This window comes from Seriola aureovittata, chromosome 18, assembly GCF_021018895.1.
Source record: "Seriola aureovittata isolate HTS-2021-v1 ecotype China chromosome 18, ASM2101889v1, whole genome shotgun sequence".
NCBI classification, from domain to species: Eukaryota; Metazoa; Chordata; class Actinopteri; order Carangiformes; family Carangidae; genus Seriola; species Seriola aureovittata.
Window position 1 is genome coordinate 12,335,759 of NC_079381.1, and position 64,539 is coordinate 12,400,297.

Genomic DNA, 64,539 nt, shown 5'->3' on the forward strand with positions numbered 1-64,539 from the left:
GGTTTGTTGCAGAGGTGATTCACTGCCATCCAGTGGACAACAGATGTAGTACCAAAGGAAAGGAAAGGGAACAGGAAAGGGACCGAAACCACCATCAACAAGAATAAATCAATTAAAGGGACGGTTCACGCAAATGAGACTAACTTAACTTGCTTCTATTAATTTCTACTTGTAGCTCTGGCTTTATTAACCCGGATTAAACAGCTATGGGTTTTTGTTTGTGGCACTCAGAGCAAACAGTGTCCTGGTTACTCAAGGTAATCCACAAAACACAGTATCGTTTCCACTGGAGCTACTTTCAACAAAACAAATAGCCCCAGTGAAAACTGTCTGCATGTGTCTCAAAAGCCACTAACACAATATAAAATGACTATGTGAGCACGTCTTTCAATATTAGCCAAGATCCTCTTGTACCATATACACCTACATGCTTAGTTGTTGTACTTCAGTGAAGACAATGAAAACATAATATGAACAATTTATTGAGATAATTCACTAGAAGTTGCTCAAACAACAAATAAATAAAGTTAAAAACCATTACACAAACCTCAGATCAAAAGTGCACATGCAACACATGTAAATATAAAACAAATTAAGACAAATTTGCACTCGTATATACAGTAACCCTGAGTCTGTTCCTGCCCCGAATTCTAAAATCTCAACATGCTTTAAAGGTTTATCTGGTAAACGTTACGGCAATGCAATTCATATGCAGCAGGTGGAGCAAGAGATTGGGGTTTTTTTGTTTGTTTTTTTCTGTTTTTTTTTTGTTTTTTTTTAAAGGTGGCACGTCATGGCTGCTACAAACCCTTCCTACATGCTCAGGTGCAAACTGTCACCTTCATCAGTGAGAACTGTCTGTTTTCTGCAGCGGTTTCACATGTTCTTCTTCTGTCTCATCTCGGGCACCTGTCTTCAGCACTGCAAGAGAAAAATGTGAACAACTGAATCTTTAACTATATCTATAACAATAAACAGAATTTAAGAGGATATAAAATGCTAGTAGTGCATCATAATGGTAATGACCTTAGTTTCTGACAGTATGGTTGGTGACAGTAGTGAGCTCTGATGAATCAAAGTCAGTGGAGTGTTGAGATGCCGCCTCGTGGGGCATCTGGAACAGTATGAGTGAGAGATGAAGAACGACCACCATGATAAACTACAAAACAACGTAACTACAAGTTATTTTCTGTGCAGGTGTTTGAGCGACTGACCAGAACTGGAGGAGCCATGAAGAGGTAATTGAAGGGGTAGTGCAGCAGGTTGATGCAGGTGGAGGAGTAAAGATCTGCATAACGCATCAGCTGGCTGGCAAACAGCGTCTGTCTGGAGCCGCTGCGCAGGAGGCTGCCCATCTGGCCGTAGGACATGTCCAGTCTGTAGTTCAGCACCTGCAAGCACAAACAAATAGCCACATCAGAAACAAAGCCTGGACAGAGTGTAAGAGGACAAGAAACACCACTGCTCAGCTTAATGACAGACATCCTGTTTTTTGTTTCTGCTGCAATCACGCATTCTGAAATTATTACCATCGTATCGTCATACCAAATGTTTGGTAACATCTTGATGTGTTTACAGTGAAGCTTTTTTTGGGGCAGTTTAGTTGTCCCCAGCAATAAGAGAAAAACAGGACAACCTATTAAAAATGATTAAGTTAAAATAACATTGCTGTAGCACCTCCTCTGGCCCTCTAAGTTTGTCTATTTACTGAATATCTGCCTCGTATGTGACTACCTTCATTCGGGTGTGAATGCCGCTGATGTCGGGACACTCTCGACTGTCGCTGTCCAGGTGCCTTCAAACCACAAACACAGAGGACAGTTAACAGCTGCTGCGTCACATCAAGTAACAGCGTTGTACTTCATGTAGAAAGTTAACAAGAAAATGCTAAAATCATGGCAGCAATTGTTACTAGACTTTTTTTGCAGTTTAAATCAGACACTGCAAAATAAAAGATTTGTTCGTTTCCGACATATTTTGGAAGAAAAAGTGATTGATTTCTTTATCATTTAGGTATCGAGTGCTGATGATGAATGACTTATTTGTTGTTTGTGAATCATTCATACATGATCCACAACAATCCTTAACAGGTTGCATTTTTCATGCCCTGCATTAGATACATTTACAAATTATGAATCACTAAAAGTTTTCTTGACTATGAAATAATGTTAATTATTTGACACTTAGCTCCTAGAGTATTAACAATAAATCATAGATTATAATGTATTCATTAATTCCACATAAACTCATTATTTATTCATGAACCATCTGTTTACAAAGGGCTTATAAACAAGTGTTAATTATGTCAGAATAAAGTCCAGATGGAAATAAACTCACTTGTAAAGTTCAGCTAAGAAGGCATCGAGACGTTTCAGCTCCTCAAATAGATCTGAAAAACAAGAAAGCCATCACGACTTTGAATCCAACCAAAACCATCACGATAGCACAACGGCATGATGTTGTCGACTCATTCTTACTTTTCTTCTCCTCCCACACGTGCAGCTCCTTGGTGAGCTCCGGTACGACCAGAAAAGTCTTCCAGCCCTGACGTTTCTTAGATTTGAGGATGTCGCCAAAGATGTGGTCTCCAACGTAGAGAATGTTCTTACCTTTGACATCCAGCAGATCACAGACGATGTCAGAGGATCCTGCAACCAGGAAATACAAAATGAAACAACATGGATGAGGAATTAAATTGTAAGAATGTACAAATAGACCCACATCACATGTACACATAAAAACACGCATGCATACAGAGACTAAAAAAGGTCATAATAATTTTACTTTATAAACAACTGAATACCTAGTTGTGAAAATGAGCCACTACAAAATATTTAATGTTGAAATTTGAGTAACAATTAATTCATAGCATTGAAATAATGTTGCTCAAATTCTTTTGGTCATTTTTGAATTGGAAAATTCTAGTCCCAGCATAAAAAAATCTCATTAAATTTTACTGGTTAAATTAAGACACCAAAATTCAAGATGTAAAATTTAAACTTGAACATCTAGCTGCAGGATGTCCACAGACCTTTGTCCTATCAGGTGACGTTCTATCAGTCACATGATCCAAGAAAAAGGGAGTGGAAACCCCAGACATTTTGCATCTTTTTTTTTTCACCACTTGAAGACCTTCTGGAGAGAATGGACTTCGAGCCAAAGAAATGAAGCTGGTTTTTAAATAAAATATTTCAGTGCTATCAATTCCGTTGTATTTAAATTTCAACACTAGGTATTTATTAGTGACTTTACATTTTAGTTACTTATAAAAATGTAAATCTTGAAGGCCTTTCTTTACTTCCTTACAATACACAATTATTTTCTAGGTGCGTGTGAAGAGTGAGAATGCACTTTGGAGTCTAATTATATTTCCTTATGCGTGATCTTAATTTCCAAACCCAAAACTTTAATCAAATTACAGTCACACCCTAATAATAAACATGTGGGAGTCAAGACCCACGTGCTGCACTATTTTCTTAAAACCTCATTGACCTTCTGCCTGGTAAACTACATATCTAATAGGGCAAAACTGGACATATGAATAATCACCTAGTGTGTTAAAAACTGTACTGGGGTAAGTATTCTCCTTTACCACTCAGTGTTGAATTTACCCGTCTATCTCAGCTCTCAGTTCTAAGGCTTAAATACTCAAAACTGTTCAGAGCAACTAAAGAACAAAGAAGCGTTCTTTCACTTCGCTTCATCACAGTAAAAGTAATGAACTGCTTCTACAACTCATACTAAGTACTAAGTACACTGAGTCTCACCTCCAGAGTACACAGTTCCATGTTGGAAGTCGCCTGTGTAAGTCCCAATCCGAAGCTTTCCCGTGTCCTGTGTCCGAAATACAACGTATTATTTGAAAGTTTCTGTTGGTCAACATTAATATGTAAATCTGCAGTACGACAGACTCTTTCATACCGTGTCCACTTGTCTCAGCACAGTCCCTTCTGCAAAGAACAGCGGCTTTTTGGTGTCCACAACGACGAGGTCGAAGAAGGAACGCCAGGACTTTTTCGGACTTCCAGACTGGATTGAAGAATAAATTAAATTCACATGAGTCGTGATATTTACCAAAAAGTCAAATCAAAAAGAAAACGGACTTACCTTAGCATTACTTTCAAGCAGATATTTCATGATGGCCTTGATGGAGAAGGCAAAAAAAAACATGTTGTTAGAATAATTTTGAACAACTCTACTTTATTTTCCTATAACTTGTGTGTTTAGTGACGGTACAAGACACTTTTATATGCTCACCTCAGTGTAGTTGTAGTCACTGTTGGTGGCAAGAAAGACCTTGGCCACCTCTTTAATCCGAGTCAAGAGCACAGGAAGATTTGCCTGGAATGAAAACATTTGTCCATTCAAGATTTCAACCATTTTTTGTCAAAAATAAAATAGAATTGGTGCTTCATTATGGAAGTTAACTCACATCTTGGATAATGTATTTCTCCAAATTCTTGATAGTTCGTTCTTTCAGGATTCCCTACACAGCACACAGATATCACATTTAATATACAGACAAAGTATGATTACAAGTAGACACGTTCATCCGTAGTATTTCCTATAAAAACGTCTCTATATAAGTCTCAATATAAATTTTGTTCATTAACCGTATCGTGAATGAAGTCCATCGCATCTCGGACATTCTGAAACATGCTTCTGTAGGACATAAACAAGTCGCCGTGCTGGTAACCTTTCAGGAGGCTGGAAGACATTTAACAGCAGAGGAAGACAGTTGGAAGTTTGTGGGAACAGGAAGGAACAGAAGGAACCTGGAACAACGAACAGACAAACCCATGGAGGTAATAAAACTCACTTTGTGTATCTGGTGCATCTGGTGAAGAAGTCCACAAGGCAGGCGTAGAGATAAGTCTCTGCAGGGTCCATGGAAACACAGGGCGGTCGGTTAACATTTTCATTTGCTTATATCATAAATAAGATTACTTTTTTTTTTTATTTGTTTTAAAATGCTGACAAATAAAGTATTAATTTATTAATGGAAATACACAGGAAAGTATAACTGAAATTTATGATGACTGTAATTTTCCACCTGACAGATTGAAGAGTGTGTTCAGAATATAAAAGCGGTCGGTGTCATCTCTTTGAATGAATTTGTTGGGGTAGTAGTTGTGAATGTCTTCTCTGTTGAACACAAACATAATAAAAGTCAGTATACAAAAGCACACACATAAGTGATGAATAAATTTAAATCTCAGGGCCATAAAAACAAGTCTTCATGAGGTCTTGTGATTAAAAGCATCAAGATTTAGATTTAGATTCAGATTAAGATTCAGAATACTTTATTAATCCCTGAGGGGAATAATTACACCGGCCTGAGGGCATAACTGAAAATTCTTTGGAAAGCACGATCATACACAAGTATTTAACAATTTCCTCAAAATTCTACTTAAATAGAGAACTTCAGTAAATGTACTTATAGTCACACTTACATGCTATTTGAAAAAATTAGAGTCCTCAGTTTGCCCATTCTGCAATGTCTCTAGAGCAAATATCTCAACATAACTTCTGTTTATTTTTATTCCTTTTTATGATGGGTTTTGCCTGTGAAACATGTTTTATTTTTTTTATATTCGTCTTCATCGTTTCTCTCTGTCTTCCTCCCTGTTTTTGTCTGCCCTTACCTGAGCTCCAAAGTTCACAGGTAGAGAAGTCCATTACAAAGTAGCAGTACAAGAGAGAGTGTGCCAAAAAAGTTAAAACTTTACCCTTTGAGAAAGTGGAAGCCGTGACTGCAGACTAAAATGTTCCCATTCGAGTCCACCTTCAGGAGGTTCCCGTATGTGGTGTCAATCACTAAACCGCTAAAGGTGGAAAAGAAAAAAGAGGGAAAAGCAAAATGAGAACAAGGTTATCAGGACATGACCTGAGAGTTGTTTTGTGCTTATTTTATACCAACTTCTGGCTTTATGATGTAATTTCAAAATATTTGAAATCTTTTTTTTTTTGTTTGTTTGTTTTTTTTGTTTTAATTATTACTGTTTTTGTGTCTGTGGACCCCAATAGAAAACAAGAGAGTTCATTTCATGGGGGTTATCCTTAAATTTAGAAATAAAATAAATTGCTGTGTGTTGCTGATTAGATCATCTGTACAATATAATGACTTATTCCTGAATCTTCAGTTACAGAGGCAGATTTAAGAACAAACCGCGTGGGGAAGCTGGGGTCGTATGTGTAGCGGAGAAGCTCATGCGGGTATCCAATAGACACTATTCTGTCTCTTATCAGCTCAAAGCCCAGGCTCTCATAGTCAGGAGACTTGTATACTGCAAATAAACACAGAAAAAACATTTGCACAAAGCCAGTAAATCTTGTGCGGCCTGTTCAAGAGAGAATTGTGAATCCAGAATGAAAAATTCAACACAACAGAGTTCAGTCACAGAAAGACCTTAGTCTTTTCTACGCCGTTACGTACCTGCCAGCGTGTAGTCCATGTCAAAGCCATAGCATTTGATGTTCTCCAGCGTCAGACTTCGGTTGACAAACACCCTGTGATCAAGAGCACAACACAAACACAGCTGAAGTCTGCAGACACATGGCCGGGAGAAGATGTTTAGTTTGAGGACAGGACCTCAGACATGTCATGTTTTGGATTCATTGCACAATCCATGTCTGTGGTGGATTTGTCTGAATGAGGTTTCATAAGGTTCACTGTGTTGCAGCAGCACATGCAGAGGTCTTTGCTTATCAGCCTGTTTGCATTAATTCTACCCAGAGGCTGCGCTCATGCAGGGCAAAAGTCATGTAAGGTGAAGGGGCTTTTTTTGTTGTTGTAGATTTGTTGCTTTTCTGTGATATTGATCTGTATCCTCATGGTTGCTTTAATGGCTCTTTTCCATCACTGAAACTTTTTTTTTTTTTTTAATTAAGGAACTCCATCTACAATTCACTTGGAGGAAAGCCCAGTTGGGCTTAGAGAGATCCCCAATAAAAAAAATCAAATCAAATCAAACACTTCGACCTCAGTTACCTTGTTCTGGTTTTGGCTATTTCCTCCCCCACAAATTCCACGCAGCGGGGGTGGAGCTGGGTGGAGCTGAGAGATGTTATCACAGTCCTCAACTATCTCCACCACTGTTTCAAATGACTGCTAATTATCAACAGAGTATCCAATAAAAAAATGTTTTTAAAAAAAAAAAGAGCCATGATGTGTTTGTACAGACTGGTGTAACTGTACGTGGTTTCCTGTATTACCCGTTCCAAGATGCTCCTCTTTATCAGTGACACCCTGACAGAGGCAGAGAGGCCTATCTGCAGCAGATCCAGTCTGGATGGCTCCATCTCAACACTGCCTGACACTTCATACATATAGAATTGCTGTAAATAATTTACCTGCAAGCTCTTGTTTTGTGAGCGTGTTGCTGCAGAGCGTCAAGGTTCTTTCTCCTGAGATCAATCCAGCAAATAAAAGCTGGCGAGGAGCGAGTGAATCTGATGCTGGAGCACTCACAGAGGAGGGGGGCTACTGGTTTCAATATCTACTGGTTAAAATATTTAGTGATAAGGTACAAACCTTCAAGGCACAGAAGCAGGGGAGGAGTGTTAGACAGTAGAGACTGGTGGAGAATAGACCATTATTATTATTGTCTCATTTGTAATTGTTATTAAATATCTGAATACTAATATGTTAAAAATATAGAAAGAAGCATTCGCTGTACCTGGAGTTTACAAAAGATGAACATGAGCAAACTCAACTCAAAACTAACGAATTCTTCACTTCGTGTTGAGCATGTAAAGCTGAGGTGTCTTAAGTTGGTGCTGTTGTTAACTTCTGAGTATATGTGTGATATTACCTTCAAATAAATGAACTCACTTTTGGTCAAAGCCTCTCTTCACCCTGGGCCCATCAGGGGAGCTGCTGGGGGTTGTCTCCATTGGATCCATTGGTATCTGCAAATTGTAAACGAAGCTTTTGTCCTGCTCCCGTGACTTATGTGAACACGCAACTGTTCTGCGGTCAGTCATTGGAGGGGCATTTAAATCACCAAATTTACACACTTGAAGGCGTGGACCTGTGTGTTGTTTTCAGTTTTGCACCGGTGGCTCAAACTCCTCCCTGTGACTTTTCTTTTCTTTTTTTTTTTCTTTTTTTTTTAACTACTTGGTGATGTCAACGGCTGCGGAGGACGCGGTTCCGGCCTCTCGACTTCTGCATTTATCCCAAACTAGTCGTGCATCACGTTTAGCTTTGTACGAGTAGATTGTGTTATCAGAGGCGCACACATGTGTCGCGGCTGCACGCCTGCGTAAGTGGTTGGAGTTTCCTTGTTGACTGTCAGTCCGGCTGCGACATCAAAGCAGAAAAAAAGGTTCCAGATATTTAAATGATTCGTGTGGGTTTTAGTTTCAGCAAAAGCGGAATCATAAACGTGATATCAGCAACATGTGCGTAAAAAGGAGTTAGAGAGCAAACCCGAAACACCAACATGTCTCATTAAAAACCTCTACAGTGTTGTCAAGAGCAGAATGCAACCAAAAGTCAGTGTGATCTCTGTGTACATTAATATTCAGTTACACCAACAAACCTATACACACATGCAGGGTTTACGGTCTCCCTGAAGAGAAATACAGGTGACATAGAGGAAGTCTTTCTTATTGCTCATTACACACTGATTTAAAGGCCTCACTTCCTAGTACCATGAGTTCTTCTTATTAAAGTTTGTGCTGGGACTTTAATGTGCACATTACACCTACACTATACTCACCTATATAGTAGCTATTACACAGGCAGAAACGCTTGTCAGTGTTCAATTGTTAAATATTATAGTAATAGATTTAAATAGTTGCAATGTGTTAGCATCATTTCATTGTTACAGCTGGTCAAGGTAATTTTAACTACTTTACTGTACTGTATATACTTTATTTTTTGTACTTTATAAGATTATTCTATGATTTGTGTATAAAATATTGATTGTAAAGTAACTAGTGGCCTAACTACAGCTGGCAAATAATGTGGTGAAGTAAAGAATACAATATTTGTGTGAGAAATTAATAGAAGTATAAAGTTGCATTAAATTGAAGTATTCACATACAAGTACCTCAAAACTGAGTAAATGTATTTAGTTATATTCCACCACTTTCGAGTAGCAGCTAAACACACATTTCTTGTAGATAAACACACAATGCAAATGTGACCAACACTCACTTTAGGCGATTTGTGCTGCAGGCAGCTTGAAGTTTATGTAACTGGTCAATGGATGTTCAGATGCCTATCTGTATAGCTAGAGGTTAAACACGCACACCCCACTGATAACCTCCAGGGCCAAACCTTGTTTCAAGCTAAAAGGACAAAGATGAACAGACTTGTCTGTCCACTGCCTCTAATAGCCACTTTAAAGTTCAATAATAGGGGATCACCACTAACACAAGAACACAAACACACACTGTGAGGATTTCTAGTGGACAGAAAAACAAGACAAGTCATAAAAGGCAGCAGAGTCACATTTTAATCTCATGGTACAGGACATATGGTCAGTCTGACATGAAGTGACTTCTTCTTCTACATATTTTCCAGCTTATTTGAACATGGTGAATATAATCAGAATTTGGTCTCACATGTTATGGTTTCGCTGAGTTTTGCTGAGTCACTGGATTTATCCTTTGATTCTCCAGATTTGCAGTGCATCCTCTCGAACTCCGCAGCGATCTCCAGGGCTGTGCGATTCTTGGTCTCAGGGACGTTGAACCTCACATACAGCCCACAGGTGGTGCAGAAGATCAGGAAGATGAGAAAGCAGAAGTAATCCAGATAATCCTGGAAAGGAAGGAATTTGAAGACCATGTGTGAGTCAGTGAGAGTGATGCATTTAATCTCAATTCACCTGTCTGATCACTCCTATCCACTGGCCTCTGGTAAAAACATGCAAAACTTTACAGAGAAAACAATGTGCTTACCACTATGATTGGGAAGAGCATTCCCAGCACAAACAGGCCTGTCCAGTTGATAGTGCAAGCGATGGTGTATCCAGCTGATTTAAATGACTGAGTAAAGATTTCTCCTGGAAGAGGAGCTGTAACTCCCGCTGAGGGGCAAGAACATTGGAGGGATTTATACACCTCAGTGTCGATTCAAAAGTGGAAAATGATTAAAATTGAAATCCTTGATAAATAAACTAAGATCTCGAGTAATAAACATACCTGGTCCACTGGAAAAAAAGAATATGAATAAGAAAATAAGAACCATGCTGCAGTACGGCATCCAGGAAACCTGGGTCTGAGGAAAATACAAAGATCTGTTGGATTGCATACATTTATGAGGGATTTCAGTTACGATCAGTCGTCACTTGTCGGGCTTTAATCATCAAAATGTGCTGCGACCAGTGGCTGATGTTGTGGTGACTCACTTGCAGGTACACAGTGATGGTGAGGAGAACCAATGTTGCAGACATTCCCATGTATCCTCTGAACAGCAGGACTTTTTTCCCCATGCTCTCAATAATCATGAACTGCCAACATGAAAACAGTTTCACCAGCAAACCACATGGGGAAGCTCTAACTACACATTAGGACAGGCGTCACAGCAGAAGGAAAGGTTTTTTTTCCCATAACTGTTCTCCTAAATTGCTAAAAGAAATGTAAAAAAAACACATTCATGTCAGGATGTGTAAAGGATATTACACTATAAAATAATTGACACTAATAGAACATAAAGCAGATATAAATCATGATGGGATATCGGTGAAATGACTTACACAAGCGACAGAGGTGGACAACTCACACAGCCCTGTTCCCAAAGCAGTGTAACGTAACTGCTGTTCTTGGATTCCTGCCGCACGAAACACATCAAAAGAATAAAAGTACACCTGGAAAGTAAACCCCAAAATAAAGAGTCTTTTAAAATGTAGACATGTTTACATCTTTTGTTTTGCTTTAGCATGCAGGGCAGGATGAAGTGGAGGGAAGCAGTATTTCACTCGTTTTGTATTTTTGAAAATAAATATTTTCAACTAATATTTAAAAAGCATGATTGATGTGAGAGTTTTTTTTTTGGTTTGTTTGACTAAACATCAAACAAAACTAAACTAAACGTCACTGTTCACAATTCTATACATTATATCCATGTGAAAATGTAAAGAAAAACAAAAAACTTCCACATTCCTCCTGCTGCATGCATGAGTATAAGTTTATTTATGTTTTGCTTGTGTTTTCTGGATTTCAACCCATTCGCCTTCAAGAGCACGAGTGTTTTTTCCTTGAGTGCGTACTGAAACTTTCCCTGAGACCACCCATTGCACCCATCTGTGTGACTTTGATGCTTCCAAATGTAAACACTAAAAGTCAGACAGAATCAATAGTCCTTGTGTTTGGGACATACAGGTCTAAAGCTGATCATTAATTCTGCACACTACATTACCTAAAGATAAAGAGGTGAAATGTCAGTTGATGCAAAGCATGTCCTGTATCTCAATGTACACTTAACAACATCTGCGAAAAAGAGCTTGGAGTGTGTTTCATCTAACTCACAGCATTGATGCCACAGAGCTGCAGTGTGGTGAAGTACACAATGATGGTGAGGAGCTGCCAGCGGACTGTTCGGTTCTGAATCAGCTCCATCACTGAGTGGTTGTGGACGCTCTGCAGGGCAGCTTTCTCCTTCATCATCTCCTCCACCTCCGTGCTGTAGTCCTTGTTGCCCCATAACCTCTTTAAAGCTGAGGGAGCATGACAAAGCAGCAGATTTGGGTGGTGATAACACGGCTGGACATCACAACAGTGTTAAGATCACAAACTTGGAAAAAGGTCTTACTTGTGGAAAAGATCCCACAAAGCTAAAAAAGTGCTTCCTCACACCTTTGTCGCAGGCCAGGCGGTCTCCTCTGTCCAGGAGCAGGAAACGGGGCGACTCTGGCAGGAAGGGGAGGGTGGTGAGCTGAAGAAACGCAGTGAAGCCATTGAAACCAAGCAGCCACGGCCATCTCTGCTCTGTGCCGAGTAACTCACTGCAAGGGCAACATCAGCTTATCATCATTCAATAGTGGAGCTATACCACTGTTATACAATGATATGCATCCAAGCATACTCTGGTAAAGTGTTTTGTCAAGTTTAAAGGGACCCAAGTTGTGAAGTTGTAAGGGTTTATTACAATTTGGGTGTTATTTTTGGAGTTTTGCCATCAATCCTATCAATAATATAGTACTCAGCAGTATACCTGAGTTTTAAATCTCCCGTCTGTGGTGACTGGTCAACAGCAACTAGGAGCACAGTGGAAAAACCTAGGAGTAAAGTTTCTGATGCAAATGTAAAATCTTGGTGACAGACGAAGGATTTCGGTCTAATAAAAGAAAGCGATCGATGGCGAGGACAAACACGGACTGGCGTGGCTTTTTCTTGTTGGACAGTGCTGAACAAAGAGAAGAGACTGAGGACAGACATGGATGTCGCCTTACTGCTCTTAGACAGGTTGGCATCTGTAAAATATTTGGAGTAGGCATATGTAATTATAACACTTACTCTACCTAAATAATGAATTATTATCTTGGAACTGGTGAAGTGTGTTTGTGTAATTACTCTCACTGCCAGAGGGGGGAGACAAAAGTTAACACTACAGGTTCCCAAAAAAAAAAAAAAAACAACACATATGTAAACCTCATGGTGGTGCCAGAGGAAAAGTCAGGTGATCACCACGATCAGCAGGATTCATTGTTGGGGAACATGGATGTCTTTGCAAAATTTGATGGCAATCTATCCAATAGGGGCGGCTGTGGCTCAGGAGGTGGAGCGGGTCGTCCCACTAATTAGAGGGTCGGCTCCTCCAGTCCGCGTGTCGAAGTGTCCTTCGGCAAGATACTGAACCTCACCTTGCCCTTGATGGCTGTTCCATCAGTGTGTGACGGTGATGTATGAATGTGTGGGTGAAGGGGTGAATGTGGCAAGTATTGTAAAGCGCTTTGAGTGGTGAGTAAGACTAGAAAAGTATAAAATAGTCCATTTAAAAAAGTCCATTTACCATTCAATAGTTGTTGAGATTTTTCAATCTAGACCAAAGCGATGTGACTAATCCGACAATGGCTATCCTTTAACCCATCCTTTCATTAGGACCCTAAAGTGTTCAAGAATGTCTGCTGTTATTTTCTCCTTGACATTTTGCAGTGATCATTATATAAACTTAGCTTGTTTCTATAGATATGACCTTTAACATGAAAATGGTTTCAGTGATGATTCGTGTGAATGATTTACAAAACTTATCAACCACCAGATATTTTATCACACTGTTTATTCCAGGAAGACAATGTTGCAAATCAGTGTGCAGCTTTATGGCAATATTGGATTCACAACACTTTTGCATCAATGCACAAGGCATTGATCTTGCGGGTCTTTAATTCAGTAGATTACCCCAAAACAGCCATTGTCTATGTTTAAATTGTTTGCCAATTGAGTTTCAATAAAATGTACAATAATGTATGTATTGTACAGAGAAGACACCATGGTCTGTCCACATGTGAGCTGTCATTTGAGCTGACCACCACCTGACCCTTTGACCCCCCTGACAACAGCATATGTGAGGCTGGACTCCTCACCTGATCCCCAGCAGCTGACCACTGAACTTCCCCAAGGAGATGAAGGTAGCAACAGTCACACCCACCATCCCTCGCAGCCTCTTCGGGGCGCATTCAACGAGGTACACTGTGTGAGCTGAGAGACTGACTCCTAGAGGCGTACACAAGGGAATCATACATTCTCAGTGCAGTCAATAACGATCAATAACTGGGTGAGAAATGACCCAGAGAACTTAGAAATATAATAGTCACAAGTACAAATAGAAATCGATTGTCTGTATGGTTAAATTGGAAGCCAAGAGTGATGGCGAAAAAACAGATTTAATAGCTTCCTAACACAGTAAATTTACCTGAATTGATGCCATAGAGAAATCGTCCCACCATGATCATCTCAAAGGACATGGCTTTCCGACTCAAGAGCATCAACACAGCTCCAAATATAGCCACAAAATTGTTTAACAGAAGGCATTGTTTTCTGTTGGACAGGGAGAAAGAGACTTCAATGTTTGAGCCTGAAGTCATTGTTAAAAAAAAAACCCCAAAGAAACAGGAAACCTGAGCTAAAAAATGAATTTAGTTTGTGTCTTTTCTGTTCATGTACTAACCTGCCATATTTTGAGATCAGTCGACCCGCCACCAGTGACCCCAGTAACCCCCCGATGCAGAAAATGGACACAGTGAAGGACCAGATGAGAGAGACCTGCCACTGCTCCAAGGCGACACTGTATCTCTGCAGGCATGTTCTGTTCACCAACTCCTTTATAAACTGCAAATATCACATGTACCGTTAGTCTCATTTTCATTTCAGTTAAAGCATCATAATTTTTTTTCAGGTGCCATACAGTTGTCTTTATAGCTGATGTGGAAAGTATTAATAGATTTTTACAAAACAAAACTTGTAAATCACAAATGTGTTGACATACTACTATGATTTTTGTAGTAAAGTAGTTCTACTTACATCAGAGGGGGAAGTCATCACAGATATAGAGAATCCATACTGAAACGTCCCTCCAATGCCAGAGACAAAAATGGCAGCGATCACAACGGGGCAATCTAGCTGCAGGAATTAAGCAGGTTTGACAAATCAAAGCACATTTTCATTTAATTTTAAATAACAAATTCTACTTTTCCATTAAAACATTTCCCAAAGCTTACAGTTGTCAGTGTCTCTGTTAAATTATTTATGTTGATTCTGCAAGTTGCAGTTACAGCAAGCACTCAGAGTGTTTAATTAAATGTAGTATCTGGGTTATTTTTTTTTTATTTAATAGAGCTCGCTCCGAACCGTGGCAGTCGCACATGTATCCTAGCAGAACAAATGTGAGGTAGACGCTTAAAATAATTAAAAAATGTACCCACCAGGAGCGTTAAGTGCTGCAACATGACTGGAGTTTGGTCATTGTCATTTCTGGAGTCTTTACAAATCATTCACACTTTAAACTGGTGCTGCAGACATTTAAACTCTGCACTGAAATGATTAACTTTCTATTCAGGCCAAATGTAACGCAGGATGACAAAGCAACCACCATGTTTGGTAAGTGTGTGTGTGTGTGAGTGTGTGTCAGTTATGTTTGTGCAGGTAGATGAGCTGTGTGGATATGGTTTCTGTTTGCTTTAGGATTTTGCCCAACGATGATGAAAGACCTAGGACAGATCATACGAAAGGAGAGTTATTTATTGTCCTGCGTTGTATATAAAGCCTGGGAAACTTGTATTCAACCAGTGAAACAGTGACTTCAACCTCCTGGAAAACTCTGAATCTATAACGATGATCAGATGAACAGTAGCCGTGAACAAAAATATTCAACACAAGTTACTAAGATAACTTTCTCCCTTCTCCCACTCTATTATAATCTAACAGCCTTTCACAGGTTAACTGATCCCTTTAGTTTACAGATTAGAATCAGGGATTACATCACACTAAGAAATTACTGCCATTTAATGGAGAATAAAACAGATATATATTCTCACTTGCTTTCTTCCAGAGAGTTAGATGAAAAGATCAATTCCACTGTCATGTGTGTACAGTGAATTTGAAGCTACTACTAGCAGCTGGTTAGCTTAGCTTAGCATAAAGACTGGAGACACTTTGGTTTTTGTATCTATTAAACAAATGAGGTACCCACATCTTGGTTGGTGAGTTGTTGAGCCGCTTTCATACATCTGGACAGAGTCAGAGCCAGTTGTTTCCCAATTGTTTCCAGTCTGTGTGCCAAGCCAAGATGACCAGCTGCTGGAAGTAGAGTGGTATGGAGCGTCTCATCTAACCTCAGGCAAGAAAGTGAGTATGTTTGTTTCCCAAAATGTTAAACTAGTCCTTCAAAATACATGAAATCCTCTAATAACCCTGCACATGTCATTGTTAGCTGGAAACCTTTAGTGGATTTTGTCCTTGTGCCAAATTGATGCAAACCTGATTCTAATGAGGCCTGCACTGAACTAAAAACAGAAACCTCCTGCGGTATCACTCCGCATCAGGCAGACTAGCCTGCCAGATGTCACACAGCTGACCTCCAGGAAAGAGCTGGTGACGGCTGTCCTGCATCGTCTCCGGGAGGCAGCGGCGGCTTCGAATGACAACACACCCCAGACAGACCACTGAGAGAGAGACTGAAACTTCTAAAAAGCTGTCAGGAGGGCTGTTTCCTGCAGGAGATGAAAGCCTTTGCAGCTGCCAGAGAGGCTTTATTTACAGCTCTACAGAAGCTTCTGCATAAAAAAACAGAAGCATTGTGGGCCATTTTGTACATATCATCCGTATCACTTTATACACAGTAACCCCTACGGAAATAAAATTGGCCAACGCCGCACAACTGCAAGTGCAATCACGAGCGATCACTGATGTATCCACAAAGGTATCATTGTTGACCTCGAGTGACTGGAAATCAAAACATACACAATTATTGATTAGTGACACTCCTGAGTGATTAAGGTCATATCAGGGACTGAGACAGATTTGACAATAATGGATTGATTTTTATAAAGTTAAATGCACCACCACGATCACCCAGTCCTAACATACAACTGAAATTGTTGAGGATAAAACAATGATAAAGTTAAGACCTTATTTCAATAGCTGTCAATTCTATGTCTACAATAAGTTGCAGGCTGTAGAACTGCTCACTTTCATGATTTATGATTTTTCTTAAGCAGTCAACGTTATTGAGAATCAGAAGCAAACCATTTTGTATTGTATTTTATTTTGGAGACCCACACTTAATCAAATGAACCTGACTTGTTTTCACTGTGTTAACTATGTTAAAAGTGCTTGGATGGCTGAATTCCCCAAGGCATCTGACAAAGTACATCCTGGTGAACAAGTTAAAAAGTGTCATCCTGTTTCTTCAGAGCCAAAAACAACAGAGAAGGAAGAGAGTAAATTAGGGCACTGACACAGAGATGCACTTTATTGTGTTTGAGGAGGGAAAAGTGACACTAGATACTGATTATAAATGGGAACTGGTGGATATGTCACACCTGACAAAGGCAGAGGAGAAGGATGACGGGTTTTATAGCCAGTGAGAACATGGAGAGGAAATGAAAAAGCCTGACCATGGATCACAAACAACAACAACAACAACAACATACACAAACCTCTGAAGTTACAATGTCCTATTTTTGAAAAGCAAAACAGTCCCTAGACGAGGTAGAATATGTCTGCTAATGTAGGACAAAACTACACTACTGTTATCAAACTCCCTACACTGCACATTTTACGAGGGTCTGGATCTCGTCAGTAACGACAACATACAGAAAGACCAGCTGTTCAACTGCAAACCAGCTGAACATCGCCTGCTTTATTGTTGGATAGAAGTTATTTTGAGCAGCTGTGAGTCTATTTGTCAGACCGCCCACTGTGAGCAAAACACAGAGATGTGTGTTCGCTTCTCTTTAAAGCTTCCTGTAAAGCAGCGACTGCAGCTCCAGCCACCTGCCCAGCATAACACTCCGATGTGTGGAAGACACCCTGAGAACTGTAAAGATCACTGGCTTTAAAGCAAAACTTCAAACATGACGAAATAACACATCCTTACCCTTCTCATGAAAAGACATGTATCATACATGTCGATTTCTCTGAGAATTACATCTGTAAATATCCATCTGAGATCCAGGCAGTCCAATTCGGTGCATCCCATGCATGGATGGATTGCCACGAAATTTGGTTCAGGGATTCATGTCCCCCTCTGTCATAAACAAGCCATGGTCAGGAGCGCATATTGGTTTATGACCAGAGCCTAAAGACTGTTGCGAGCTGCCCAGCTTAATGGAAGTGCGACATTAATCACTGGAGTATGCCTTTAATGAGGCCAGCTAAACTGTTTCAAAACTTTCTTCCTAGAAACAGAAAAGACAAATACTAAAATGTGACTTCATCATTTTCATGGAAGCTATTATTCATTTCTCCATCACAATTATCACAATGGCATTTACGGCATTTATCCAAGTATTCATAAAGCCTTGACTTATACATAGCGTCATAGCGTTTATCCACAGCAGACTATATTCATATCCAACAGCACCTTGGAAATGTGTCGATAAGGCTATATTTGATATTTCAATATTTAATGAAATTAGTGAAAAGCTTTAGAGTACTTGGTACAGTATGACAAAGTTTTGCTTGAACACCCCCCAAACTTTTAGCTGTGACTTATCTGTGAAGCACATTATAAATCAAGCTTGCCAAAAACATGATCCGTCTGTCACTCTCGGAGTCTCTTGCATTGATGTTAAATCTGCCATGAGGTGGCAGTAGCACAGCTGGTATTCTCAGCACGTGTCTCTGAACAAACGTGTATGTATCTCTCAGTCTGGGCTCTTTGTTTCAGGCCATCAGAGAAACACTTGGCAGCAGAAACAGACACTCAAGGAGTCGTGCCAAACTTGTAAGGTCCTCCCAAGTAGACAGAGAGTCATGGTAACGCTTGATCACGATGAATAATGAATGGCTCACAGGTTCACTTTACAAGGAGCTTTTCAGGTTCAGACACATCCTCACTATATTCTCATTATGTGAGGGTGAGCTGCAGTCTGGGCAGCGTGACTTATACCAACTGATGCATCCGCAACTTCTGACTCTGCTGAATATTTCCAGAAAGTTAATATACTCGGCTCAAGACATTTCAAATGCAGTTGAAGCTAAACTTAAATAAACGTGAACGCAACATATCGCGACTCTCATTGTACTTACAGTATCATAGGCAGGGCACAAAGACTTCAAGCTCCAGAAATGCTCTTAGAGATACATTGAAACTGTATTTTCAACTTTTCAAAAGTAATATGCAATGAAATTATACAACGATAGAGTTATCCATTTACAGGACGGTTCAAATAGCTTCACTGTGTGACACCACTCATTACAAGTTGCCCTGAGCAAACATTTTGGCAAAAATGACAGTGACAGTCTCACTAAGATTCATACTTCCAGACATGTGGCTTTAATGTTCACATCATTATTTAAACATTTTTAGCCATACTAGCGGCATGACACTAGGGATCGCAATGTCGATCAGTTGCTCAGGATTGAAATGATTGAAATTAAATTTTGCATAGATATTTTGTGGTCCCAGAGGATGAATTATAATGATTTTGGTGTTCCCTTGACCTTTCCTCTAGCACCACCCTAAGGTTGACATTGGTGGTTTTTGAAATGTCTCAACATCAATTGGGCGGATTGCCATTAAAATTTGGTTCACACATTTATGTTTCCCTTAAGATGCACTGTATGGTGAACACTCAACTTTTCACTTTGTCCAGCACTTTGGTTTATGACCAAATACTTTCAACTATTGCCTCAGCTCTTTGTGTTTTTGTGCTAATTAGCAAATGTTAGCATTTGCTAACATGCCAAATTATGCTGATTATACCAGCATTTTAACATTGTCTGCCTGAGCATGTTAGCATGTTGACATTAGCATTTGGCCTCACAGATCTGCTAGCATGGCTATAAACTCTTAGCCTTGTTATCTTACTGTAAGGCTCAGAACCTAATGTGGCTACTGTATAAGAGCGACCTGGAAAAGTTTAATTTAACATTATGGGTTTTTATCTGTCTCTTGACAGATGTTAGAGAAATACTCTTCTTATTTCACCAAACCGCATGCAGCTGCAACATGATGTGATGGGCTAATGGGTTACAGACTAGAAGAGATCAAAGAGCCACAGAGGTGAAAGATGCAGCTGGCGTCAAGACTTTGGGATAAACCATCATCAGTGCAGCTCTGCTCAAAGCGGTTAGTAAGTATACAGTGCCTGAGCAATGCTATATTTCTGTGCACATGATTTGTGGTTATCTAAAATGTCAAAGACTCACGCATTCAAGTTCTCTTTGTGAGGCGCACACACAAGTGTACACACAAAATTCAAGGATAAAACATGCAGAGCTTGTCAAAGTTGTCCTCAAAGTGCCAGTCATGAAGGATATGTTTTCTAATCTCCAGTGGCAGGAAGCAGAGTGGTACAGCAGAAGACAAAACAAGTTTAATAAAAGAATTTTGCAAGTATTGATGTTAATAATAATAACGCTGAGAAATGTCAAATGTGCTTTTGTGAAGTAACCAGACGATCTTCTCGTCTCAGCAAAGTGACACCAGTTAGAAAACACACTTCTTACTTTGTGTGATGCATTCATCCTCAGAGTCATCTGGCCATAAAACACACCTGTGTATAAGGTAACAAAACAGACAGACCAATTATGCTGTGAATTCCTGCCCATGCACGCAGGTTTGTTGCCGATGCTCCGTCTTACAAATGACAAATTTACAAACGAACCAGCACGGCGGCAGTATATCACTCTGCTCATGGAAATAAACATGAAACCTGAGAGTCAAAATCCCACATTGTGTATCGTGCCATCATGCCCTTGAGCGTGGCACTTAAACCAGATTGCCAGTAAATCTCCAGCTCAACACAAATGGCTCTTCTGTCAGGTGTGACGCGCCTAAAAGCCCTCTGGATTCAGGTATCAGGGACATTAGAGGAGGAATTGGAGTGAAAACAGGTGCAGGATGCTGCTGGAGGGCAAGTTTCTCACTCAAGTCAGGTATCCACTGTCCATATGACTCACAGCTAAATAAATCATGTTCAATTAATTTCCAGGACAATGGAGACAGGTGACATTGGATTTTTGGTGAAACTTGCAGGAAAGGATAGATCAACTACACCTAATCTTTAGACAGCATTTGGTAATATTGTGCATTTTTTAAATTTATGTAATTATGTTTTTGTAAGTTTACTTTCATTGCTTGTATGTTATTTATTTATTCAATTGTTATCTGGCTGAATTAATTTACCTCAGTGATGTTTCTGTTTTAATCTGTCATTCGTTTGTATTTCTTATCACTTGTGAAGCGGATTGTGGCTTTGCTTTGAAAGCTACTGTATAAAATAAATGACTTCATGTGTTCATGTACACACACATTACCATGGCATAAATGATTATGCATGTTCCACTGGAGTGTGGACACTTTTAGTAAAGACTGCAACACAAAGAGAGAGAAAATGTTCTGCTACTATGGCAAATATTATAAAAGACTTCACTTCTAATTTTAGCATTTGCTGTTTGTATTTGTCCAAAACATACTTCGTAGGCTATATGTCATTTGTAATAATATGTGTGATAATTTATTTAGGGGTTAAGAATACAGAAAGTGTGAAGACTAGATGAAATAAAGCATTCAACCTGAACCCCATTCGTATTAAAAAAAAAGTATGATAACGTTATTGTTCATTTAACGTGTATTTTGTAATTCTAACTGTCTAAAATTATGTATTTATTCTTGTAGCTAAGTCTCTTTTTAATTTTAGAGTTTGATCAAAATGTTATTTCTTCTTAAGTTAAGTGGGCAGTGGTAAACTGGTATTAATTATTCTTATTGGTGTCAACTTAAACTACTGGCTTGTATTGGCTTGCTTATTCTGTAGGTAGGTGTGAAGGGAAAGCTTGCACCAGGACAACAAATTTATGAATAGGCCCATTATCTCCGGAGGTTATGTTTTTACTCGTGTCTGTTTGTTTGCCAGAAAACAAACAATTTGAACCAATTTGCACCAAACTTCTTGGAGGGATGGGGCATGAGCCAGGGTAGAACCCATTCAATTTTGGGGCAGATCCAGATCATTTACTATGAAATTGAATTTTTTTTGTTTTTTTCACACTGGCCTTGCCGGAGGTCTGTGCTCTCTGAGTGCCGTTCTAGTTTTATGTATGATCAAGCAATTGTTACTGATGTGTTGGTGTTTTACATCGCGCTCTACAGTGTTTCCACTGTTCCCAGATTTACATTGTTGTTGTATAATTAGTTATTAAGAGTGAATGCAGTTTGACCATAAGTGATGTTGTATGCATGCCTGGTGAGCTGCTCTCCAGTGTGAGTGCAGAATTTAGTCGTGGCAAGTATCTCCTACTCCTCCTGTTCTCTACAGTCAGAAAACTGAATTCTAAATCACAAGCCAGAACACGCAAAACATTATGCAATGCCGCACTTTTGTGATGATGATCAGAATAAATATACCCTCAGCTAACTTACAGGTCGGACCACATGATATCACGCGAATACCATAAACCCCATAGAAGGCTGAATGCAGAAGCTTTTCCCCAGTGTTTTGACAAAAGTTGCTGTATTTGCATAAATATGGGGGAGGGTAGAGCTGTCAGTTTTAAGAATGTTTTAATTGCTCATCCTGACATTAAGACTGTAATGGCTTATATAATGTAATAAAAGTATACAGATGGATGATTGAATTGTGTGTACAATTTGCTGCAGAACTTCCATCTCATTAAGTCTCATGTTGTTCAAATATTCAAATATATAGTCCTGGTGTTCATTTAAGGGTCTATTGAGCACCTAGCAGCCATAGAGAAAAGGGTTTTGTTTCAAAAGGAGGAGAACAAACTTTTAACAGGATGATTTACCTGCTGCTTTGGAGAATTGTCAAAAGACCAGTGAAAAAATATTGATCTCAATAGATTCACAACTGCATATAGTACAAACTGCTGAAGTATTATGGATAAGATGATGAATAAACCCTTCATTTGCAATCATTCGCAGTCTTGCAAGCACCTAGCACCATTTAGGATCTTGAACTCATTCATTGCTTTGATCATCTCATCAAGAGTCTCAACTGTGCTGTCAGAGTCATCTGAGGCCTTGAAGTTATTAAAAAGAAGCACTGGCACTCAAGCAAAATGAAACCTCTGCTCATAACAATACCATAACAAAAGCAATTTCTCACCTATCATCATAGGAATTCAGAAGCAATCAATGTTCTTCAAAGAACATAAAAGTTTTTTTCTAATAGTAAAATGTACAGGAATTTGTCATGGTGGCATTGGTGCGAAGATATTGATAACTTTCAGAGCTACAGTACAGGAGGGACAGGTGAAAGAGTGCCTAAATATAATTTATGTCTCTGAAGTGAAAAACTGTCCGAAAGGCATCTGTGAAGATTCTCAGTCATCCAGGTCATGGTCATCCAAGAAAAGTTCAATTCAGGGCAACTGGAATTGGTTGAAGATACTTAAAGATGAGATGAGAGATGAAACATCGCCCAGTATCTACAATGCATTTTCAAGTATCCACAACCAAGTCCAGTTGCCCTTGATTCAACTTTTCTTGGATGTCTGAAAGGTGCTTTTTCACATGGGAGACTCACAGTAAGAAGGTTGGTAAAGTACGGCCACAACTCATTGGAAGAACCTTTTGAGGTCAAGAATGTTCATGGTATTCTTTAATGGGCTTGTACCTTCACCCAAGGAAAACTGGGAAATTACAGCTGAGCTTCTAAGTGGATGTTTCTTGCAACCTAAGCAGGCTGCTCACTTTGCGACTTGCCTTAGTCCACATTTTTCTGCCTACTTGTCAGTATGATCAAAACACAGTCCAGTAGGTAAACACATGGCGTTGCGGAGAAAAGTGGTGCTGACTCTGTAATTGTGTGAGGCAACATTATATTTCCCTTTCAAGGTACATCAGAAGAAGAACGGAGAGAGCTGCAAGCTCACAATTCAACTTTTTTATTTAGGAACTGAAAAATCTGCATTTTGGTACACATTGCCTTCTGAAGGATTAAACCCACACTTGATCTGATAGACATTTATAGTCTATACAAACGAATAACAATTCAGGATCAGAACAGGCTGCTCAAATCTATAGCTATATCTAAACTACAGTATTCAATAGGAATCAGTGAACAGCTAACAAAGTAAATAGAATTACTGATTCACGGTTGTATGCCTCTGCAACTAAGAGTAGTTTCAGGTTACATCCTTGTTTATCCAGAATCATATAAAATATTAACCATTTGTATAAAAATGTGTCATAATTGCTGTGTAGAGTCTTAATTTATTGCTAAAAATGTGTTTTGTGAGGTGATCGTGACCTTTGACAACCAAAATCTAATCAGTTCGTCCTTGAGTCCAAGTAAAGATTTGTCCCTTGAGTTTTTCTATTGATAGAAATTTTAATCTCAGTGATCCTCAGTATAATTCTTTTACTGTACATTTCTACATTTATATTTAAATATTCTACTGCATGTGGGGTTTGAGTTTGTAATCTTGATTGGGATGTATCATTGAATTGAAATCCTCTAGACTTTTGTTTTTCTACTTTTCTATGTTTTTCTACTGTTTTTTTGTGATTTTGTATTATTGATTCATTGTTTCTATAGCTATAGATGTATGGATGTTGGAGGCTTCACTTTGACTATGAATAACCTCTCTGTATCTTCTATTTGATTTGAAACACAACTCTCATTCTACACATCCCATCTGAATTAAATGTAGCTTAGTCCTTAAAGGATGCACCAACATATCAGTTTGTAAAATAATGAATTAAAAGTTATCATGTTAGCCTTTGTGAGCCAGCAGCACACTAGAATAGTAGAATTTTTCTTCTCTTTTAAGTGCACTGGCATGTCAGTCTCCACTTTCATTTCCACCACCAGGGGGAGCAATAACCAGCTCCACAATAACACAGACTATAAATGAATAATATGTGTATGACGAATATGAATGCACTTCTTATAATTATCCCCATGACCATAAATCTTAAACTGAAAGAAATTCATGAACACTGTGGTGAGGCTCATCACAGATCTTCCTGATTCAGATCCTCTTTTTTGAAATAATATCATATGTTCTGCTTTTTAATGCACTTTTTATAACTTGCTCCTTTTCCTATTTTCTAATGTATATTAATGCTCTTCAGTAACCTTTATTGTTTTTTTTCTACATGTACACAGGTATCCCTTGTGAATGAAGGGATGAAATGAAGTCTCAATCTCAATAGGACTTATATGAGAAATTTGACATTGAAATGTCATTTTTAAACGCCTATGAGCAGTAGTAATAAGTTACCAAACAGCTTTAATTCAGCTCCAATGAGTTTTAGACTTAATAAACATCAAATGTAGTAATCAGATTTTACACAGTAACACAATTTTGAAATGAGCTCAGCAGAATGAGATATTTTGAAATGAAGTTTTGCAGTACATTGTATGATGATAATGTGAGGAAGGCAAAGGGTATTAAGTGTTTGAAAAAAAAGTCTACTTTGGGTGGACTACGATTTACCAAGATATCTGGAAAATAACTAAATGATTGAGATGCATGCTGCCAGGTAATACCGTCTAGAATGATCATCATTCAGCTTATATGAACGGCTCTCCAGCCGTATTTTGTTTGACTGTGTCCCACAGAGCAACGACACAGCTCAAACATTAACCGGATAGGACGGATACCGTTTGTCCATCCTGTGAGCGATATGTGTGTTGAATTTATAAACCCTGTGTTCATTCACCGGGACTCCACACACACACATAGAAAAGAAGAAGGAGAAGCTTCCGCCTAGAGAAGGTGGGAGGTGTCAGGTGGTATGTGTATCCAGCCAATCAGGAGTAAGTGCGCATTGCGATCCTGTGCAGAAGGATTGTTTTATTAAAGGGTTGGTAGTGATCAATGGGAGAGTGGAGCTGTCCGCGGTGCTGAAAGTTACTTCATGATGGACTGCCCTTCAGCACTATGGACAGCTCCACTTTCATCACTCCCATTCAAAAACAATACACGAGCCTATATTCATCATAAAATATTAAATATATAAATTTTAAATCAGCTTCCAACTTTACAGTTGTTTAGTTTTTCATGGATGATGAGATGAGATATATATAAGAAAACGAGAACTTTACGACTCCAATGCAGCTGTGGCAAAGAAAGCCTTGTGAACGAACTGTGCAGCTCTGACTAAAATCCCACTACAAATACAAAAACATAACTCCAATATAGCCTAACAGCCCTAAGACTAAATTTGTTGCTGCTGCAACGCCGGGACGTGTGGATGATTGGGTTTCAGGCTTTGGTTTATGCCCCCACAGCTGCTCAATCTCGGGCAGTTGGCTGTATTTCCTCAGGGTGATATAACTCTTCTACTCCATTAATAACGCAGCCACCAGCGGTCACATCAATCTGTGGCTGCAGACACAGGCCCCGGTCATTTAAGTGCTACAGGCCTGCACGGTCACATGGTCGACGGCCAATGAGCTGAATGAAATCAGCACCTTGTAAATCAACGGTTGCAGGGTGTTTCCTGTGAAGTCGATAAATGGGAAATCAGTCAGGAATTTATGAATAGATTGATATGCGTTGTTTGCAAAAGCTAAATCACACCTGTGAGAATGGCATATCTTAAAGTGCTGAAATGTATTGGTGAAGTGATATGTAACCACAGTAGGAGAAAATACACCTTCTGTGTGTTTTAATTTATACTTTTAAATGTATTTATTTTTTATTCTGTTTGTGGCTACAGTTTCAGAAAAGAAGTGAAGTAGTTTTTGTCAAAAGCTCGGCTCTGTTTGGTGTAAGGTAGATCTCCAAATTTAAAAAAAAGAAAAGAAAAAAAAAAAGAGAGAGAGGCAATAATTCTGTAGTTTTTGTTGATTCTGATGAAATAAGGCTGGGCTTCACATCCCATGGTTGCAACCTTTTCATGACGTCGAGCCAGTTGTTTTGGTCCCCTCTGCCCAATCGGAGGATCCTCTCACATTCTACCGGAGCCGAAATGGGTCTATTCATGCAGCGGCACTGTCCTCCCGTAAGTACCATAACGCCCTTCGTCGGGTGCTCTGTGGTACCCGACTGCTGCTTTAAACAGCAGCACTGACATGGAAACCCCTTTGCAGCTGCAGAACGATTTCTTTCCAGAGCAGCAGTTCCAGCACTGTAAGTACCAGCACTACTGCGGGCGGGAGGATCGGCTCGTGAAGCAGCACGACCAATGCTGCACCTGCAATAACTGCACCTGCGATGCGAGAAAAAGCCTCGTCTTTCGCGGGACGTCGCCGACCACTGTGGGAACTTTAAGGACACCTTCGGAAACGTCTTCGAGGCAAGGTTGCCAGTACAGCGTCTGCGAGTTCACACCCTCTAGTCATGGTAGTTCATCCAGACATCATCATCCTCACCATCAGCAGCAGCATTGCCGCGATCGGCAGCGGGGCAGCCTGGGCAGCAGCCACAAAGACAGTAACTCCTACAATGAAATAGCCATGAGCAGCTGCAGATACAACGGCGGCGTAATGCGGCCGCTGAGCAACTTGAGCTCGTCCCGCAGAAACATACACGAGTTTGATTCCGAGTCCCAGCCTTTACAGCCCATCTCAGCCGCAGATGCGTCGGACACTCTAGTATCCAAGCCGGAGAATAATTCCACCACCCTGATGCCTTACGCATCGGGAGACGGAGGGGGAGGCTGCAGCCACAGCGGCGGTAAATCGGGTAAAAAGAAGAACCAGAACATTGGGGAAAAGCTCGGCCACAGGAGGGCCTTGTTTGAGAAAAGGAAGCGGCTCAGCGACTATGCTTTAATCTTTGGGATGTTTGGGATCGTTGTTATGGTTATAGAGACTGAACTCTCATGGGGAGCCTATGGAAAGGTGCGTATTTACCCAGAGCCCATGGCGCGCAGTCCCGTCTAGACCTAGAGTTAATTTAGTGGCATGCGACTGAGGGAGCGAGCCGTTTAAATTAAACAACTTCTGTCAAAAGTGTTAAAGAAAAACAGTCACTTTAGCAGCAGAAGTCTGAGCTTATTATAAAGTATACCAGTTAGTCACATTTCCAGTCACATGCAGGCCAGAAGGCCCACTGCTGTCCAACCATGAAGGGGAACCCCATAATACAAGAAGATATCATGTCAGCGTTTGTTGCAGTGCGCCTTACCAAACTGAATTTTTACTTACTTTTATGTGTTTTTTTTGCCCAGATGTTTGTCACAGAAGTAACAGCTGCTTTACCATATAAGAATGTGATTTTATGTCATGATGCTGTGTGTTGTTTGGCTTTAGTGTTGTTGCTCTTTTCCAGGAGTCCCTGTATTCATTAGCTCTAAAATGCCTGATAAGCCTTTCTACAATCATTCTCCTGGGGCTGATTATCATATACCATGCCAGAGAGATACAGGTAATGTTGCAACACTTTCCTTATTCTTTAACTGATGTTAGAGGGTCATCTTACCATATGTCATCACATTTCATAAGTACTAATATTTAGCTATAAAAGTGCACTTTATATGATAACCAATAAGTTTTGCAGATTATTCCTTTAAGTGTTAGAAAAGATGTTTTTTACTGATTATCCATATGCTTGTGTAAGAAAGTGATTTCTCTGCAGCATGGGGCAGTGTAATTATTCACTGAAATTATATTTGCAACATGAACATTTTGGATGGCTTTGACAACTTTATTTATTTTCACTTTTCATCATTCTTAGGATAAAAGCATCTCATGTTTGTTCTATAACTATAGTGTAAATAACACTGTAATTGCACAGAGGTTTTTGCACTGTAGATTGTAGTGTTTTGAAGCCACACTAATAGTTCATTATACATTTTGATAAGATTTAGAAACCCCTCACAGTGTTCAGTGGATGGATATAGATCGTCAAGCTCCCCTGAGACGTTTCAACACTTGCACAGTTTTATGACCCTGCCTCAGAGCATTGTTGCATTACTTACAGTTCCTCCTGCGCTTCAGCACTCGTGTCTTTGTTAAACAGCCACAAAATTAATGGCGCCACTTTCTGCAGGGTGAACGTATGTTTTCAGAAAGCTTTCTTTTCTTTTTTAATTAAATCAGCTTAAAAGGAAAACTTGAAAAGAAACACAGCTCAAGCATTTTTTATGCTGTTTAATCATGTTAATGGATTTTCTGACTTTTAAACAAGATGGTGATTTTTGAAAATGCCTTCAGATAAATTATATGAGCTGATCCATCTGTTTTCATCTTCATTCTTTTTCTCTATTAAGTCTTAGATTCAAGATGTAGAGTGGGCTTTTTGAGATACAAAAAAAAAAAAAATGCCACATTTGGATAAAACATTAGGTTCTCATCTCTTGCATTAAAGGTTGAATTAGTCACAGTATATTCATCAGTCTTGTTGGTATATTTAGGACTTACAAGTCCGAGGGGAGTATCAGTCATTGAAATAGCCAAACAGTAAAACGTGTCGCCCCCTTCAGATGTCTCATTGTAAACCTTTCTTTATGAGGGATGATAGAAATGCACAGACATCATTACCATATTTCAATGCATAACAAAAGCGTTTTCATTTCCCTTGCAGACAGCTCCCAGTAGCTGTTTATAAATTAGAAAGCATACTGTAAGTTTGAATGAGTATCATATTCATTCTTCCCTCCCTCTGCCTCCACACCTTTTATTCTAATTCTGTGTAAATTAATCAATTCATAAACTGAGCTTTTTCACCTCTTGCTTGTACAAACTTTCCTTGATGCTAAATACTGTAACGATTCAGTTGTGACTAATATATTGCAAAGGCGCATTCCTCGTCACGGCAGGTTTCATTTAGTTGAGTTTGATAACAGATTGTGTTGAATCGGTAGTCGTGCGTCAGTCCTAGGTTTACGGTCCCTGTTCACATTAAACCAGTGAAATGCTTAAGCACTGAATTATGCTACATAGTTTTGGTCACAGTTGACTGTATATTCCTATATTGTGACACAGAAACACAGGCGATGATACCCAGTTTTACAAAGTTTGAACCCTCTCTTTTACACATTAAAAATAGCTGTGAAGCAACATGATTTCCTTCATTCACAGATGAGCTGAAATGCTCCTTTTTGCTCTAAAACTAGCTTTTCTTTCCTTTCCTTTCATTGTCAGCAGCTGCACATTTGCCCCACAGCAAGGCTGCTCAGACCTCTTTGATCCAGACTCCTCTGACACTCACGTCAATATCCAAAACATGTTTCACCCTAGATAGCTCTCTCTTCACGAGGAAGACATTTTCTCCTTTGTTGACCTAGAAAACCTTATTAAGGCAATTGTTTGCCTCAGAGTTGATTACTGCAATGGACTTTTCACCACATATCCTCTCCATAGTCATTTATATACAATTTATTCAAAGCCTGAACACTCAAATGAATCAGAAAACATCATCACGTCACTGCAGTCTTAGTCACTCTTCGCTCTAAAGTTGATTATAAGGTCCTTCTTCTAATTCATCAAGTCCTTTGGAACAAACTAGCAGCCAGTTCCTGGAAACTTATTATTTAAATCAAGCTCATAGTGTTTATACTTCAACTTCCACCACACCAGCTGCTCCTTTCCTTCCCTGCCTAAGGGGCCTTTGTGCCTGTTGTTGCTAGTCTGTCATTACTTGGTTCTTGCAGGCTGACATATGCGCTTGCACGCACACACACACACACTCTAAATCTATCTTACTAATGACACAGACATGCACACACAGCAGCGTTGAAATGTGCGTGTTCCCTTCACATTTTCTCTGTGCTTCCGCTGTTTGCTGCTCAGTCCAGGCTTTTGTGACAAACTAATTTGATCAAAAGACGTCAACTGAAAAAAAAAAAAAAAAAGTGATTTGAGTTCATGTGAAAATGTGATTTTGAAATGTGCCGTGTTGAATTTAAAGACCAGAATTCAGCCTCAAAGTGTGAAATATCACACATTGTCAGGTTGACACAGGGCTAAATGAAGACTGAAATGAACCCCCACAAATGAAAAGCCTAACTTATGATTTATTTTTGTCAGTGATAATGAGGTATGCAGGTGAAAATCTCAATTGTAAGTTGTCCAGAGTTCAATGTGACAACTTTCTTATGTTGTGTTTGACCAATAGACACTTCCAAACCTAAAGCTATTCAGAGATATTCAGTTCACATTGATATAAAACAGAGAAAGGCAGCAAAATCCTAACAAAGCAAACCCTGGGAGAAGCTGGAACAAGGGTGTTTGGAATTTTAGCAACCAAGAGTTATGTTCATTATAAATTAATCTCAATTAACCAAATAATTTTCGGCTTTGTGAAACACAAGATAACAGCGAAAAATGTCAATCGCAATCACACAGAGCTCAACGTGGCATCCTCAAACGTCTCGTCTGAGGATTTATCTTTTACGTTCTTCATAAGTTTTTTACATTATTTTATCTGTTAGATAAATGTAGTGGAGTAAAATGTGCAACATTTCGCTCTGAAATACATTGAAGTACAAGTAGAAAGTGTTAAGTAGTTGAGGTCATGTACTTGGCTTTTTTTCCCCCACCACTGAGAAACTGGTGGAGTGTCCCTTTAAATTGTGACTCTCTGACACTGAATTTCACTTAACCAAACACAAACCCGGTGACTATTTGACTCCGTTTTTATTTATATTATCACCTGGATGAAACATAGCACCAGAGATACTTTTAACACTCACACTGACCTCTGTTGTGCTCTTCAGTCTAATGTAAAATCCCAGGTTCACGACCCTCAATTTGTTTTTTGTTCAAACTGTAAATGAGGCCAAATTGTTGGTGATATTAGTGGAGTGCTTTCTAAAGTGCACTTTTCCATGTTGGAAATTTTGCTCCTGCAGTGAAATAGATTATGCATGCACATCCATGTGTACTCACAGATGCCTGTCAGATGCAGAGGCATAAGTCAAGATGATGAAGTATTTCTCCACCACTTCTAGCCCCTTAAAACTGATTTACTTGTCAAACTCGGTAAAGACTGTGCCCTCTCATTTTTACATGGTATAACAACAGGACGTCGGAGTGACTGAGAACTCGAAAGGTCAGGTCAGACAGGATAGATGTTGGACACTAGCTTTCGTTTGAATTGTTGAGGGACACATCTGCAGCGGCAGTGACAGGTGACACAGAACCAAGTGCATTAACAGAGGGAGACAGTGTGTCCATGTTTTGCTCAATGTCCTTAGGTTTGTACCAGCATGTATAATTAGGAGACATAATACCCTTCTTTGTACATACTGCTGTCATTCAAAATTCTGAAGCACATATCCTTTTATACCTCTCCTTCAAATGTTATCGGCCTGATTTAGTCCCAGTAATGTCTTTTGTTGACAGCTGGCGATCCGCCCGAGGAATTTTTAGACGTTTTTAGTTTAGTCGAGTTTGCTGTGTTGGCAGGCAGCGACTTACTGTACGAGTGGAAAGGGAGAGGAGTCTGAAGCTCCTTCCTGACTTTGATTTGTCATTGTCAAAGTCTGATATGAGCTATGAGCTGGGAGCATCTTCCTCGTCTCACGGCTAAGATGGTTGATGAATTCACCTTTTCCTCAAGCAGACAGAAACTGACATTTTGAAAGTTTTCTCTTCTTCTCACATCAAAGGCCTCTTGCCGAGGGGCATTTGTGTTAAGGCCATTGCTATGTCGCTGTACCTTGTGATGACAGTTCTGCTGAGTTTTCTCAAGCTAATGCAAAACGCTTTGGGGCCTGTTCTGTCTTTGATGTGTACTTTTGTGATAAAAGTCAGCACTGATGTTTCACAGTCGCCCAGTATTACATTTTACAATCTGCAGAAAAGATAAAATAACAACACATCGCTCCAACGCTGTGCCAGCGAATCCTGCCAAAGCCAAACTTGGCCGTGCTTGTCAGACCGCCCCTGGGTGGTGTGTATGTGTGAGAGATATGGTGTAACTGCAGGAGACGCTCTGCATTTCTCACAGTGAAATCTGTCCTCTACCTGAGACTCCAGACCGGAGTCAGATAACCACCACTGGCTGGTGACCTCAGTGTTTTCACTGAACATACAGGCTTTCAAGGGCAGAGACAGCCTCCCAAAGAGTTGAGCATCCTAAAGATTATTTATTGATGGCATTTACGAAATTGTGCTCTGCATGTGGCTTTAAACATGCAGCAAATTTTAGATTATTAATGTAGGCGACTTGGACACAACTGCAACAGTCTAAAGAAAGATTTATAAGAGCTTTTACTTTGGCGCAGAGAGGTTAAAATGACTTTGCTTGAAGAGAGGAATGTATATGCAAATGTGAAACTTAATTTCAGAAACAAAAGCAAACTGCAACAGCTTCAGATTTACTCAGCAAAGTGGCCTCTTAGTGGCTCACTTTGATATCATAAATAAAGCATTGCATTAATGTCTAATTGGGCTGAACCTCTCAACCTAATTCACTAATGAGATTGAGCGATTTCATTCTCAGTGACAAGATATATGTTCCCATCTCCACATTACACAGATTAAATATTGAGCTGGACTCCATTAGTTATATTGAGCGTAGTGAAACCAGTAACCAACCCAGCTAGCATCGCTGTTGAGCTCCTTGGAGACTGCACAGTATAGAGGCAGGACAAGCGGTAGGCGGGGAATGATCTCAGGACAAATTCAACTGCAGCGTCTCTCAACCTTACATAAATGAAACTGTCACATGACGAGCAGAGGACATGCACTCTTACTGATTCGACTGTATCTTATTATCCGTCAAAAAACAAGCTGAATATCCAAGAAAAATCATCTGGATTTATCCTCATTCAAAATTAAACGCCGTAATGTTTGTTTTCTGAGATCTGTGGCACAACGCAGGAGTTTCATATATGTGCTTTTTTATTTAATGTCACTGTGAGGATACAGTGACGCCATTTTGGCCAATCGAGACTTAGTTTTAGGGTTGAGGTTAGGATGTGTCCCCACATGTACGGAGGGACAAACGTGCTTATGTGTCTCGGTCTGTGCATGTCTATATAATAAATGAGGGGCTATAAGGGCCACATAAGGCACATAAAAAATTAATGAAAGAAATAAAAGGGTCAGATATATCCTGTTTTTTTCCTCACCTTTCAGTTGAGGTATCTGGTCATGCAGATAGGTTTTGGTTTAAAATGTAATTAAATTTAATTAAATGTAACAGTTGTGTGGCTTTAGGAAAAAGAATATTACAACTCTTGGATAATTCACCACAAAATTATGTACAGAAATTCATGTTCCCAAGACAATGAGGCTTACTGACTTTGGTGATCCCCTGACTTTTCCTCTAGCGCGACCACTGCGTTGACACTTTTCGTGAACTTTGCGATGGTGCGAGCAGCACAGAGGAAATTCCATTCACTTCCACTGTGCTCGGGTGAGGGCAGCAATCTCTCTCAAAACCTGGACAGTAAAGTGAGAAAATATATTTGTTGTAATTTAGATCCTTTAAGCGACTAACTCATCATTAATTAGTAGCATTTGTCCGTGCCCTTTACACTCTGATCAGTATTTTTCATCACATTCGTGTCAGTTTCAGCTTTGCTGATGCAGTTTGTGTGAGTTAGACAGATGTGATTTTCTGAGACCATACCCCCTTACTAGAATTTTACTAGAACTGTCTTTATTATTTATTGATTGTTTATCCTCCCTGCTTCAGTCAAAGGCAGTATTACAGGTTGACAGGGCTGAGAGGTGTGTTTGATTAAGGCATCATTTTTATTTTGGCTGTTGTGGAAAAATGATGGTGTCTCTGTGCACATAGCTTCTTGATTTATATATCTACCAAAATGCAATTAAACAATTGCTCACAAAAAATGTATTTGGGTTCAGATATTTTACGACATGTTTCTTGTTGCTTTGACAATCAGCATTTCATATGTGAATTTTGAAACTGCAGACTTCTAAGTTGCTTTCAACCTTTGTAGACATGTGTTTAGCTGTTAGTTCAATTTTAAAATCCCTTTTACTCGTGGTGTTTAAATTATTTGTCAGCCTCCTGTAACTAATTTAAAGGCTTCCTGACTCGTCAGCTTTTTCAATTTCCTGACTCTTCAGTGTCTTCCTCTGTAGTATATTCTGACGTGATGTAAACCACACAGTTTAATGTTTTTTCCACTGGAGATGGTTCCCCCACCTCTCTGTCATAACTGCTGGTTCTGCTGCTAGCATGGAATATTTGATGCTCTGAGGTAAAGGGCCCTTGAGTATTGTATTTCAGGTCATCCATTACCATAATTGCTTTTACCCACCAAGTAGGCTTTCCTTATGCAACCTGCGTGTAAATGTTTAATTACATTGTTTTGAGGTAACAAACTTTGTAACTGCTTTTGACAGGACAGGTTTGTTGTTTAAAATGTAAAATAAAACGCAGCTTGTGCTGTGTGCAAACAATAGATTTAGCTGCTTTCAGAGACCTAATTCTGTAAGTAAGAAACCGTGGCAGAGTGGAGTCACAGCTTGCGTTTCCATGTCTACATTACACTCACTTGGAAAGCTGAACAAGACGAGCTGTGGTTAGAGTTACACACTTCTCTGACACATGTCAGTTTGTTAAAGGAGCTCGGTGTCACTCATTTGATATGAACAACTGCCTCTGAAAATTTAATCCATGTGTTTTCTGTGTTTGGGGGAAACTTTGATTGTAGCTTTTAAATAAATATAAATGAGCTGCGGAACCTTTGTGGGGCAGTTGTGCCGTTTGTTCGGGGACATGTGTTAGCTGTAGCTTGCTCTGTTTATGTTGTTATGTGTCAGATCACTGACAGCTGATATTTCTTGTACAGTGGCTGTTGGACATATAATTGGCTCAGAGGCTCTAATGAGTGCACAGTGTTTGCTATTGTGGGTTCAGTGAAGTTTGTGTGTTAAAGCCTTTAAAGCTGTCAAACTGTAGTATGTGGAGCATTCATGTATGTCTGGGTGAAAAGTTGCAGCGTACAGCATTATTGATTTTCTGTGTGCTTTCTTTGTCCTTGAGTTGAACATGTTGAATGGGAGCTTTCTTTTCAATGTGAGAAATATGACTATTTCAGCGATTCTATTTTATGTAACATATCAGTGCTAAATTTACAATCTAGGTCACTGATCCCATTAGCCCTCCAGAACTGGGACAGTTTTTTACTTCTATAATGAGAAATTCCAAATTAAACTAAATGGAGACTAGTTGGCAAGATGCCGAGTCGTGATGTGTGCCTCCAGTGTGTGCTGAGCATTTTATTTCTCATAGAACTAAAACTGATGTTTGACTGATAAATCAACATATCAAGTATATTTTATACTTAAGCAGCCAAGGGACTGCATGAAAATTATTTGGGTGTGAAGGGGGCTGAACTTTATGTTTGACTGAACTTTATGTCTCAGGGTTATTTATATTTGGCTCGGATCTTGCCTTTGACATTAAATATGGCAACACCCACCCCTGTAAATTTAAGCCCTAATTCAAGCTTAATATTTTAATGAAACAATTTTTACATACCCAAATCCCAGATAAGGAGTTGAATTTGAATTTCATAAATTATGAAAAACCTGATAAACACACGTTGCATTTTGTTTACCAAGCACTCCAGCTGCTTTCTATTTCTGAACCAAGAGTTACTACACAGTCATTACCAGTGTTACTGAATAAGTGAAAGGGGCACATGCAGGCGAGGGGCTGTTGTTCTGTAATGATACAGAATAAAGGGAAGGCAACACTTTACAGAGATAATGTTCAATCACTACATCCACTGTTTCTCAAATCTGACATGTTGGCCGGGCTAGAGACTAGAAAATGAAGTCCTGATGCAGAGACATGATTGTTGTTGCTCTACATATGGCAGAATGGCCTTCGAGCCTCTTGCAGTAAAATCTGCAAAAAAGGATGAAATAAAATATAAATCTGGGACATGAAAAATTTAGATCTCCTCTTGCTCTCCCAAAAATTTTAGACCACCCTCCTTTCAGCAAAAATTAGGAAAATAACTTTCCTCCCCATTTCCTTTCCACCTCTGCCCCTATTAATTTCTGTACAGTCCTTAAGTTTAAAAAATGTATATTAAATTCTTCCTCACTAGTCTTCATGGGTAATGAAAACAAGTATTTGTGGAGCACACAAAAGTCACTGAAAATCCCAAACTGCACACTTTAAAGATGAGCCGAGCTGACAGATGAACTGACCTGAGCACAGTCCCGGTCGCAAGGATGCTAAACTGTAAGCAAAAAACATTGTATGTAAATATTCTGATTTTAAATCCTAAGATGTCACAGGACATCGTATAATTGATTACCAAGCATATGAGGGAGGTTTGTGACAAAATGTAATCATGTGCAGTTTTTCTTTCCTCTCCTTTAGAAAGGCTTCTGCTATCATAGCAAAAAAACAGCCACGAGGAAACCTCACTTATTTTTGCTGACAGCAACATTTTGTGAAATATCTACTGCCAGTTGTGATGGCCTGTACACAGGCAGAGGACACTGAGGTGATTGAGCGGAAAGAACCGGAGCAGCTGTGGAGGAATATCAGTGTGGCGTGTCAGAGAGAGGAATTATTTGACAAATGTAGGGGAAGCTAATACAGTTTGATAGTATTTAATCTCCAACACGCACCGGTACCTGTAAAGCTCTGTGAGAGGGGTAAGACTGAGATAGTGTATCTAGAGGCATGATCAGGGATCACTGTGAATTAGCTGGCGATGGTGGTCATGGGCTGAGCCATTAGCTCAGGGTGAATACACCGTGCAGTGAATCTTTTGAGAGAAGATGACTGCAGATTGGATTTAAAGTGATGAAGAGGAGGGAGGGGAAGAACAAGAGGAGGGACCAGCAGCAGCAGCAGCAGCAGCAGAGGTGACCATGTGAGGAAGCTACAGTGAATGACGGAGGATGAGGTGGAGAAGAGTGATGAGGGGTGTTGAAATTCACCCATGCTGAAATCCCCAGTGAAATGGCCTACCTTCTGGTCGGGGTGGCCAGGCGATCGGAACCTAATGCTAATGTGGAGGTGGCAGATGTTCTCATCAGTATAACGCTTTGAAGTTGAAAATGCCACTGCATGCTGCTAATCTAACACTTATTTTTCTTATTCAGGGAGTCTGAAAACAATGAGAGAAACAGAGTAAGGGGGACATACATGGCAGAATTCAGTCCCAGAGTAATAGTCACACATGTGCACACAGACTATTAAGCTTATTTAGTACAAATTGCATACTTTACGTTAATTATTGCCATTAATTGTAGAATTTTAGAATTTTTAATTATTTTGATTAGGTCTGCAACAAATTGTTTTCATTATCCATCTGCTGATTCATTGTTTAGTCTGAGATGTCCATCATAACTTCTTGTTTTGATCAAAAGTCCAAAACCCAAACATATTCAGTTTACAGTGACAAAGAGAAGCAGTAAATCCTCCAAGTTGAGAAGCGGGAACTAGAGACTGTTTGGCTTTTTTCGCAATTTTTAGAATGCCTGAAATAATTAATTGATTATCAAAATACATCGATTAATCAATTAGTCAGCTCACATTTTGAGTTACTTTCTGCCTTCCAGAAAAGCTGTTACAGACTTGAAACTTGAGGTAGGTAATTTATCACAATGGTTTTCTCACCATACAGACATAAATATGAAAAAAATGGTTACTACAAGGCAGGAAAACCACCTGAAAAATGAAAACACCATGGTATACTTTGGAAAATGCATTCTGAAAAAGAAATATTTCAGTCTTTCAACATTCATCCCATACCCTTATATCATGGTTCATTCGTTCAAGAACATACCGTCCGCCCTTTATCATATTAGTCATTTTTTAATCTTTTTTTTTTTTTTTTTCTCCAAATGTTCTGAGCACAGTTACTTGAATAAATTTTATACTGTGGAACATGGTCAGAAATACTGTGTATATTATATATATATATATATATATATATATATATATATATATATATATATATATATAAAAGATTTGTCTAAAATGGAGAAGAAATTACTATGGTCTTTAAAAAGTGTGATTCAAAAATGTGATTTAATGACCCAAGGCTATTTGTGACTTATTGTTTAATGGGTTTAATGATTTCCTGCAGCTTGCTGTGTCACCATGATGAAAATGTTAGCTGGCTTTTACCCTCCATCAGCCTCACTGTGCCCTTTCCTTACAGTTATTTATGGTGGACAACGCAGCCGATGACTGGAGGATAGCCATGACATATGAGCGCATCTTCTTCATCTGCCTGGAGATCCTGGTGTGCGCCATCCACCCCATCCCAGGGAACTACACCTTCACCTGGACCGCACGCCTGGCCTACTCCTACGTGCCATCCAAGACGGATGCGGATGTAGACATCATCCTGTCCATCCCCATGTTCCTGCGGCTGTACCTCATCGCTCGTGTCATGCTGCTGCACAGCAAGCTCTTCACGGACGCCTCATCCCGCAGCATCGGTGCACTCAACAAGATTAACTTTAACACACGCTTTGTGATGAAGACCCTCATGACCATCTGTCCTGGCACTGTGCTGCTGGTCTTCACTATCTCGCTGTGGATCATTGCTGCATGGACTGTGAGAGCTTGCGAGAGGTGCCTGGATCAGTTTCTCACGCTATGCTGCGCTGCTCAGCATGAAACATAGATAAGGAGTAAAAATAGATAATGTACACACTTCTAAGCTCAGTCTGTGTCTGAGCATTAAGATAGAAAGATTTACACACAGTGTAAGAAAAGATTATAGCCCTACGGTACTCTGAAATTTAATCTCATAACCTACATTGGATTAAATCCTAATTCTTTCTTCTTTTTTTAAAATAAGAATTAGTCATTAGAGAAGCTGAAGTGCATCAGTTTCTGCAGGTGCTTTAAGGTTGGTCAACCTGTTGTATTTATTATTTATTACAGGTACCACGACAACCAGGACATAACCAGCAACTTTCTAGGAGCCATGTGGTTGATCTCAATCACGTTTCTTACCATTGGATATGGGGACATGGTCCCTAACACATACTGTGGGAAAGGAGTCTGCCTCCTGACTGGCATTATGGTGAGAAAAGCAGACTTCAGTTTTTTTTCTTTGCCAGCTTGTGAAACTGTTGAAAGACAGGAATACAGGAGGCCTTATCATTCTTGTGACTAATATGCTGCTAACATTCAATGACAGGAAAAAATAGTGGCCAAGCAAATGAAATAAGTAAAAATCCACATTGTGCAATTGTGCCTGTCCATTCTTGTTATTTCACAGGGTGCTGGCTGCACTGCTTTGGTGGTGGCTGTGGTTGCAAAGAAACTGGAATTAACCAAAGCTGAAAAACATGTCCACAATTTTATGATGGACACCCAGCTAACAAAAAGAGTAAGTGAGCACTCCACATTAAGTTATTTGACATCACAGATATCCCGCATTCTTAACCAAACATGTCCTTTTTTTGGGCACCTTAGGTGAAAAACACAGCTGCGAATGTTCTCAGGGAGACATGGCTCATCTACAAGAACACCAAACTGGTGAGGAAGATGGACCACGCCAGAGTCAGGAAGCACCAGAGGAAATTTCTCCAAGCCATTCACCAGTAGGTACCACGCCATTAACCCTGATCTCGCCAGTCATGTCGGTTTAATATCTTCTTATCCAGCAGTGTATTTACATGATTCACCAATGCTACACGAACCTGAAATCTGAATTGTTTGACACCTGTAGCAAAAATATTTTGCTCATACCATTGCAAGATCTTTGTGTATCATGACCATGTTTCACCTGGCTTGACTAACTTTAAATTTGCAGATGTGGTAAAGAGTTGGCCTGTTGATTCAGCATCGTAACGAATGGTAAAATATGCAGGGGACTAAATTTATGCAAATATTATTCACTGATACACTAGAGGTTCTTGTAATTCATTTATTTTTAAACAGGCTAGGAATTGCCAGCATGAAAGAGACATATCTTATCTGTGTAAAATGGTGTTTTCTCTGAATGAGATTTGGAAAAAATTTCCATTTTCCCAGAGTTACTGCGGAAACAGTGAATTTTTCAGCAGCCACAGTTTCATAGAAGTATTCCCGAAAAAAAACAATAAAACAACTAATTTTACCTTGAAATATTCCAGAGTTACAGAATTCACAGCAGTATGATATTGATCTCGCTCTCTTTACCCCCTCTCTCTCTCTCCTCTTGCTGTCAGATTGGCTTTTGTGTGTCTCTCACTGTGAGTCAGATGTCAGGCTGACCTCAGGGCTGATACATGTGGGTTTCTACTTTTCTAGCGGCTGGTCAGACACTTACCTGTCAGCTAGTCTTTTAGTGCATCCCCAAGGACCCCAAAAGTGCTATCTAACTCCAAAACAGTATTGATCTTAGCCTTGCCTCATCTCGTTTTTCTTCAACCTACAGTGCTTACATGCACACCTAATCTGTGGCGTGTTTCAGGAACTGGAACTCAGCTCCGTGCTGTATTAAAAAAAAAGTAACTAGATGCACAATGACTTTATTGTTATGTAGCTTTATGCTCAAGTAAAATGTCCCTTTTTTATATGTTTGTTTCATATGCTTTCTGTGGTTTTATGTATGTATATGGGTCTTTGTGCTCTCCTGTGTACAACTTTGATTTGCTCATGGATCTTTTGAACACACATTTATGTTTGAAAGACATTAGGATGTGTAATTACAAGGTAGAGAATCTCATAAACTGTCTGCTGCTGCAACCCGCATCCAGATTTGTGCCATTTAATAGTCTTTTGTCATGGTTGCTTTGTCAAGTCATTATGTCCTTGCAGGCGATTTGCAGCGGTGGTGACAACGTCTCATGTCCACCTCTTGTTCTCTAGGACAGCCTAATAAGGGAAATCCCTCTGAGCTAAAGCTAAATCTATAAAGAACCAGATTCGGTGGGAAAAAGTCACGTCCAGCTCTGTGCGCAAGGACAAATACTCAGCATGGTTTCAGCACTGTCCTCTTATAAAGATTTTCTTTTGTCTCATGACGTAGTGTGTTTCACAGGCCTTATCTGAGAGAGTTTTAAGTGTTGCCTGCAGCCAATGTGCTGGGTGTGTGACACAAACTCGGGATTGAGATGAATGTAGGACAGGAAGTTGCCTGACAGCGAGCAGATCGCTCAAGTGGAGGGCTGGAAAAGGCCTACAGCTGTCCTTGACCTGTCATGAGGCGATATCAAACATCAAATCAGATATCATCGTGCCGGTTTCCTCTGGTAAAAGCTGCAAGACCGCGTGTGAAACTCACTCAGACATCATCATCACTCACAGCAAAGGATATGAGGTGTAAACAGTTGTTAAATGGCACCATAGACGCTTTGAGGCACTGTCTGTGTTGGTGAACACTTATAGACGTCACGTTAACAGGAAGGTTGTACTTTGTATATTTCTGATAACCAGCACTAGTGTAGAGAAAAGGGATTAGACTTGGAGAGCGAGCTAAGCTGCAGCTACAAGAAACAGTCCAAACATCGCAAGATAACACACAGGTTGCAGGAAGAAGTAAGTCAAGCAAATATGGTTGCTGCTGTTCAGACGTGAGGCGACAGAGAGTATAGAGATGAGGGGTTACAGCAGCCAGTCCTGAGCAAACAGATTTTGCCATCTGAATATGTTTATATGATGTTGTAATAATTCATTTGTCTACTTCATGTTTCCTTTTTTTCCTGTTTGTGTCAACACAATGAAAATAGAGCTCGAAAGTAAGTCTTCGCCTCACACGTAGATACAGACCTGTTGTGTGCATGCTAACGAGAGCTTGTCCTTGAACCCAATAATGTGACTAAAAAAATTACACTCCTTCATTTGATAAGTGAAATTCATGCCGCAAAAAAATGTTGTTTGCAATGACTGAATTGTTTCACACGACACAATCTTAATTTTGCCAGATAAATTCATTTAAGGTGCTACAAAGGTCTTTTGTTTGTTTTTTTTATTAGATGACTGTTCAACTGAGTAGCCTGTCAATTTTATAAAACACACCACAGTCTCACATTCAATCTTCAGCATTTTGTGTTGCAATCACAGCTTTAAATAACCAGCACAAACACCCTTTAGACGTTATTATTCAGTGGACCAATGCTGCACATTGTGAACACACCCACAAATGCATATTAAGTGAATTTCAATTATCAGTGATGGAGGGTGTTTTTCTTTCCATTTCTGCATGGATGTGATGAGAATTTGATCTTTAATCAGAAAGCCACTGATTAAACTCCAATCAACTGTGCTTTCACTTACCGAAGGATGACGACTAGAGCTCTACAGGAGGCAGACCCGCAGTAACACAAGTATAATATTTATGATATCCCTCAAGTCATGTTATACAACTTATGTCATGCTCATACAGATCAGGGCTCAGGGTCATCTTTCGGCGTGTGGAACCATTGTTACGCCTGTTACTACATCTGCAGCCACATTTCCTCCATTTCTCTGTTGGATGACACTTTAGCAAAGACACTGATCCAGTGTTATCATGGCTGGTAAACAGTATCATAAGAAGGACATTGAGCTGTCATGCATCTCTGCCCTAACAGGAATAAGCAAAATTAGCGATAGACACAGCTGAAACACTCCTGAGGTTATCTGTTTGGTGCATTTTACCACACCACAGGCAAGATGTTGCAGTATGTGTTAGGCCACAACAGCTGTTCAGTCAAGCGTCTCGGTCGGTACAGCTTCCCTGTGGGAACGCTGTCCCTTCCCAACCACAAGGTTGAAGTGGGAATCATAGCGAGACACAGGAGAGTGAGTGCTTGTTAGCTCAGAGATCAGTGGATTGGAGAAACGGGAAAGTGACCTGAGAGGAAGGTCAGGGTAAAGCCTCCGAGCAATCCCGTTTGTGCCTGAGAGGCTGCAAACTGTGACTGACGGCATGAAGCTGTCAGCAGGGACGGACAGGAATAAAGAAAAAAGAAAAGGGCTGCAGAATGTTCACCCTGTCCATTACACCCGAAGAAAAATTAGCATTTCTTTCCACAATGAGGTAAACGGAGGTCATGACAAAAGAAAGCAAGTCGGGAGGGTAAAAAATATGGCACAGCACTAACTGAGATTGCCTTAACAGATTTAGTGGGGTATTGAAAAGCTTAGCGTAGCCGTTTTCCCCTGATGAATAGCAAGCAGATTTAGAGTGCCCATTCAAAAGCAGAGCTGCCCATGAGGAGTGATTGACTGAGGGAAAGAGACATATAGACTATAAAAGACAGGGCATGTATGCTTCCTTGTCCTGACCTCAAGCTGCCCTCCACTTCGACCTCATTTGACAGCTATTGGTCATCCAACTGTGAAATGTATATTTCTAACAGGTCTTACATCAAGTGCAAAACCATTTGACATTGGATATCTAATATCTTTCATCATTTTAGATAGACTACTTCCTTCTTTTTTTCTTTCATTCGATCACTTGAATAAGAAAAGTGCTGTTTTACAATAGTATTCTGCACTTGTCTTTAGAGTCTGCTCTGTATGAAGCATTTCGGTCCTCAGCTGTCAGGACATCTTTCCTTGCCTGTAGTTTTCTGTAGTGACTCCTGTGGCACCCTCTGTTGGTCTAACCTGTCATCTTCGCTCCACATCTGCCTGTCTTCAGGAAACAGAGAAATGATCCTGCATTGCATGAGAATGGGTGTATATCGGCTAATTAGCAGACTCCCCAAGGGCCCCTGAAATCCCTTCTCGATCTTCATCACATACAGGACCTAATGATCACCTCACACTGCATTCATGGCTCAGTTAGTTATAGTTTTTATTATTATGATTTTTTTTTTTTTTTTTTTTTTAATCAAAATCTAAAATATTGGCAAACTTGCCATCTTGATATCATTCTGTTATTGTGCCCAGTGTAATTTAGCATGCGTGGGTGAGTCAGGGCAAAAAAAAACCCTCTTTAATATCCTGAGACCACGTGTGGTCGACACTCTACAATACTGCACAGTAGCTGTTTTTGAGCCCCCTGAGAGAATGAGTAAAACAGGCTGTAGGAGCTTAATTAAACAGGAGATGTGAATTATTTAAGCATGTTGTATGGAGTAGGCAAGTTATTTTATGCAGACTTCTGGTTGCTAAAAAAAAGTGGGCCATATCGCAGGTTATTTAATCTCACAATTTAACTGTCACTGGGAAAATAATGTCCTTTATGAATTCTTAGAACAAGCTTTAATCAACAAACAAATTGTGAAAACTTCTCTCATTTCTGATGTCATGTTTTTTTAATGTTTATACAGGAAAGTCTCTGAAGGAAAACACTTTATAGAGAACAGTGTTTGTTATCTGTGGGTTTTTAAGTGATAACAAAAATTCACAGAACTACGAAAAAAGAGAAAAGTTGGTTTAACCAGAAGGCGAACTTTAAAAGGTACAAGAGTTCTTTGTTACTTTAGTATGGTTGTATGTATTGGTTGGTAGGATGTAGAGCTGGTCTCATTCTCCTCAGTGGCAGCTCCCCCCTCCCCCCTCCGTGGTCTCCTTTCCACTTGCATGCAGCTCAACCAAACAGACTGACCCTTGCAATCCCTGCATTCTCTACACACATCTTGTGCATGAGGAGTGTTCTTCATGTGTATGCCTTTGTGTGCGCACAAATTTAAAAATGATTTGAAAAAAAAAAAAAAAAACTTCTGATAGCGTTAATTTATTGGGTTCTGAATGGTCTTGTGTTCAGATTGAGAAGTGTTAAAATGGAGCAACGCAAGCTGAATGACCAAGCAAACTCACTAGTGGACCTTGCTAAGGTAAGCTAGACTAACAGTCTACTGCTGCATTGTACATTAGGATAGACAACTATCCTCATAAGCTTCATTCCTTTGTGTGATTGAATTCAATGCATGCTGGTTCACTCGCTGAATTAGTTGTGTTTTCTAATACAATCAAAGTCTACAGGTGTCAAATAAACAGACAGGCTTTTCAAAAGGTGATTAAAAATAAATCTGTGTGATAATTCTGGTTCACCTAAGCTTTGGATCCTTTGGGTATGAAATAATAACTTAATAAATTTTCTTTCACAGTTCAAATTACTATCCCCAGGACATGTTCGCCTGAAAATTACTAACAAGACTCACTTTTGTCTATGCAAAAACCAAATGCAGTTTTTCACTTAATGCATTCTCTAATATTTGTCTCCAGATGCGCTAAACAGAAGTTGACAAACCTTAGGGAAAGACCAGGCAGAACGCCAGCCTGACACAGCAGAAACAGTAACCTGGGAAGGGAGACACACTGTGATCTGATGATTCAGCCAGAAGTAAAGGCAGAGAAAGAAAGGAGAAGAAGGCAGAGGGCTTTGACATTCAAAAGTACACCACAGTCAAACTGGATTCAGGCCAGCGTGCCATGAAAGGTATTAGTTAATATTGCCCAATCACCTCCTGCTGTAAAACAGTAGCCAGAGCCAGGATGTGACATTGGATAAGGTGGCTTGTAGCCAGTGCCACTCAGCAGCCTCTTTAATCATTGTTATAAGAGTCTGACGCCATGAGAGGGCAGTGTAGCTCTTCGTGCTCTCAGTGGAAAGATGGAGCTAAATAGAGCTGAACATATCACTGGCAGCTGCATTGCCTCTGCAGTGCAATGTGAAATTCCTCAGATCACAGTGTTTCCCCTTAACTCATTATCTCCTTTACAGTCTAATATAAAATGTGGTTTCTCATTTAAATGATGCAGTTTTTTCCCCACAGCATCGTCTTCACTTTTGCTTTTCAGGCTGAATTACATGTCCTCAAATTGCAAAATTGCTCACTCAAGCTGCTGTTTGTAACAATCTCTGCACTCTCCTCTCTCTTTTTCTCCCCTTCTCTTGTCCACAAATAGGTTGATAGTGTCTGGTGTTGACAGGGGTTGAAGTGGATCTGTAATAACCGCATATATTCTTGCTCCATCAGTAACATCCTCTGTTCATGATATTTGTTTCCTCGTGGTGTAGTAGGCCTCTTTTCTTGCTCTCTAACATTTTATGTCATCACTATTTATCGTGTTCATGTTTCATTTCATGATTTACAGATGAAGCCTAGACTTGGTTTAGTTCAGTTCTGCATGTAGACCCGTGCCTAGCAGCAATGAAATTCTCCGTCAGAGGAAGAATAACATGTGTATAAGATAATATATCATACATGAACAGTTTAAATGCTGAATTTCATTTCTAATCCACAGAAAAATATTCACAGAAATAAAGTATTGGATTAGTGTTGATGTAAGTAATACAACACAGTGAAAGCCTTGTTTCCACTAGCTGTCAGGCTGAGCAACGTCAGTACTACTTTAGTCCTCACTGATTCACATAAACAACCTATCCCATTATTGCTGCCTCAAATCAGAAGAGGACAAGGTAAGTGATGGATGGTATCGCCTCTACGCTGCCAGGGATTATTAGTCCTCTGCTGAATAATACCTTAGAAACCGCCCTCCAGCAGCAACACTCCTACTCTTTACCCAAGAAGTGACACAGATTCAGCGTGTGTTGACTATTTTTTATTAAAAAAAAAAAAAAAATCGTAGCTACACTGTATTTTTAAAAAGTCTGTGAACAGATGGTTGATGCATCAAAAGAGCAAAAAGCTTCATGCAAAGTCAGCAGGCACCTTTTCTGTCTCCTCAAGGTCATAGACTAATGTACTCTGGCATGATTATGAACTCTCGTTAAGTGTTCATATAAAGTCAGCCCTTCTTTAGCTAGCAGGAAATGTGCTGGTTCTCAAGGTTGTAGCTACTGAGCATAAAAATAACTTAACCTGATGATCCTCTGTTCTTATTTTAAATGTGGGATTGACTTTTCTGCTTTCAACCTCTGATCACCCAAAAGTAGAGGACAATGGGACAGTCTGCTGGGAAACTGCAGCCACCAAAATAGATAGACAGTACTATAATAGACGCATTTACCTTGACTTGTAAAATTTGATTCCTCAGGTTGGCTGGGTTTTCATGTTGATAACTTGAGGTTTATTTTTCAGCTCTGCCTTAATCAATACCCATTTGCCTATATTTAAGTTGTAAGGGGCTCTTGTTTGCTGTTATTATTTCTCCTGTTCCTACTGGGGCATGATGACATGCCCTCTTAGAGCTATTTCAATATACAGTACGTGATGAGGGACAAAAGCCACAGTCCTTCAATGCAAAAATGCAATTAAAAGTTCATTCAAACTTAATATGAGGTCTCAACACTCTGGTTTAGTTAAATATCCCGGATATCCACCATAGCTTTTTTTAGTACAAAATTCTGTTTTTATTTCACTTGCCCTATGTTTCGGCATAGCAAGAAAATACAGGTCACCGAAGACCAAAGACGATATTTTACTAAAAACACAGTAACTCTGGAGGAAATGATAAGTTCTGTAGAGATCGTCACTCCCACTAGATGTTGCACGAGACCACCAACAACTCAGACCAATACAAACACTTCGTCAGCCACAATCCTCCCTCCATTCATGTTCTCATTCAGCCAGGTGATACAAAGCCCAGTGAAAGTGGCCACTAAACACACAACAAGAGGCACAACTGAATAAAGTTACCCTGTGTACACGAGAGAGACAACAACAACAAGCCAGCCACAATAATTAGCCCACGTTGACATTGCCGTGATATGCTCCACAATAATGCTAGTAGCAAGCCAGCTGGCAACACCAACATTTGCCAAACGAATTCATAATACTTGTTGCAGCAAGTTAGCTAATGTTATCGTGGCTTCTGTAGCTGGTCACGACTGAAAACAGACATGTAACATTAAATAGCCATAAAGTTACTTACACATCGACGAGAAGAAGAGCCAGTTCCGAGTCTAGTTGGAGCCTTTAGCAGCTAGTAGGGGTCTCAATCTTGGTACAGCCATATCGGTATTCCTCCACAGTTGGACTGGGAAAGAAGTTCAGCCTTGGACTTATACTGGGACCGTCCATACGAATGAGGAGCCGGTAAATATACTAACTAAGCAGGTAAAAACTTTAAAACTTTATGGATGTTTTGAAGGTCCACCAGCTGGCCGAGATTTGAGCTGGTAGGTCCCACGTGCTCTGGTCTTATCTCTTTCTTTGTTGGAGGCCTTTTTAGCTGAATAAGTGGTTTCTGCAGTGGAGGAAACTCTGGAAGATGCTTTCACCTGAATGCTGAGTACTGTAGTGCCATCTAACCTGTGGGCGGTCCCTGCGTATTTGTAAAGGTGGGGAGTGACTGTGGACTTATAGTTTAACTGGAGGGACTACATGCACTAACACGCACGCGCCATTCCGCATACCAAAACCAAGAACAGAGAAACTTTATAAAAGAAAGAAAGATTATAAAACACACCGAGGGGATGTGACTTCATTCTCTGCTCAGGGCGCCATTACTCCACTATATTTTTTACATAGAAAATTAATTGCTGCTGAATTATTGTTTAAAATATTGTTTACAGAACCTTTACCATGATTTGTCAAACTGAGATTGAGATTGATTATTTTCATTTTAACTTTACAGTGCATTTTACACAGTGACTGTGGATTTTGTTCCCCATCACTCACACTGAAATTGCTTCAGAAATTTAAATCTCAAGGCAACAACTGCAATGACCAATAATGCTTGAAATTAAAAAAAAAAAAAAAAGTTTAGGCTATTGAAAAGATACGAATGTATTCATTAATAATTTTTCTGTCAGACAATGAACAGTTGTTAATGGACTCTAAACATTTACATTTTTCTGCCGTCTGAACAGGATATGTTGAGGAGTGAATCTTTTAATGTGAAGCTTCCTTTCCTCTTCTTTTCAGAATAATCTGATAACTCGCTTTCAGCTGTACATGTACTGACGTATTGAAGAAGCTTGTGTTTTTATCTGTAAACTGTTTGCTAATACTGGACACATATAGCATTTTCAGGTTGTCCATAAAAAATAACAACAAATTGGAAAATGATCATGTTAAGTGTGTCTCCTCTCCCTTGTTCCAGACTCAGAACATCATGTATGACATGATATCGGACTTGAATGAGAGAGGAGAGGACATGGAGAAGAGGATTGCGTTGCTGGAGACAAAGCTGGAGACTCTACTGAGTAACTTGCAGGCTCTGCCAGGACTCATCAGCCAGGTTATCAGCCAGCAGCACAGGGACTTCCTGGAGGTTCAGCTCCAGCCTTATGACAAACACAGCCCTGAGCGCTCACAGTCAGTGTCCCGACGGAGGTCGTCCTCCACAGCACCACCCACCTCCTCCGAGAGCAGCTAGAGTCCAAGGGGAATGCCTCCACTGAAGACTTTTGCCATCATATGGCCAAGTTGCATTTATCGTAAAGCCTTATGGTTTCAATAAGTATTATCCAAATTCTGATGACAGAATCCAAGATACTGGGGACAATGCATTTTAATGGATAACTTCATGCTGTTATTTGTTTTTTATTACCTCAAAAGATGTTGTTATCCTTGCTCTGGTGACAAGACCTCAAATAATGGCGCTTCCCTCGGTAAAAACTAAAAGGCCTATCGATGGGGCTATGATAAGAACTCTACTCCATCTCTATGCAGAGGTAGCCAGTTTTAGGTGGCAAGGTTACCAAGTGTGAAACTATTGCACTAAAATAGTGCTTCTCACAGACTTTGTGCTTCTGCGGGCTTGATTCAGTTGCCGTGTTCCTCAAAGCAAACTGAGAAACCACTGAGAAATCAGTCAGGGAGAATGACAGTGATATTGAGGAAAAGTGCTGTGTTTGATGGCCTGGAGTGAACTGATAGCAGAAGGCAGATGAAAATCACTCCTACACAGTGTCACTCAGAGATAACTTAAAAAGCTTGAAATGAGGGAAAAAAGCATATATCTTTTAGGTTAGAAACAGCATCAACTATAGTGGTTTTCTTTTTGCAGAGTGCCCCTGTAGAATGACTATTTTTGGGGCGACGTTGCAAATAATTTAATCCTCTAGTCAAAATGAATGCATTAAAATCTGTACTTGCACTTACTTTTTAATCAATGCACTTCAATGCTGACTGACATATGATATAAAGATGCGTTGCTCATTAAAAGAAGAACATTTGAGATGTTTGGGCATGGGTTTATTATTGTCAGTTCTCAAGTTGTGGCCAGTGTTGATGAATCAAGTCAAAGCCCTTTTTCTGTTTTTCACAAAGAAGCATTAACTTAGACCTGCAGAGGTCTACAGAAATGTACTGAGTGATCACAAAATCAGTAATTAGCCCTTGTCTTGCTGTGTCTCACCTCCTGTCCTTCATTCCTGTGCTATTTATGCTTGCTGTCATCTCAGCTGGGCAACAACAAATGCAGAACAACAACTCGCAGAAACCGTATCTACCTTTTAAAAAGAAAATGCCTATTTTTATATATTTTGATGAGGACAAGCACACCTCCTACAACGAAACAAACAACAATGGGGACATAAGAAGCGACAGATTCAGCATATCTAGCATATGGTTTTCTCGGACTGGAGTTAAGATACATACTACATACATAGTCTGTTATGTTCTTTCCTGATCTTGGTTGTACACAGATTTTAAAATTGCATTATTCTTCAGAATGCATTTATTTTTTAAAGCAAATGCTTTAGATGACTCTGAGGGCTGAGCTGGAAGAGTAGAACTGGTAAATCTACCTATAGTGACTAGCATTTATTAGGGTTAAAAGGTTTTGATGTCAGAAAGCAAATTAAAATGTTTCAATTTGATTGAAATATCCTTCTTGGCCTTTCACACAGTGTGTCTATATATCAACTGTGTGAAAAGCCTTGATGTGGCCAATAAACCCTCTGGACAGTAATATTCCCCATATGAACATACAGTAGTTGTTAATGCAACCTTTTCAACATTCACAGAGCATAGCATGGGTGAGAGAAGATCTGGTGGTCACTCATCAATACAGCAGCAATGAACTTGTTCAACCAGCCAAACCACCAACCAATAAGTCAATCAGAAGGTCAACACAATGACAGATGTTCAGTCCACCAACTTCAGCAACGTAGAAACCAATGAGAGATTATACTGTATGCGACTTAAACAATAAACAATTAAACTATAAAAATTGAATGTGTCCTTTTTTCATTGTATTTAAATTTGTATTAAATAGGACAAGTTAAAATGTGTGTGTTTGTGTGTTCCTGCATAAACAGTTACATCAACATATAACTATAATTTGTGGTCCAAATCACTTTCAGATTTAATTGAGTTAATTTAATGTGGTAACTTCTTTTGATTTCTCACTGATCAACCACTGAATGGAGTCAAATTAAAAGAATGCTCCTCTAATATGTATCTTCAGGGCAAATTTTGCCCCAAACAGTAACTTTAAGGCATTCTGATGTAGGCTGTAAATGGCTGACCATGTACCATATGACATCTAGACTCATTTGCCAGTTTACTGTAGGCACACCTGGCTAAAACAGCCCTCCAATAAATCATCCTTCATTAAGGTTATAATGTTCAGAGATTGTTTTAGCCAGGTGTTGATTCAATGTGATAGAAACTGTAATTGTGGTGCTGTTCAATTGTAATGCATTATACTGAGAGGTGTTATTAATGTTTAGTCAACCCTCATTAGTAGTAGATTAAGTGTTCTAGTTATATACCTCCACAACATTATTAATTAATTCTCCAAAAGAAGTAAAAGTTGTGCATTGAAAAACCTACTTATGTAAATGTACAGAAGCACCATCAGCAAAAATACAAGTATCAAAAGTAAAAATACTTGCAGAAGAATGGTCCCTGTGACTTTAGCTGTAACTAGACCAGCTGCAGAAATAAAATGTTGCTTATCCTTTGATAACATTCTTATAATGGGACATATTTGTATAAATATATCTCTTTATATGACATTATAATGCTGTTACCAATGCATTTTAGGCATTTTAGTGTTACACCACAGTAGTGTAGTCCAGTGGTGGTCAGGCCCCTCCAAAGGATCACATGATAAATCTGTGGGTTTATGAGATGATTACTATTATACACTGTTGCCCATAAAGTTGGAATAATTTTGTTTTCAGACACAATCCTCTGTTTATTCCTATTTAAATGCATCAGTAATCACTTTGGAAGAGATTGACTACTAAAGTTTTGAGAAGATATACACTTTATCTGTCAAGAATAAATCACATTGTCACAATCATTTCATGGAAAGAGGAAAAAGATATTTTATTCCAACTTTATGAGCAACAGTGTATTTGTCTTTCTGGATCACACACCAAGACAAATGTCAATCTATGTTTCATTGTAATGGTAATTAATTATTGAATCTTGAATGATGGGGTAGGAAAGTTCTTGGAAGTCAAACAGTTATTCAAATGAAACTGTTGGAAAAGTTCAGAGTGGACATGTTTCTTTCTTCACAACAGTTAACAATTCAAAGACATCTAAATTCTGAGGTGTGCTCTTTTGTATAGCTGCAAGCCAAAAAAGGTTGGGAGCCATTGGTTCAACCTTTAACAACGCACAATTAAACTTGCTTATGTTTTCAAGTGAATTCCTAATTTAAACATAAAAAAACTAGTGATTGTGGCTGTCAAATAAATGTTGTGGAGTAAGACGTACAATATTTCTTTTTTGCAAGTAAATGTACTTTGTTACTTTCCACCTCTGACCTTCATTGATGTAAAAGAAGTGTGCAAAATATGTAATCAATATAATGCAATACAATCCAGCCGTATCCAACCAAACTAAAAGTTGGATAAACCAACTGATTATATGATTTTTTTGTGTTCAGGCTGATGCCTTTAAGTCCTGCGAGTCAGCACACAGGGCATTGTGCGCTGCAGTATCATCATGTCCTCGCGAGATTACCCGCGAAGCAGCGCACAGTGGCACTTGCGTGGTGTAGACCTGTGTGCATGCTAAACAAAATCTAACTTTGCCAACTCCCATGTAAAATCTTTCCAACTTGTTTCGTAGCGTTGATTGTACTAAAGAATCGCCGTCACCATGAGTATACTCGCCAAAATAGCAGAGATTGAAAATGAGGTAAGGCAAAGAAGTAGATAGCAAGGTAACCCAATGAATCTGTCACGTTTTAGCTAACGGCTAGCTGTTAACGTTAGCAAATAATTAGCCTAGCACCCACAGCTGGGCCTCACATTATACACATCATTTTACGTCTACAGTTCTTTAACAAGTTTCAACGTTTATCGAAAAATGCTCATTCAATTTGTTGCTATATTATGAATCAAATTAGTTAAGCTAGAGGATGTTGCTAACCTCCGGGTGTTTAGCATAGATATTGTTTGATAGGCTGGCAACCAAGCCAACGTTAGAAAGCGCGTATACATCTGTTTCCCATAGCCCACAAACCATCAAAACTGAGACCAAAATTTGTGGAATATGAAAGAGACAACATCTTTATTTGGTAGCTATTAGTCAGTGCGTGCTAGGGGCTACAAAGATGATATCTGAGAAAGGGACATTTGAAAATGAAAATGCAGTGTAAAGTGCTTAGTTAGAGAGGAAAAAGTAGCCTTATAATTTAGATTATTTTAGACACTTGAGCAGAGATAGTACAGGACCGAGTATGAACTTAACTATCACCCTTTTAGGGTTTGCAATAATTCTTCACAAGATAACTTCTGAAACCGAGAGGACAGTTAAAGGAAAATACTCCTAATCAGTTTCAACACAAGTCATTATTTACCTCAGTTAATCAACCCTAGATTTGAGGACGAATAAAACCCAGCAGAGCTCCTTGTGACAGTCCTCAGTGTTATTCAATACTGACATCTTTACTGTTATTTTCAAATGCGATTCAATAATCAGTACATGTCATGTCATTATAGCATGCCACGTCTTCTTTTGTGAGTTTTAGTAACAATAAGAAAACTTAGGACAGCATGTGATTTTTTTAAGGAGGCAGTTTTGTGGATGCAAGTGTATGAAACACTATGTTTCAGGTGAAACAGTTTGTTGATTGACTGAAAATGAATCAATTACTTTGACCATTAAGTCATTTTTCAAGCAAATAACATCTTACATACACTCCTTTTTCTATCTTATGTGACAGTAAACTGAATGGCTTTTGTTTTGGACTGTTGGTCAAACATTTTGAGATGTCACACTGGGCTTTTAGGAATTGTAAATGTGAGATATTTAGATATTTCAATATATTCTGATACCCTATAGACCAAATGATAAACTGATTAATTATGAAAATAATCAGCAGATTAAATATAATTATTAGTCACCTTATTATAATGGGTTTTTTTTGCAATAAAGAATACACCATTCTTTATACTCACTCATCCTGATTCAAAGTCATGGTGGGTATAAGCCTGTCCTAGCGTGCAATGGGCAGAAGTCATGGAAAACACCCTGGATACACTGACAGTCTTTTAATTATACTTGACTGCAGACTGTAAACTAAAAATTGTGATGCTATGAACAGGTTTGAGACCTAATGCTGGTGTTGTTACTGTTAATTGTAGATGGCCAGGACACAGAGGAACAAGGCCACAGCTCACCACTTGGGTCTGCTCAAAGCACGTCTTGCCAAACTGAGGAGGGAACTCATCACACCAAAAGGAGGCAGTGGTGGTGGAACAGGAGAAGGTAAGATCACGGTTTTTAAATGCTTAGTTCACTCATTACTCTTACCTAAGTGTAGCATAAACATGCCTATATGTGGTTTGATAAAAGTTTCTGATTTTTTTTTTTTGCATTTTAGGTTTCGATGTAGCAAAAACCGGTGATGCTCGTGTTGGCTTCGTTGGTTTTCCCTCAGTAGGAAAGTCTACACTGCTAAGTAATCTTGCAGGTGTGTACTCTGAGGTTGCCGCCTACGAGTTCACCACCCTAACGACGGTACCTGGAGTCATTCGCTACAAAGGTGCCAAAATTCAGGTACAAGAGTTTCTTATTTGTTCAGTGCACGTAAAAGTGTCTTTGGTTTAGTATTTTTATCATCACATTGATTATTTTCCGTTCTTTTCTTCTTCCTTTTAAGCTCCTGGATCTCCCAGGAATCATTGAGGGGGCCAAGGATGGCAAGGGGAGAGGCAGACAGGTCATCGCAGGTAAAGATGTGATCAATGAGGTTTCTGCTGAGACTGATACAGGTTTTTCCTGGAAAATAGAATTATGAAACAAAGAATAATGACAGTGTAATTAATTCCCCCCCCTGCTCATATTAATGCCAATCTGGAATGCGTCTCCAGTCATTGCATTTAATGAGATACTTCACTTTAGTTTTGTGCTGTTATGTGCTTCTCTTGGCATCTAAGCAGCATGATGAAATTTAATAAAGAGTGAAATGGTTTAATCAGATGAAATAATGCCCATAGGGTTTTTGGTGACTATAGAGGCTGAAACACGAACAAACTTGCTTCCACAAAACTTTGAGCTAATGTTTTAGCAAACAATTTACACTGTTACAGACAGACAGCAGCATTTGAACATTTTTTAGGGTCCACTAGTTGCAGGAAAATGTGAAACCTCACAAGATTTATGAAATGGATGCAGATTCATAACATATACACTACAGAAGTGATGTACTCCATAATCCACTCTATTGTTTTCTTGCTCCTTTCTGTTTTAGTGGCTCGAACTTGCAACCTAATCCTCATAGTGCTTGATGTGTTGAAGCCTCTTGTTCATAAGAAGCTAATAGAGCATGAGCTGGAGGGCTTTGGCATCCGACTTAATAAGCAACCACCCAACATCGGGTTCAAGAAGAAGGACAAAGGAGGAATCAACTTCACAGCTACAGTATGTCCCACACAGCACAACAGCAATTTAAATGAAGAGATGCAAACTTCTCACAACATCTTAAAATGTCACTGAAATTAATAATGTAATGCTGATAGGAGTTCTTAGTGGATTTTAGTGGTGAGATGTGTGACCGTGTTATAAAATGCTGGTTATCTACTTGTCATTCAACCAACTAATGAGCTGGAAAAGTGAGATTATCAGAATGTGTGATACTGCTGTCAATTTGACATGCAGGATTTCAGTTGTCAGCAGTATCTAATTGACTGGCAGTTCATTTTGATGATGGATATTTTTCTGGCATCCCATTAATTTAAACAAACACCTTTGATCAGTAGTGGATACAAAAAACTTATTTAAAGGTTTGAAATTATCTGCAGAATTAAATGTGGAAAACACATTTAGCCTAACATATGGTTAGTTCTCATCACCCTTGTAACGAACACTGAAACAGCAATGCTGCCCTCAGGTGGACATGCAGGAGATTACACTTCATTTCTGCACATGTCTGTCCATGATGGTGTATTAGAAGCATGATGTTACTAGTGCAATGTGAAAAATATCCAGTGCCGGATGTGCTTAATATATATAAAATATTTCTGTTTTCACCCTCTCGCTCTCTAATGTTGATTAACATCGTGCCTGTCCTCCACTTTATCTCTCTCTCTTTAGTGTGCACAAACTGAGCTGGATGCTGAAACGGTGAAGAGTATCCTGGCAGAGTACAAGATCCACAACGCCGACATCACTCTGCGCAGCGACTCCACCGCTGATGACCTCATTGATGTGGTGGAGGGAAATCGGTAAGCTGCTGAAGTGCCAGAATGGGCCTCCTTAGTCATCCTCAGTGGGTGTGGCCTGTTGGAGTCTAAAATCCTATTTCAGTTCCCACTATACCAATGCAGATAAATTTGAAAATGCATTTTATGTGCCACACGGAGTTCCAACCACATGTGTTTTTTCAGACCATTTTTTTCAGATATGTGTGTAATCTCTAGTTAAGCTGTGTCATCTCTTACCAAGTAACCTATAGTATTACCATTCCTCAGCGTAATTGAATAAAATAACTCAAATGCATTCAAATGTAGGATATGTGGGTTGAGGGTTTATTGTGGGTTCAACCCTGCGTTGTGCTGTATGTTGGACAAGGATCACACTTCCTGGGACTGTCTTTCAACATTTTATTGCAAGACACCAGAGATGGCAACACTATAACCTCCTGGCAATTGCAGAGAAAAAAAGCATTAAGGTCTCTCATAAGTGCTGTCTTCCTTCCCAGGGAACAGATTGTAACGAAAAGATTCTATTATTTAGAAGCAAAGCAATCATTCAGCCTGTACGCACATGCTTCGACAAACTTAATTTACAATTAACAGATGATTAAAATGTAAAAATATCAATACATTCCTTTTACACTTGTTTAAAGTAACTGAACATATATAGCAGATACAGAGCAAAAATAAAGTAAACAGAGCAAAGAACGTGAACTTTTCAAGCAGAAAAGTCAAGAACAAAAAGAGGAAGAAAAACCAGCGTAAGTACAACTCAGTGTTTGGTTTGTGAAATAAAACACCCACCAAACTTCCTGTTAAGACACAAAACATTCAGTTTTATATTAATTGTATCAATACTAATACAGCATATTTGTTCACATAAAACTGTATTAACATAATTTTGGAGAGCATTCACAGCACTACATATGAATCAGTTATAGCCTTTCTATATCATATCCTAAATAGTTGAATTTAAATGTTTGGTTTAACCCTGTCTGCCATGATTGTTTAATATGTTAGGAAAAATTACATTTGGTATATAGTTGCATCTGACAACTTGAACCAAAATCATCTTACCTGAAGTATAACAGAGGCAACCAATAAAAGCAGTAAAAGGGTGAAAATCAGATGGAAATTGTTGTTAATTTTTTTTTTTCCAAGTCAGTTTTAACATTTAACAGAAAAAAAAAAAAAAAAACAAGAAAACAAATGTATGAATTCATTTCAGACTGACAGCTGCTGATTGTGTCATTTCATGGACAGCAGCCACTTACAGTCTTTTGTCACAACAGGGTCTACATCCCATGCATATATGTGCTCAACAAAATCGATCAGATCTCCATCGAGGAGCTTGACATCATCTACAAGGTGCCCCACACGGTTCCCATCTCAGCCCACCACCGCTGGAACTTCGATGACCTGCTGGAGAGGATGTGGGACTACCTACAGCTTGTGCGCATGTAAGATTTGTTTATCCATTCAATACAAGGGGAGGTGAAGAACAGTTGGGGGTTGAAATGCTGCAGAACAGGGTGACTCTGTAAAAATTTCCATTTTTGTTTGTTCGGACTAAAAAAAAAATTTGATTGAGATGATTCTTCCATTTGCAGCTACACCAAACCCAAAGGCCAGCTTCCTGATTACACATCTCCTGTTGTACTCCCTGACGGACGAACTGCAGTCGAGGATTTCTGCTTAAAGATTCACAAAAACCTCATCAAAGAATTCAAGTAGTGAGTACTGTAGACTTGGCTTCATTTTTTTAAGTCTTAAAGGGAACTTTGCCTCTGAGCAGCAGCACAGAGTGTATCATTTGCACAATCCTGAACACTACCCTCATTATGTCTCTAACATCCGAACAGTTGACCATAGGTTTGTCCCAGTATATTCAGTACATCAGAACTGTACATTTCGTTAGAAATGAAACGCCTATGCATACACATAGTTTGAGAAATTAATCCATTGTTTGAAAAAAAAAAAAAAAATGCGGATTAGTAAAATCCATGGTTACATGCCAAGTGTTCATCAAATGGTTTAAAACAACACAGTCACTTTAATCACAGCCATTGCCCTCTTTATGGCGAGATGCGCCAGATAAGCATTAATTGGAGGGTTTGGATTAGGATCTGAGATGATGTGTTGCACCACCATCTACAAATGGGAGAGCCAAGATCGTCAATCAGTCAATATGTTAGTGCTGCTAGGCATTACCCTTCCTCCAGGGAATGAATGGGTCAGACAGTGACACATGCGATTAGAGCCTTTGTAACTAAAGGATTAACTGTCATTGTAGCCTGTAGGTTACTTTATGGTGCAGAACCATTGTAGCAAAGAAAGAATAAATTGATCTTCATTATCTATTTTCTGGTGTAATTAAGATGCATGATGAGCTGCGTCATCTCTTTGTTTTTGTTCTTTAAGATGGTGTAAAAATGAAACATGCATCCTGTTTATTGCCTTGAAGAGATTGATCATGCACGATACTTTTGGTCATTTTTAAACTCTCTCTCTTTCAGTGCTCTCGTGTGGGGATCATCTGTGAAACACAACCCTCAAAAGGTGGGCAAGGACCATGTGATGGAGGATGAAGACGTTATCCAGCTGGTGAAAAAGTAAAAGGAGTCTGAATTCACTGCATGACCTGCGTATCACAAGGTGTTCTGTACAGTTGCTCAGTAAATCGACAAACATATCCATCGCAGCATCTGTGTAATTTGGTTCCCAGTTTTTTTGCTCTAACTTAAAAACGGTGAAATGAATTTAAGTGTCACATTTAAAAGAACCTACAGTACTTAGCACCATGAATAGTTCATATTGAATATTGGTTAAGGCATTGCATTAAAATCTAAAAAATCTGCACAATAAAAAGATAAAGCAGTCTTGCTTCATTCTTACCTTTTCTTTTATTGTTGTCGGTTTTTTTTGTTTTTTTTTTCCAGCTTTTAATAGATTTATTTGATCCGTCCATATGAAAGTTAGCATGTATTCAATAGCAAGTATATCCAGGCACACTTCTATATTTAAATCAATATGATTTCATGTGCTACATGCAATCTGCCACTAAAGCGACATAGAAATGTTTCATCATTGAATCTCCTCACAGTTACATGGTCTCCCTCAGAAACACAGCAGTACTAAGCAACAGCGTTACCACGACCACTTCAGTCTGGGTCCGGGAAAAAAAGTCTCATTTGAAAGCCCTGTCCAGCTAAGTGATTTATGTGACATTGATGATGAAGGCAGTTATTCAGGCTGCCGGCCCACCCCCTCTCTCTGGTAAGGACGGCCACTCAGGTTAATCAGTTCATTCACTCAGACGCAGTCTGGGGACATCATACGCCAGCTGTTCGCAACTAACATGACTCCACAGAGCGAAATACAGAGCATTTCATCAGACCCGGGAGCACTTCTGGAGGCTAGCATTATCTAATGTCAATATGTTGCAACCTGTATGAAGTGTAGTAGCCATTTTGTGTCTGAGCAGCCAGTGATTGCAGTGGATGGCGCCAGTGCATACTGGAGTAAATATAGACAGTAGTATGATATTGGCAGACTGGAAATTTGAAGAATAAAGACTACACTCCATCGAAGTGGACAACAAAGCCACATACAATTGAGCTGAGCTTTTCCAAACGTTTATGTGGTTGTCTCACAGCGTATTTAACATGCTGCAAAGATATGGCAGTAGCTTTGTTAGGTTAAATAAAGTCACCCATACATTTTATCTAAAATTAGACATGAAATGTATCAAACTGGCAAAGGTAGGCATTTTAACACACATCTTTGAAGCAATACAAAATGTTCAGTATATATAACTGCAACTTTAACAGTCTGATTTGTCTGCATTTACTAAAAGAATATAAAATCATACAATATATAATGGCAAAGGAAAAATTATCATGATTCCTGATCCCCACTGAATTAGATCCACTAAATGCATTAAATGTGTGGTCAGGGAAAAGAACTGCTTTGCATGACCGAAAAATCTTTTTCCGCCCATATATAAGAAGTCATTTAAATGTTAAAAGTGCTATCAATATTGTCCATTAATTACTGGTTACACTGCATCTGATTCAGAACAACACTGGGTGATGAGCAAGGATTTACATGTGCAACAGGATTCCAGTTAATGGATATATGAAAAGCTAACATGCAAGAGAGACAACATGTTCACAGCACTTACAATATCGATACAATGGTTCAATAAGGGTGTTATGTGTTTAATGTTACACACCACAGATCTTACTGAGAGAATAGCTACTTTTTTAGGAGAAGCTGCAGTGGTTGAAGGTAATGCCTGCCTGTCCAGCAGCAGCAGGATCAACCCTCCTCAGACACCGCCTCTTCCCCACCCCCTTTTACCCTGTAAATTATAGCAGCACTTTAGCTAATGAAAGAGTTGAAGACCGGGCACTAATAAAAGCCATTAAGTGAATAAAGCACTTCCCCCTCTAACAAAATTAAAGAATCTACCCATTTGGAGAGGGAGGACTCTGTATTAATATTTATGAAATGCGGAACCAGTGGCCCCCCCCCAAACTCCCCGACCTACGTCCAATCCCAGCCTGACCAAGTCCTCCTTGCCAGTGCACCTATCCCAAGAGAACATCACCAACCCCTCCTAGCTTGAAGGAGGGGCAGGAGATGGGGACTTGAAGGGTGCTGAAGACGCAGTCAGGACAGTCAGTCTCAAGTAGAGCAAGCTGAAAGACCCCCAAGACACAGCTCAGAGCACCCTACCGCCTTCATCACCCTTCAACCGGCTGCAACTAGCATCGACTTTGGGGCCAGCGGATGGAAAGGTGGGTTTCTTGGAAAGACCAGATGTGACTTTCCAAAGACAGCAGTTGGCGGTTATCAGTAAAATACAAAGTAAGTTCTGGCTTAGTCTTATGTTTGTAGTGTTCCATTGATGATTTTATTTGGTTGGTCACTGTGATCTTTAGACTGAAGACCATTTTTTGTAATTTTGGGCTTTGAATCTGATATTTTTATTGATAGATAATTGAAAACATTTTGAAATTCTTCAGTCAAACTTAGAATCAGGTTCTGAGATTTATACGTGAGTTTGAAACTTCTGAAATATCCTGATTGTGGTTGTCCATGCAATTTTTGAAGAAAGAAAAAAACACCAAAAACAAGGTAAGAGAGCATCATAATGTATCACAATCATCCATACATAAAAACCATCACACCATCCCATCAACCACACAGCATCACTTTGAAACATCCTCATTGTTCTGAAAAACAGGTCTGTTTCACCGCCACCGCCCACCATTTTCACCCCAAAGTACTCCCATTTTCATGCCAGTTGGTCACTACAAATGCAGGGTTTTCTCTATGGCGCATTAATATGCATTATGGTGTAATTTCATCACACAAAGTGGTTCAGTTGCCTGAGCTCTAAGTTGATTATTGCACCATGCCTTCTCATTTTAGTAAGACCTCCCTGGGGAGTTGAAAAACACAAGAGAGGGTAACAAGATTGTCAAACCTTTTGGAGAAACAGCTCTCTCAGCTTGATGGTATCATGACTCTTGACATTGCACTCAGTGACCGTTAACACAGTTAGGACTAAAATGTCAGGAGTGGTTGTGTCTTTACTCAGAGTAGACGGTAACTCAGAGTAGACGGTAACTCAGGGTAGACGGTAAATGTCCTCAGATGGACAACAGCGATACAGCTCTAACTACCATTCTTGAGTTCATTGTGTCACCAAGACTCTTTTTTTTAGTCAGTTATGAGTAAAATTTCAGTGAGTGGACTCTGTGAGATGCTGCCGTTCTTAACAAGATCACTGTCGAATCAACCAAACTCTATTTCCATTGATCAGTTGAAGAACACCCAATAGACTATTTGATAAAGCCACCATTCCTTGGGCCTGCTGTAAATCTTTTCTTGAATGTTGAAAATTTCAATGTTTGTATCAAAGAATAGAAATTTTAGATTTTTTTTTTTTTTGGTCTTCGTCTTTCGTGTCTGGTAGAGTTGATTGCGAAGACCAGGAGGGAGGGGTTTGACGCAGTTAGTGCGCAGGAAGGGTGTAGCCCTTTTTTTCCGCAGTGAGTGTGACCTATGACTAATCGTTTCTTCTTATTCTGCAGATTTTCTTAACTGCAACTGTGTTACAATTTTTTTCCAATCACTGCGTAAACCAGTGGTGCCATTTTTTTTTGACAATCAGTCCATGAGTCTGGATCCCCTCCCTCACACCTTTGGACTTTTTCGTCTCTTGGACTGCAGATACCACCAAACCGTGGAACTTCTCCTTCAACTGCAAGAACCCAGAAAATACTTTGACTATGATGTATTTCTTTCAGGGGTTTTGATATTCAACCACATTTGCCGAGAATAAGTTAGCTACGTTTGACGAAAGCAAAAAGGTATATTGTGTTTTACTGGTTTTCTATTTTTTCTTTACATATTCAACAAAGCTTTCAAGTCTCTTGGTTGCCTGACATGGAGCTGCATCCTGTGTTGAGTTTTTTGACTTTGCCCAGGACCCCATTGTGCTTGATCTAACCATGCAGTGCATCTTCTGTCCATGGTTGTGCCAAGCACCTTGGAGGCTTCGGAGCACTATCTGCCTTCTTTTGTGAACTTCTAAGCAATTTAAAAAACTCGCATTTTCAAGTTGCTGATGTACTTGTGCATTTTTGTATTTAAAAATATGAAAGAAACAAAGACAATGCAATAAAACTTTGGAGAAAATTCAGACGGTAGAGCACGAAGGCAACAACTCCAGAGCAAAAATAGAAAAAGGACCAATAACTACAAGGTACTTTTAATCTTTACATGATAAACAGTTTTATCATTTCCATGTTCCAGTTTTCTTTTTTGTTTTCATTCATGTTGTCTCATCTCATGATGCACTAAGATGTAGAACGGTGACCAATAAATATCATCTAAACATCCTGTGTGTATTACTTCCAACAAGGTTTTTTTTCCATATCTTGAATGAATTGAATAAAAAAAGTGAGTGAGTGTGGGTCTCACAGGGTTTATAACATTCATAAGGATAAAGCTGTCATTTTCTACAAGCTGGTTGGTTTCAATATGGCAGATTTGTGGAAACGATCAATTGCAGTAAGTGCTCAGTGGCTTTTAACGATGGCTAATAATGTCAGCCAGTAGAGGTCATATATTAAAACAATGTGCACTCTTATAAGACTGCGGACACATCGCAGATCTGTAAATCAAAGAATGAGACATTGCGCAATGGCTGAGACATACAAGGTGGTGGAGGTGCTTTAGGCAGTGAGTTCTTGAAATGATGATACAATGATATTATTCTTTGTTTCCATATAGTGCTTTGCTAAATATTTGACTTTCAGTCAGTTTGACTTTGCAGTGTGTGAAGTCAAATCACAAATAATGCATTTCACCAATAAAATTTGAATCATTAAACCAGATTCCTCATTTCTTGACTCTTACTTTTAATGAATTCAGTCTTTACTTTACATGATAATATAAACTATAAAATAATATAAGAATCTTTGGTTTGACTTTTTGTCATAAAGACGGTGAACCGCCTAACCCTAACCCTTCATTTGTTATGTTGTACTGAGTTAATATGCCATCCTGGAGGAATATTTATTCATGCGTTTGTCATTTCCAAAATACATCCTCCTTTGTTTGGGAAATGC

The 64,539-nt window shown here is 39.3% G+C and overlaps 4 protein-coding genes across 6 annotated transcripts; 2 read left to right on the forward strand and 2 right to left on the reverse strand.

Annotated features, from left to right (window-relative positions):
- Positions 1 to 466: 466 nt before the first annotated feature.
- On the reverse strand, positions 467 to 8,430 carry nt5c2l1 (5'-nucleotidase, cytosolic II, like 1). Its single transcript, XM_056404475.1, has 18 exons — positions 7,835 to 8,430; positions 6,437 to 6,510; positions 6,170 to 6,287; positions 5,730 to 5,825; positions 5,054 to 5,145; positions 4,820 to 4,877; positions 4,614 to 4,707; positions 4,433 to 4,486; positions 4,258 to 4,341; positions 4,108 to 4,143; positions 3,922 to 4,029; positions 3,768 to 3,834; positions 2,478 to 2,648; positions 2,338 to 2,389; positions 1,735 to 1,795; positions 1,215 to 1,391; positions 1,027 to 1,114; positions 467 to 921 (listed from the first exon to the last, which is right to left on the reverse strand). The coding sequence occupies exons 1-17, from the start codon at positions 7,984 to 7,986 to the stop codon at positions 1,028 to 1,030; spliced, it is 1,581 nt and encodes a 526-aa protein (XP_056260450.1). The 5' UTR covers positions 7,987 to 8,430; the 3' UTR covers positions 467 to 921; position 1,027.
- Positions 8,431 to 9,444: 1,014 nt separating this feature from the next.
- Positions 9,445 to 14,601, reverse strand: slc2a11l (solute carrier family 2 member 11, like). Its single transcript, XM_056403966.1, has 11 exons — positions 14,476 to 14,601; positions 14,123 to 14,283; positions 13,868 to 13,992; positions 13,539 to 13,668; positions 11,812 to 11,960; positions 11,485 to 11,672; positions 10,713 to 10,823; positions 10,365 to 10,466; positions 10,159 to 10,234; positions 9,916 to 10,043; positions 9,445 to 9,775 (listed from the first exon to the last, which is right to left on the reverse strand). Exons 1-11 carry the CDS (start codon positions 14,491 to 14,493, stop codon positions 9,560 to 9,562), a joined length of 1,404 nt encoding a protein of 467 aa, XP_056259941.1. The 5' UTR covers positions 14,494 to 14,601; the 3' UTR covers positions 9,445 to 9,559.
- Positions 14,602 to 26,384: 11,783 nt separating this feature from the next.
- kcnn2 (potassium calcium-activated channel subfamily N member 2) lies at positions 26,385 to 51,462 on the forward strand. 3 transcript variants are annotated; one of them, XM_056404334.1, is made up of 9 exons: positions 26,385 to 27,440; positions 27,871 to 27,966; positions 38,660 to 39,078; positions 39,394 to 39,535; positions 39,734 to 39,844; positions 39,931 to 40,058; positions 42,171 to 42,179; positions 45,140 to 45,209; positions 49,387 to 51,462. In XM_056404334.1, exons 1-9 carry the CDS (start codon positions 26,670 to 26,672, stop codon positions 49,660 to 49,662), a joined length of 2,022 nt encoding a protein of 673 aa, XP_056260309.1. In that variant the 5' UTR covers positions 26,385 to 26,669; the 3' UTR covers positions 49,663 to 51,462. The 3 variants fall into 3 exon arrangements, with proteins under 3 accessions (XP_056260309.1, XP_056260308.1, XP_056260307.1); XM_056404333.1 differs by lacking the exons at positions 42,171 to 42,179; positions 45,140 to 45,209 and having other exon boundaries at positions 27,874 to 27,966; positions 49,387 to 49,536; XM_056404332.1 differs by lacking the exons at positions 42,171 to 42,179; positions 45,140 to 45,209 and having other exon boundaries at positions 26,387 to 27,440; positions 49,387 to 49,536.
- A 1,758-nt stretch (positions 51,463 to 53,220) lies between these two features.
- drg1 (developmentally regulated GTP binding protein 1) lies at positions 53,221 to 59,771 on the forward strand. Its single transcript, XM_056404480.1, has 9 exons — positions 53,221 to 53,390; positions 54,842 to 54,965; positions 55,081 to 55,256; positions 55,360 to 55,429; positions 55,951 to 56,120; positions 56,793 to 56,923; positions 58,186 to 58,353; positions 58,504 to 58,626; positions 59,410 to 59,771. Exons 1-9 carry the CDS (start codon positions 53,352 to 53,354, stop codon positions 59,507 to 59,509), a joined length of 1,101 nt encoding a protein of 366 aa, XP_056260455.1. The 5' UTR covers positions 53,221 to 53,351; the 3' UTR covers positions 59,510 to 59,771.
- Positions 59,772 to 64,539: the final 4,768 nt, after the last annotated feature.

Bases quoted from the DNA above. Each gene is read 5' to 3' on its own strand.
- drg1 (XM_056404480.1), top strand. From the start codon at position 53,352: ATGAGTATACTCGCCAAAATAGCAGAGATTGAAAATGAG. The intron at 54,966-55,080 runs GTAAGATCACGG...TTTGCATTTTAG, and splicing joins TGGTGGTGGAACAGGAGAAG to GTTTCGATGTAGCAAAAACC. The intron at 58,354-58,503 runs GTAAGATTTGTT...TTCCATTTGCAG, and splicing joins TACCTACAGCTTGTGCGCAT to CTACACCAAACCCAAAGGCC.
- slc2a11l (XM_056403966.1), bottom strand. The intron at 11,673-11,811 runs GTGTGAGGAAGC...ATGCTCCCTCAG, and splicing joins CCGCCTGGCCTGCGACAAAG to CTTTAAAGAGGTTATGGGGC. The intron at 9,776-9,915 runs GTAAGCACATTG...CTTCCTTTCCAG, and splicing joins TGCTCTTCCCAATCATAGTG to GATTATCTGGATTACTTCTG.
- nt5c2l1 (XM_056404475.1), bottom strand. From the start codon at position 7,986: ATGACTGACCGCAGAACAGTTGCGTGTTCACATAAGTCACGGGAGCAG. The intron at 2,649-3,767 runs GTGAGACTCAGT...TCCTGGTTGCAG, and splicing joins TGGAACTGTGTACTCTGGAG to GATCCTCTGACATCGTCTGT. The intron at 2,390-2,477 runs GTAAGAATGAGT...CTTGTTTTTCAG, and splicing joins CGTGTGGGAGGAGAAGAAAA to ATCTATTTGAGGAGCTGAAA.
- kcnn2 (XM_056404334.1), top strand. From the start codon at position 26,670: ATGGAAACCCCTTTGCAGCTGCAGAACGATTTCTTTCCAGAGCAGCAG. The intron at 27,441-27,870 runs GTGCGTATTTAC...GCTCTTTTCCAG, and splicing joins CATGGGGAGCCTATGGAAAG to GAGTCCCTGTATTCATTAGC. The intron at 39,079-39,393 runs GTGCCTGGATCA...TATTTATTACAG, and splicing joins ACTGTGAGAGCTTGCGAGAG to GTACCACGACAACCAGGACA.